The sequence below is a fragment of the Vidua macroura genome, chromosome 1 (assembly GCF_024509145.1).
Source record: "Vidua macroura isolate BioBank_ID:100142 chromosome 1, ASM2450914v1, whole genome shotgun sequence".
In the NCBI taxonomy this organism is placed as follows: domain Eukaryota; kingdom Metazoa; phylum Chordata; class Aves; order Passeriformes; family Viduidae; genus Vidua; species Vidua macroura.
The window spans coordinates 125,445,741-125,517,829 of NC_071571.1; the positions used below are offsets into that span (position 1 = coordinate 125,445,741).

At 40.3% G+C, this 72,089-nt stretch overlaps 1 protein-coding gene across 1 annotated transcript; it reads left to right on the forward strand.

Moving 5' to 3' along the window:
- The first annotated feature begins 19,463 nt into the window (after positions 1–19,463).
- ZBTB10 (zinc finger and BTB domain containing 10) lies at positions 19,464–44,292 on the forward strand. The gene is made up of 5 exons (XM_053992947.1): positions 19,464–20,667; positions 27,703–28,600; positions 37,567–37,740; positions 39,562–39,737; positions 42,183–44,292. The coding sequence occupies exons 1-5, from the start codon at positions 19,741–19,743 to the stop codon at positions 42,486–42,488; spliced, it is 2,481 nt and encodes an 826-aa protein (XP_053848922.1). The 5' UTR covers positions 19,464–19,740; the 3' UTR covers positions 42,489–44,292.
- The last annotated feature ends 27,797 nt before the right edge of the window (positions 44,293–72,089 follow it).

The window sequence follows — 72,089 nt, forward strand, 5'->3', positions numbered from 1 at the left end:
CTAAAACAGCTCAGAGCAGCAAAATGGCTGCTGCTACTGAGAGAAATGAATTGGGCATAATGTCTCTTCAAAACAGTGTCACAACAGAGGCTCTGGCACAGGGCAGTGGGATTGGATAACTCTCACTCTCCTGAGATTACAGGGGAAAGTCAGGCTCGAGGGCCTTATGTTTTTCCAGTGACAAATATCATGAAACTCTTCCTTTATTTACAGGAACTCTGGGCAACACCTGTTTTGTACACAAGAATGTGTGTCTACTGGTGGTAAAGAAATCCCTTTGTGCTATCATCTGTTGCCATTCACTACAGATAAGAAAACCTTGTCAAGTGTGACTTAAACCTTTCTCTAAGCAGAGATTTAGACTAAATATGTATTATTCCTTTGGACTTAGTATTATTACATCCAGCATTCAGTTCAAATAATAGAAGTAGTGACCTCTTCTATTTACAGAAAGGGAATCTGATCAGGAAAACATTTTTTTTTCCTTTTTGGCTACAGGAGCCCTTTTCATACAAATATGCTAAAAGCTTTTGTATCAGCTGATTTATGTTGAAAGCTCAGCTTTAGCTACAGGCTTATGTTTACAGATTCTTATTGAAGTAATTCTTGTTAGCCCATCAACACTGTATTTCCTCAGCAACGATGTTTGACAGCGTACACTACTGTAACACCCCATATGATCTCTTATCTCATTCCCAGGCAAGGCTGGGACAGATACCTACCATACAGAGAAATGAGGAACCAAAGGCCATCACAGCTCACCCACTTTCCTGTTTTGCTTTTGTTTTACCTGACCAGTGGGGGCTTTTCATGCCTGTCCTAAGTCAGGCTGAGATTTGGCCATCAGCAATTTAAAAAGTATGTAGTGACAAGACAGGGGGAATGGATTAAAACTGAAAGGGAGTAGGCTTAGATTAGAGGTTAGGAAGAATTCTTTACTGTGAGGGTGGTGAAGCACTGGAACAGTTGCCCAGAGAAGTTGTGGATGCTCCACCCTGTTCAAGAACAGGTTAGACTAGGCTCTGAGCAACCTGGTCTAGTGGAAGGTGTCCCTGCTCATGCCAGGGGGTTGGAACCAGAGGGTCCCTAGGGTGCCTTCCAATACACGTGATTCTATGATTCTGTGATCTCCCACCCATTCCCTAGTGTGCGAGAGAGGTGAGCAGGACAGTCCTTTAGGGTCCACCTCCTGTCAGATGGCAGACACAGAGGAGACAGAATAGACCTGCAATGCAGATGCAGGGAGAGAAGGTCTTGACATGACATACCCTAAATATACTGCAGATCTACAAATACTGAATTTGGGATAAAAAAATATATTTAATATATATTATATTTCTTTAAGGTATTTATACACACACACACACACACACACACACACACACACACACACACACACATAAACATAGAAGAGTCAACACTTTAAGGCCACTTACCACAAGTTAACTACTTCTTGGTTCAGTGCCCTCAGAAGATCTATGTCATCTGTAGCAATATGAAGGAGAGAATCAAGACCAAAAATAGCTCTTGACTTAAACCTGGATTTAAATTTTTTTCTCTGCAAAGCGGGCATGTGTGCTCTGCTGCCTGGGAAAAGACCCAAAGCAAATTCTGAAGGACAAAGGAGATAAACAAACAGCAGTTTAAATTAGCAAACCACAGATTGATACACAGCATATGCAGCTAGAGCAAAAGTGAAAGCTCAGGGAGAGGCTTCACAAGGCAAGAAGATTGTTTTGCCAGAAGATAAGCATAAATACTTGCCTGCAGCCTAGAAACAAGCTCAGATGAGCAGTACCCAGCTCCCCACAGCTGCTATATTTACAAGACTAAAATTATTTTCTGCAAAAACTTCAGGCAGGTTGTGCTGGTATCTGCAGTTACCATCCAGACTTTGTGAAGAAAATCCAGGTGTGCTGCTATAGACTACCAATACAGAGTGTGGGGAAACAGTTATTTTGGGAAAGAAATGCTTGTAGTCATTTCAGCAAGTGGGAAGGGTTGAAAAACATTATTTAGTAATAGGGACTCCATTCAATTGCATAAATAAGTAATTTATTTCCCTCAGAGTGTCCTACAGAGTTCTGTCTGACCCCATCTACTCCTCCCATAGGGCATGGCTGTCCTGTAGACCCCGTGCTCTATCCATCAGTGCATGTGGATGTCTCACATGCCAGTTAGGACACCCTGGGTACCAGCAAAATAATCCTGATCCCTTGGTGTCAGGAGCAGGGCACTCACTATAGCCAGACAGGCCCATAAGGACAAGGAAAAACAATACTAAATACAAGTATAGAAATTATGGGGAAAATTTACAAGAAGGAGATGAATAGCAAATGGATAAAATTTTGCTACTACCAAGTGTAACTTGAAAAATGTTAGAGCAAAGACCGGAATCCAATGCTGTGTACACTAATGTTCTAGAAAAAGTATTTGTACTGATGTAGGCAGATTTGTCCCTTGGCCACGACCTGGGCTCAGACAGCTGTGATGGGAGGCACAAGCCCAGGTGGAGGCCAGTCTGGGGGTACCCCAGGGGTCCTGGGGTACCTGCTCTAGCTGGCCCCACTTTGACCACACAGTTTGCAGAGAGGCTGTCTGGTCTGTGATTGCATGTGGAAAAAATTTGCTCACTGTCTCCAAGTAATGATTTCTTCTATCCAGAAACATGACACAGCTGATGAGCATATAATCAACGTCATAGTCAAGGTATTTGCCAGAAATAGCACACTGATAATGGCAGTGGTAGACAATGGACCACAGCTTACAAGTTTAAAAGTCAAAGCCTTTGCAAATAATGTAAACATTTTACTTCAAATGCAGGATATTCACTGTGCAAGTATACTGTGAATAGTAGTGCTACAACAGCTAACTATTTAAACAGGTTATAGCATGCAGATTTTAGGGAAGCCAGATGCTTTGTGAAAATAACTAAAAATATATAGAAGAGCTCATGTGAATGATAGAAAATAAAAGAAGACTCAAGTGCCAACAGCCTATAAAACAGCCTTAAGAAAATCTGGAGTGAGTTATATCAGAGGAATGTCTGTGAAGAGAGGAAAAGAGAGGGAACACAGAGAAAGCTTCACCAGTGCAGGTCATGGAGATGGACTAGGTAGAAATGTAAGATGGGATATGTGAATAAAAGGCATTATCTAACTAAAAGAAAGGTGGGAAGGAAGTTTGGAAGGAAGTTCGGGAAGGGAGCAAGGGAAGGGAGGGAAGTTCGGGAGGGAGGAAGTTCGGGAGGGAGGGAGGGAGGGAGGAAGGAAGGGAGGAAGGGAGGAAGGGAGGAAGGGGAGGAAGGGAGGAAGGGAAGGAAGGAAGGAAGGAAGGAAGGAAGGAAGGAAGGAAGGAAGGAAGGAAGGAAGGAAGGAAGGAAGGAAGGAAGGAAGGAAGGAAGGAAGGAAGGAAGGAAGGAAGGAAGGAAGGAAGGAAGGAAGGAAGGAAGGAAGGAAGGAAGGAAGGAAGGAAGGAAGGAAGGAAGGAAGGAAGGAAGGAAGGAAGGAAGGAAGGAAGGAAGGAAGGAAGGAAGGAAGGAAGGAAGGAAGGAAGGAAGGAAGGAAGGAAGGAAGGAAGGAAGGAAGGAAGGAAGGAAGGAAGGAAGGAAGGAAGGAAGGAAGGAAGGAAGGAAGGAAGGAAGGAAGGAAGGAAGGAAGGAAGGAAGGAAGGAAGGAAGGAAGGAAGGAAGGAAGGAAGGAAGGAAGGAAGGAAGGAAGGAAGGAAGGAAGGAAGGAAGGAAGGAAGGAAGGAAGGAAGGAAGGAAGGAAGGAAGGAAGGAAGGAAGGAAGGAAGGAAGGAAGGAAGGAAGGAAGGAAGGAAGGAAGGAAGGAAGGAAGGAAGGAAGGAAGGAAGGAAGGAAGGAAGGAAGGAAGGAAGGAAGGAAGGAAGGAAGGAAGGAAGGAAGGAAGGAAGGAAGGAAGGAAGGAAGGAAGGAAGGAAGGAAGGAAGGAAGGAAGGAAGGGAGGGAGGGAGGGAGGGAGGGAGGGAGGGGAGGGAGGGAGGGAGGGGAGGGAGGGGAGGGAGGGAGGGAGGGAGGGAGGGAGGGAGGGAGGGAGGGAGGGAGGGAGGAGGGAGGGAGGGAGGGAGGGAGGGAGGGAGGTTACACAATGATTGTTCAGTCTTGGAAAAGGGAAGAACTCATCTTCCCACTGGGTGAAGAAGATAAAGACAGGGCAGAAAATACTCAGATTTACATTCAAAACTAAAGCTGTGTTTTTTTCAAAGGCAAGACTCTGAAAATAGGAAAGGTGTAGAAAAACTTGTCCATGGTGAAGAAAACCTGTCACAGGACACATGGCCAGGTTCATCTTTGCATTTGAACTGAGATGGCCACAAAACTGAGAAGTTATCTGGGGCGTATCTCAATCATTGGAGCAGCAGGGACACAGGAATCTCTTCCTGACAATGATCTTTCAGCAAGGATCCCTTGCTGGGGATAGACTGAGACTGTTACACTGACTGTTTGCTGAAGACTTTATTAGAATTTTGATGGATATGGGACCAGGACAACCCACTAAAACGTAAAGGGCAAAATCTTTGACATAGGTTATAAACAGAACAAGAGATCACACAGTAAAGAAAAAATAACAGTTAAAAATGCAGCAAAATGCATGTGCATAACAGAAGACCGAAAACAAAAGAAAGACCTTGGAAAAGAGTGGAAGAAAGGCAGAAATAATCTTGTGAAGATAACAAACATCATTGTTAGCAATGTAAGTATCACTATCTTCATTAACCAAAAATAAAAGCCAAAACCAAACCTGCGAAGATGGATTTGATTTGAAGAATTAGGCACCAGGGTGAAGCCTGGACTTTCTCCAGCTCCATTCAACAGCCAAAGGTGTCAGCAAGATGAAAAACAGGAACCAGTCAATGCTAAGGAGTGTCACAGATGCCAGAATGTGAAACAAGAAGACTGAAGACAAAGAATCACAGCAGTAAGACACACAAAGTCTATAACCATTTACTCTGGCCTGCCCAAGGTCACCATGTCATTTGCAGGAAATTCTAGGACAAGCATGTTGAGGGAGAACTTCATACAGAAATTTTTCTAGTCTGTGGTATCATCTAAAAGGAGTTGAACCACAAGTGGTCTGATAAAATTGCCAAAACTCTTCTTGAGATGCATGGCATTCTGCTTGTGACCCCACAGGCCACACATCCCCAGTGGAGACCAGAGGCTGGATGCCACAGATAAAACATTATTTCCCAGCTTTGCTGAAGACATTCTGCAAGAGCCCACAGGAAAAAAAAAAAAAAAAAAAAAAAAAAAAAGGAGGGGAAGATATTAAAGCAGCTAAAGTGTAGTTAGTTGTTGTGAGAGATCTTGTCTACCCCTGCTGACACCAGGGCAGAAGGTTCCAAGTCCACCAGTGTTTGCTGACACACTCTGCAGGCTCATGACACCTCTATTCTTCCCCAGTGTCCTACATGGATCCAGACAGGAAATGGACCTGTTCCTGCATGTAACTATCCTGGCATCTCATAAGGATTTAAATCTGACATCCAGGACAGGAAGAGGATGTGTCAGCAATGGTTCCTGACCTCTGAACGCAAGTCACATGGGTTCGTTGGTGATGTGACAACTTGAAGACATCAGGTGCAGGTTGTGAGATTTTTGTCCATGTTAATTCCCAGTTTTGGTGTAGGGTCATAACCTCTGAGAATTGCAGTTTCACCGTCCTGAAAATTTGACAGTTAACAGCACCCTCAGAACTTTCAGGCAAACCATGTAATTCCATCATCTAATGTTGCACGAGGCTGCTAGGAGCACCTTCCCAGCTCAGGAGCAGGTTGCTGCTCCTGCCTGGAGGCTTGGCAAGTCAGATGTGGGTACTACAGTAAAACATAAGTAACTTTTTAAAGACATTGAGCTGAAAACTTGCTGTAAACTATGTAAACAGCAGCACGTGTGCTATATCCCGTGATACAGAGTGGGACATTGAGTGATAACATCACAGTAACTTTGTGAGTCCACATGCTGAGTGATGAAGGTGCTTCACATTCAGTGGGATCAAAGGGCAGCTGAGATATTGTCTGTTTAAGTCTTTGCCTGTTTTCAGTAACATGAGTATCTACCCATAGTTCCTGCCTTTGAATGTATAATTGAAACAGGACACTGAAATTTGCAATTTTATTCTTCCTGAACATAACAGTAGGACTACAGTAAGAGCTATTTATTATCATCAACAACAATGCCCAAGGATTTGTGTATTTGGAAAGGAAGAGGAGGAGGGACTAGCTAAGGGGTCTGCAGTCCTCTTCTCCCCATGAGCACTACCTGGTTTAACATGCTCTCCAGGCCATGTAACACTAGAATGTTCTGTGCCTTTGCATCCAGCTCCAGCAACAGCTGTGCTTAGCTGCAGTTCAAGGTACTCAGTCTGCATCTGTGTCTGTTGGGTTGCACACATCAGCCAAATGCTTCCTGGTATTAAGTGCAAAACCACCTTTGCTGATAGATGAAGGAACAAGAGTAGGAAAAGTAGTATGTTTTTAATTGCCTATATAACTTGACAGCAGACTTTTTTTTTTTTAAGATGAAGGTAAAGGCCAAATTGATATTAGATTTGCAGGAACATTCAGCAATGACTTTTCCAGAAGTCTGAGGCAGCATCTGCATTGTGTAAAATCCTACTATTACTGAGGCTCATTTGCAGATTAGTTATGAAAAACAAAATTTAGATTAGATTTTAAGTAGCAGTCATGGGTTACTGTAGTTCATTGTAGGTAGTTCTGTCTTGAAAACATTGCACAAACATCAATTAACTAATTCACTTGAAAGAGTAGAAAAATTCACAAGCAAATCTGTAAATTGAGAAATATAACCAAATAAGGCTAGTGGTGATGTTTTGGCCAAGAATTTCAGAAGGAAAAAAAAAAAGAAAACATGTTTCTGTAACAGCCCTTTGAGCAATATGGTAACTCTCAATAAAATTCACTGATTTCTTCAGGCACGCTTCTAGAAGTACTAGAAAGTCATACTTTTTCTAATCACAAATCTTTCGGTCTACTTGCCATCATACCACACAGCTTATTTTTTGCTTTAACCTTTTACTTGCAAAGTTAACAGTTGCTCACAAATAAGGTTTAATATATTCAAGATTCAAATAGTTCATACCAATAGAGTTAATCCTGCATTTTTGTTTTCCCACATGAACATTTGTTTGTGCCTTCCATGTCTGTTGTAGATTTAAAATATTGGCTTTGATACAAAACATGCATTATTTATAAAAGAGTGGACAAGAGGCAAGTTGCTAGTATACTTCCTGAGCTATTACACACCACGTTATAGAAATGTTACTAAAATGCCCTATTTCACACTCAGATCAGCTTCAGAAGCATTTAATACCTGAGAAAAGTTAAGTGATAGGCTTATGCAAAACTTGTCGAGGAAGATTTGTTCTACATAAAGCTAAATTCAAACTTCCTTCAGGAAACTGGGAAGTGTCATTATTCCTTTTCATCCTGTTTTATGATCCCAAAGACAGTTGGTATTTCTGCATTTCATTCATGAAAAAAGCACTTAGTAATCACCAAGGATAAGATTTCAGCAAAAGGCAAGACAGAGTGGGTTTAGAGGAGGCCATGAAGATGGTGAGAGGGCTGGGGCACCTGTCCTATGCAGACAGACTGAAAGAGCTGGGGTTGTTCAGTCTGGGAAAGAAAAGGTTCTGGGGAGACCTTAATGTGGCCTTTCAGTACTTAGAAGTGGCTTACCAAAAAAAAGTTAGTGAGACACTCTTTAGCAGTGTCTATGAGTGACAGGACAAGAGGCAGCATTTTTAAACTGAAAGAGGTCTAGGCTGGATACCATTAAACACTTCATGATGAGCACTGTGAGATGCTTGAAAGGGTTGCCCAGAGAAGCTGTGAACTCCCTGCCTTTGGAAGTGTTCAAGGCCAGGTTGGATGGGCATTTGAGCAATCTGGTCTAGAGGAAGATGTCCCTGACCATGGCAGGGGAGTTGGAACTGGATAATCTTTAAGGTCCTTTCAGCCCAAACCATTCTGTGATTCTCTGAATCTATCATCAGATATAAATTCTACTGCAGTTTTATTTATTGTTATACTAGTCAAACAAGTTGTTCATATTTTCCACCAATTGTTATTCTTCCGTACTCAAATATATCAGTAGCTGAATTCAACTTTTTGCAGGTTCTGTTTCAAGGTACCTCCTGGAGAAGCACAGGACACAAATTCCAAAGCTTTTGACTAGGAAACATCAGGGTAGAAAATCACATTGAAACAAGGCTAAATATCTTTTCTTCCAGTAATCTCAGCATTAGACTTCCATTTTCCATTGCCTTCTAATCCATAGTTAGAAAAAGTTTGTTGTTTAAAGTAAAGTTGTCCCATTCTTTCCCACTGGCAGGATAAACTACATCTTTCATAACATACCAGCCAGGGCAGTCAGAGGGAAAATCCAGTAAAAGATGTCATTTCTGTCATGATAGAGATATCATGAAAAAGTAATAAATTGCCTATGAATTTTTTTTTTTTTTAATTTCCAGAAAGTATGGTTTCCAAGTGTAAAACAGAAGTTTCTAGCCAGCCCTAATCACTTCAAAAACGTAGCCTGCTTTCTTGTCATTATCAGGAAAGCATTGGATGAAGTACGAAGTTAGTCTCTTCCCATTCCTACATGCATCTGGAAAACAGATCCTGGCTGAATGACTTGTATATAAACAAGGTGGGAGTGTGCAACCCATGTTTTCTAGTACTTTCCCTTGTGCAAAGGACTCAGGAGCAGAGAAATTCTTGATTCCAGCTTCATCCCACCTCATGCAGCAACTAGGGGAGTTAGCCAGGCATCAAAGATGAAATAAATGTCACCCTTAGGTAAGACAGTACTGTATCTCCAGGAAGGTTGGGATTCACTGTCCTGTGTATTAACACAATTTTCAACTCAGAATACTTTTTTGAACCAATTTTGGAAGCAAGCAATTTAAAGGCTGATCTATATTTAGAGCTGTGCCAATAAAGCAATCCAGCTGTACTGAAATATTTCAGCTGTACTGAAAGAAAGCCTCTTGAAGTGAATTCAAGAAATTAGGTTATTTTACAGCCAGACACAGCTAGAGTCAATGATTTATAGTAATTTACTCATGGTTCTACAGTCAGGATGCCACTGTGGAAGGAAGAAAACAATAGAAAAATCCAAAACAAGTAGTACCCAATTAAAAAATGGATATATAATGCCTGTTGACCTGAAATGAACATTTAATTCACACTGGTACCGTGTTTTAATTGAGTAGAAACAGTAACAGATTCGGTTTTCTATCACACGCTAGTCTATTCATGTTCTCACCCCATTGCAGCAACACCCAATTGCTTTCCAGTAGTGCATTAAGCAACACCTCCTTTGTTCTCTCTTCCTCTGCCCCGGGGGAGACGTTTGTAGGAGGATTTGGATGCTTCTCTTTAATGTATATGTTGCAATGTATTTATGTCATAAAGGCAGGTTAAATAACCTTGTTTACATTTGGATGATGATGTTTGCAATTGTCTTAGCTCCTGAGGGAATTAATTCCACAGTCTTGGACCAGGCTTTAAAAGTTTTTAACCACCTGCATTAAGGAGATACTTTAAGGCCAAGGGGTAATTTTTTTTTCTTCATTTTTTGTCATGTTTTTTCTTCTCGAGTTTTAGTCTATCTTCTAGATGACTGGTTTTGAAAACAAAGTGTGTGGATTCAAGGGGTATGCAAGATAATCCAATGGGGTGCACAAAGAAAATACGTTCTGTACTATTAATAAATAAATTAATGAATTTTATCTTTAGCTCATCCTTTAGTTTTCATTTTGTCTGTTTTCTAATGTGCATAATATATCATGATGACATTAGATATATATATAATTTATAAATAAAAAATACAAATATATGGGGAATGCATGCTCAAAGTTTTTTAGTGATAGGGGTACACTACCTAAACATTTTGAGACCATGGCTCTAGAGAGCCCTATCTATCCCCTAATGATAGTGCACCCTAGTAACATTGAGATCCCAAATTTTCATCAGTATTTGTAAGCCAATGCAAAAAAAAACAAAAAAACAACAAAAAAAAAACCCTAATATAAGCATCAAGCATGTTTTAAAAAGTGCTGCTGTCATGGAGAGTTGCTAAAACCTTCCTGTACCACATGGATTTCCCTGGTGCCAAGAATCCCCAGCAGAAATAGCATGTAGCTGTGCTCTAACCAAGAGGTGTAAGAAATATGAGAATAGAGCACAACAGATCTGCGAACACAGGAGTCTCCTGGCCAGGAATGATTAAATATCACTGGCCTCATGAGCTGCTTTTAGGGTACTAGCACAAAACCCAGAATTGCTCCCAAACTGTAGACTGAATTGACTGTGCGTTTGTGCATTTGCACCAAGGAAACTGCAGTGGACAGTAAATCCTCCAAAAGTAATTTCTCTGAGAACCATTTCTGTCTTCCAGAGACTTCTGGTTCAAGAGTTGATACCTTTATGTCCTGTCCTTGAAAACACAATGGAACTGTTGATGTGAGTGTTGATGTGACACAGGTTGGGTGACCTGTGCTAAGTGCATTAGCACCTGGTTTTGAAAATGTAGCCTCCCTAGATTAAATCAAATTATTACAAAGGTGATAACTGTAATTTTGAAAACACACACACACAGATGTGTCTGCAACACTTTTCTTGAAGTAGCCACTTTGATTTAATCTCAACAGTACTTTACCTTAACCCATTCTCTGGCATACAAAAACAATTAGATATTTTCCAGTTTATTCACACCTTCTGGAAAAGCCTTGTAGTTATACTGAGGTAAACCTGAAGTTTTCCCGATTAAACCAGGTTTTCACAATGCATCAGAGTTCACACTTTAGCAGTACTATAAAAATGGGGGGATGTAGGAAGAGAGGAGTTCCTAGTGAAAACAAGAGATGTCTTTTTGAAACGCCCATTTAGCAACAATGTTCCCTACAGGACATTAAGATGTAGCAGATTAGGACAACTGCTTGTCCATACCACAAAGAGGAAGAGGAGGAAAAAAAAGGATGCTGAGCAAGAACACTTCAGGGTAGCACCCGAAGTGCTGATGCTTCCGAGACACACTTTAGGTCCATGCCATAGTGAAGGGAACAGCGACCAATATTTCAGCAACATTTTCCCAGGCCTTAAAGGGAGTGTCCAAGATAACAATGGGTATTCCTACTAGGATTCTGATTCAGATAGGGGAATGCATTAGATGTAAGGTCACCAACACTGAATGTGGGAACCCCTTGTAGCACTGTGTGTGGAGAGAAATGTTTTGGCACAGCTGAGTGCTTTGATAGTTTGGCTTTGGGAAAATGTACGTCAGGGAGAAGGATGGCACAAGGGCAGTGCAAAGCCAGGCAGCGTTGCTGTGGAGTCTTTCCCTTGCTTGCACTAGAGTGCTTTGGGAAAAACAAAAAGAAAAGGGAGCATCAGCTCAGGGAATGGCTAGTGAAGTTGGCAGGGGATATTTCTAAGGACAAAATGGGAGTGTCAGGGTCTTGAGCCCGCTCCCATCTTCCTGAGGGTTTGGTTGTCTGGGCTCAGAGCCATCTCAGAGACACTGCAGGTGGTGACCTTGAGGAAAACTCTTACTGAAAGCAAAGCAGGGTGGTATCAGCCAGGGCTGCCCCTCCTTCTCCTGGAACCTGCATCAAAGTCGATTCTCTTCACTTTCCTCTTCCCTTTGGCCCCTGCCTGTGTTAAGCTGCAGTGGCACTGCAGCCATGCCTGTGCATTGCCTGCCAGACTGCCAGAGGAAAATATTTGCACAGCTGTGTCTGGCAACAGCAGAAATTGCAACATCTATTATGTGTTCAGAAGTATTAACATTTGAGAGTGCTAGCCCTGTTCCTTACTGACCTGGCATTAGCATTTTTTCTGGCAGATTTCACTCAGTTTTAGGAATTTTGATTTAAATTTGATTTTCTGAGTGAATAAAGCTATCCTACCTACAATATTCTAAGGAATAATTTTAATTCCCTCCAGTAAATACAGTTATAATTATGGCTGCTGTATAGAATTGCAGCATTAGCAAAGTATGCCAATAATTAATTGGATTGTATAGTTTCTTTATTTCCTCCCGAGAAAGGAAACCACAAACATTGTACTACAGGAAGGACACAATAAGCAGAATTTTCAAATTCACTCCTGTTTAACACTGTGTGGACTAACTCCACCCAGCTGAGATTCTGCAGCCCGTGATAACTGTTAATAACTGCTCAGTAATGAATATGAGGCAGGCTGAATGGAGATATATGCCTTCTGTGAACTTTGGTAACTTAAGATGGAGAGTACCACTGGCCCACTAACAGATTTCACAGTAGGAAAAATGTGTAAGATTATCCAGAAAAACAAGAATTGGATAGTTGGATAAAAAGAGAGGGATACATCAGATTACCCAAAGTCAGCAGTCAGAGTGTTAGAAGTCTGTAACCTGACTGAAGGGGCACTGATCAAAGTCACAAGGAAAATGCAGTTGTTTAAGTACCCAGAAGGACTTCATTCCATTCCTGATTAGAGAGGATCTTTGACAGCTCATTTACTGCCTGATAAAGCACATCCATCCAAGTTGCAGACTGAAAAATACAGGACTACTATGGAGGCCCACCAAAGAAACAAAAGACATGAAAGAACAAAAATGTACTATTTTTCCAGTCAGACAAGGGTTGAAAACCAGATGTTTTCAGAACTGTCCACCGTTCAGAAGAGACACCTAACCCAGACAGACAAAAGGACCAGAAGCCTGTGAATAAGAAAGAATAACAAATCTTAGGTATAAACATGCTAAATTACTTTAAAAGAGGTTGAAGCTAAGTGGAGATGCCTTGCATTTGTGAACACTAAACTGGTCATAGCTGTAGCCATAGAATAAAAAAATAAATCAATCTCTTCATCATCTGAGCAGTTGGCCACAATGAGTGAGCAGATTTCAGCCTCCTTTAGCACACTTCAGATCAGGTCTTTCAGTTCTACTTCAGGAATTTTTTTTTTTTTCACAAAATCCTATGTTCTTTCTTCATGGAAGCACATGAAAATATCTAGAGGTTGAAGTACTTCACTGAAAAAAAAAAAAATTAGGCTGCAAGTGACTGACTGAAACAAATAACAGGGCTGTCCTTGTGTAGAATAAAAAAATGGAAAAAAAAAAGAAACAGCAAAAACCAGTTATGTGAAGCTACAACATTAAGAGCAGAATTTTCCAAAAGAAGAGATAGTTAGTAGTCATAACAACAACAGTGGTAGATAAAGCACAATCTCTTCATAAGGATGTTTAGGAACTCCAACATGAAAATACAAGAAAATGTAATCTAAAGAGATTAGGAAAAGACGGTGCAAGGGATCCATGAAAGAAGGGAAACCACAATGCATCCCATGGGCCTTGCAGGCAAGCTAATGATGCAGCTAGAGGAGAAGGCTCTGTAACAGGAAGGGCACACCTGGAAAGAGGGTGGCAAGGACAGCTCTTCACAGACAAGCAGACAAAACCCCTTTCAGAGGCCTGTGGGCAACTGAACCCCTCCAGGTTTAAGAGTAACAGGAGGTCTTTCACATGACCATGAGAAAATGTACGAACTGGGAATGAAGTCTGGAGCCCCCTCACTGGATGTGAACTTCTGCCAGTAGTGTAAAAACAGTGTGACACAGCCCCAGAACAGACTGTTCCTGGGTTGAGGGGCAGCACTGCCACCCTGCATCCAGGTGCTGCCTGTGCATCTGGAATCCTTGACAGGAACAGCTCAAGTTTAGGATAAGGAAATTATGAATTTAATTTTGCAAGACTAATAGTTGAAATTCACCCATTATACCTTCTGACACAGTTTGTTAAATAAGGCAGCTTTTACAGCTCTGGATGCTTTCAAATTGTTTTGTATTGCCAGAGAGGTATAAAAGTACTTAGTATGAATGAGATTTAAGCCAGGAATGTGTAACAGGAAAGGCACAGACCTGTTTGGAGGAGCTACAATACCCATGGTGCAGACAGGAGTAAGTCATGTGCTGGCACTCAGCTCGCAGACAGGTGTGCCGGCTGCTCAGTGACATTATCATTCTTCCAGTTGTTCCTTACCACTCCTCTGCCGAGAGTTTCCACCCCCGCAGCTCTGTTGGCAGAAGGAATTAAGTGAGCACTCCCTCGTGTGCTTCCAACAAGTCAGATGGATTAGTCAACAAAGAGGGTTTAAACCAACCTGCTCGCTTTGCCTGAAGCAAATGAAAATGCTCCTAAACAAACCTTTTTACCAGCTGAGCTATGGCAGCAGTAACCACAGCGTTGGAGGGGAAGCATGAAGGTACAAACTGGCAAAACCTTCAAGTGGCACATTTACATCTGGTACACACTGGTACACACTGTTGTCCAGAGGTTTATATGTAAGCACAAGTTATACCATCTTACACACACACCAACTGTCCACATTTATATTTTATTCTTCAGGAAACACAAAGTTGATGCAATTACACTGAAAATTCTTCCACCATGGGCTAAATTAAGGCACATTATCTCATATTTGTTGTGTACTAAGAGCATGCAAGGGAACAAATATCAGACAATGGATGACTAGCTTTCATTCATAATACCTTTGTAACCTGAGGTTACAGCGTGTGATTGTGCAAAATTAAGTAATTGACCTGAAGAGCTTGTGATTTACTTTTCCAAATATCACTTACAAGGTAATTCCAAGACAAATTATTGCAAATCACAATATTGCAAAGCTCAATTTGAGTTCAATTTACCTCAGAAACAGCTGCCAATTTAGTCCAAGCATTCTGCTGACACACAACCAATGTGAAAGTTTCTACTAATAGGAATTACACTTTCAAGTCTGCTCCAATTGCAATCTTGAAACAAGGATTGTGAAATAACCAGATATGCCTGTGCCAGGCTGGAAAGCAAAGAAATTCCAGCACACACAAGTCTTCCCATGGCATTCAGCGCTTCCGAGGCAGCTGAACATGTGCCACCAAAATCTACTTTGGTATGTGCACTTCAGTGACATCTGAGCATAAGGAGAACTGCAAACTAAGGATGGCATCAAGATTTCCAAGTTTTTCCTCATTAGCTTCAATCATTGTATTCTCTTCCTGGTACTGTGCTGTGGAGTAGGAGAGTTCAAACTACAAAGTGACAGCTTATACTATTTCTTTTCTGCTATGATCTATTTTACCACTTCTGGGGTATCAGGAAAAATGTGCACTTGTTCCTGACCTGGTAATAAAGCTCCAGTTCCAATACATTCACTTTCCTGTGTGATCCCCACAGCAGAGAAATGCTGTTGCTTGAGAGACAGGAGCACCTTCCCTCCCATGAGTCACCTTCCAGCTTCCAAAATCCCTCAATATACAGGAGTATTTGAAGTGAAACTTTCACATGCCCAGGAATATAGGTTTCATAACACAAAAATCATGTTAGTGAGCCTTGAAAGTTCTTTAAAAGAAATCTTGAACCTTTCTTACGGAACACCCAATGCAGAGATACAGACTCTAGGGACAGGACAACAATCTATCAGTTTCAGAAGCTATCTTGGAAGAGTCAGCCTCATCATGAAAGTGTTTCTTAGGTCACAGCAGGAATTGCAGGACATAAATCATTCCAGTTATAACATGCTATTAGTATCAGTGCATTTTTGTTGAAAGTGCTTGTGGTTGGTACACACTGGGATGCCATGATGTTTGTCATGGCATGATCTATTTCTCACTCATTTCTGCAAGAGTTAGATCAGACTTTAAATACTCTCCTTAGCTGCAACAAAAGGAGACACTAGATGTGTGTGACAAAGTCACTGGCCATGGTGGGGGGCTTGGAATTACGTGATACTTAAGGTCCCTTTTAACAAAACCATTCTATGATTCTATGGCTAACACACAGGCATCAATCATGCAAGTATGAGAATTTAATCCTCAGAGTCTTGCACAACAGGTTTTATCATCTAAAAGCAGAATATCCCACGCTTTTGTGTGGGAGCTTGCAATTTGTCACTGAAAACCTAATTCAGCAGTATATATACAAACACACATTTAAAAGTCTTGGTAGAGTGAGCTTTAAGTAGTATTAAATATGAAATACATTATGAAATACAAGTGATTATATTCATCCACAAAGGAGTTCTGTAAACCATTCTACCCAGATATATATACAGTGGGGTGATGAACAGGATTTATATTATTCTCACTCCCTTTTCACAGCATTATGACCATTTATTTTTAAATATTGGACAAACCAAAAATAATTAACAAGTAATGCCTTCCTGGACAGTGTCCCATGCACAAAGTACTACCAATGACTGGCAGTTGAATAGTTATATTTGGATTTTTCCAGATTTGGAGCAAAATGCCACACTGCAATAGTGTATGTAGCCTTGAGGTATCAATTATTAATTCTGTTGTCTTGTGTGAGGCACTGGCTTTTCATTTGCAGGAAACTGAATCAGTTTATGTTTCTTCCCAACTAACAGTGGAAGATTTCTACATCTTTCTGTAACACAGGAGAAAGAAACAGAAAGAACCAAAGGACTATCAGAGATATAAGGTAAGGAAGCTCCATGTTGTGTCTGGAGAACTAGATTTCAGACTGAATAAAACTGCATTTTCCATCTACAGTACTAGAATAATTAACCTCTAAAGATTTCTTACCTACACTCCCACCAAAGAGTGTAAAAGCAAAGATATCCTGGCTGTTGTCCAAATTAATGAACTTTGGCAGTAAGCACTACTGATTCTCAAGAGACTGTGGGTGAAAAACATATGTTAAAAAATACCAGCAGGTGTACATCAATGGCTATTTTTTAATTACGAGCCTTAGTAGAAAGTGAGTTTGTCAGGGGAACTGAAAAGCTGAAGAAGAAACTGCAATGTTGCTACAAAATAAATGCATTTTTGCTACAGCATCTCAGGATATATTTCCAAAATATTTTGGAAATATTTTGTCCTACTACGAACACAATAGAAAACTGCATTTGCAACAAAGCAGTCTGAAAATGAGAATTTCTTCTGTGAAGATTAAATGGTTTGCAAATTTTTGCAAATTGCTCAGCAACAAAAAGCATCATGCAAAAGTTAAGATTACCTAGGGAGACCTGTGTCTGTGAAGACACTCCAACAAATGCAATTAATAAGCAGACCAATTCAATCTTGATTCTAGCATGGCAGAGCCATTATAGAACAATTAAATTAGCAACAATGATTCAGTTATGTTCCCTTTTCTGAGAGCACTGCTCAGTGGTGGAATCCCTCATAATGAGGCATGATGAGACCATTTGGGAGGAGCTATTGCAAAAGCTCAACACCCGGGGAAAGTCTGAGAGGGTGTCCCTGAGAAACTCACTGTAACTGTAGGGTTGGCCCAGCTTTGAACTGAGTGAACTCCAGAGGCTTCCTCCAGTCGAAATCATTTTATGATTCTGTATCGATTTGTTACCACTCGAGATTCCCTGTTGCAATCAAGAAATACCTACTTCCACTTCAGAACAGAAGCCCTACAGCTCCTTATCCTACCATTCCTCCTGTGTGTTTGGCAGCTCATTCCTGAATGGCCACGGAATAGGCTTTTAACAGACCAGTCCAGGGTGCGCTTAACGTTCCCGGAGATGACAAGCAGCCTAAATGTGAATCCCAGCAGGGATTCTTCCTGCAAACTTTCTGTATACACTCACTGCCATCTGCACTGATTTAAACATATAGTGAGAAAGAATACATCACAAAATATTTCTTTAAGAACAATATAAAATAGGTAACGTACGAAAGGGCTGACTTAGCTGACAAATGCTGACAGGTGAGAATTAAGTGACAGGAATGCCAAATTACAAATACATCACAAAACCTAAAACTTTATGAAATACAGGTCTGTTCTGTGTTGTATAGAAGCTGTATCATGGGAACCCTTTGCTTCAATGGACCCTGACCTGCATCATTACCTTCACCCTGTGCCCCAGCGAGGCATGGCAAATTTAAACATTCTTTTACTCTCATCATTCAGCCAACTCTTTGCTTAGATTTAGACCATTTTTGCTCCTCTCCTGGAAATCTGATACTGCCTTTTACAGTTACTCTGTTTCTCCACGACTGACTCTCCTCTCCTCTCCCCTGAGAATTTTAGAAATATTTTCCCAGAATATAAATTAATTTTCTACCAAATATCTCATTTTCACAAGCAATTACTTGGAAGGAGGAAATCATTCTGGTTTATAGATTTTTTAAAGTATTCTTGCAAAGTTTTCTCAAAAGCTTAAGGCCAGCTGTTCCAGACCCCTACCTATTTCCAGGCCAAGACACAGGGGTTGTGGTTTTTTACTACTGAATATATGTATGAGCATTACATGACATCAACAACACAACATTTCAGCTGGAAGACTCCATCATCCTCCCTTTTTAGTATTTTGTTATCTGTAGTTCTGGACCTAACTAAATGTTCTTCATAGCAGCTGGATGGGCTGGCATTGCTGAATGAACTGCATTGGCACCAAGGCATCTGTTTCTGACTGTTGCCCCAGTGAACAGACTGGGGGTGCCAAATAGTGGGGCAGGTGGCACCACTAAAGCAACCACTCCGTGCTGCGTAACATCGTGCTCCCGGGCAGAGAGGGAAATTAACCATCTTTTTCTTGGGAACTGGCATACCCTTGTGGAGTGGACAGTGAACAGTGACTGCCTGAGCACTTCTTCTGGTTTCCTTCTCTCATTTTCGCACACACTGAACTATTCTGTACCTTGACCTACGGGTTTCCTCGCTTTTCCTTTACTGTTTCCCCCCACACTGGGCGTGGGGCAGAAGCGAGCAAGTGGCGTAGTGAACAGGCTGCCCAGAGAGATGGTGGCGCCTCCCCGTTTTTCAGGAACCGTCTGGAAGCAATCCCGAGCCATGTGCTCTAGGCTGACCGTGCTTGAGCAGGGATTTCGGCCCCGATGACCCACAGCGGCGCCGCCCAGCTTTTCCCACCCTACGATCCCGCGCAGCCCGCCGGGGTCACGGCGCGGCGCCTGCCCGCGGGGCCCCCGACCGCTCCCGCCCCGCGGCGGCGCCGCGCCTCGCGCCTCGCGCGCGGCACAGGGACCCGCCCCGCCGGCACGTGCGGGAGGCGCTCGCGCCGCCCCGCGCGCCTATAACGGTACCGCCGCTCCGGGGAGGCTCGGCCGCTGGCCGCTGCTCCGTGGCCGCCGCCGCCGCTCGCCCCGCGGTGTCCCCCTTCCCTCCCTGCTTTCGGCAGCCGAGGGGGCAGGCTGCGGCCCCTCGGCGCGGACAGATGCGGGGGAAGGAAAGGAGGGACGGAGGGGGTCGACCCCGTCCCCCCCCCCCCCCCCGCCCCACAATGGGCGGGGCGGGGCGGGGCGGGCAGCGCGTGACGCGGCGCGGCCGCAGCGCGCGCCCGCCCCCCGCCGGCCCCCCCTCGCTCCTGCCCGCCCCCCGCTCGCGCCCCCCCCTCCCCTCCCCTCCCCTGCGGCGGCGGCGGGCGGCGGCCGCGGTGCATTGTGGGCAGCCCGTTGTTCATTTGCCACCCGACCCGATCCGGGGCCTGTCGGGACGGAAGCGCCGCCGCCGCTGAGCGATCGAGCGGGATCCATTGTGGGCAGCCCCGCGCCCGCCGCGATCCAGGCCGGACCCGGGGGAGCGGGGAGCGAGCGGCCGGACTTCGCTTCTCTCGGCCGCCGCCCCCGCACGGCAGCCGGGCGCCTCCTTCCCCCGCCCCGTTCCCGCGGCGGACGGAGCGCTCGGCCGGGCGGGGGGCGCGGGGCGCGCCCGCCATGTTCGCGGAGATAAACCGGCGGACGCTCGCGTTCCGCGGCGGCGGCGGCCTCGTCACCTCCGCGGCGGCCGCCTCAGCGGCGGGGGCCGAGGCCTGGGAGCGGCAGGACCCCGAGGCGCTGAACGGGCGCGGGGCGGACGAAGAGGCGGAGCTGGAGGGGCTGGAGGCCGAGGAGCTGGAGGCCACCGCCGCCGAGGAGAAGGAGCTGCTGCTGCCCCAGGACGCGGCGTCGCCCCCCGCCGCCGCCGGCCCCATGTTCGCCGAGAGGAACCGCCGGACTCTGGCCTTCCGCGGCGGCGGGGGGCTTCTGGCCGCCCACCCCGCTGCCAACAATGGCTGCGAGGCCGCGGCCTGGCCGCGGAAGCACTTCAATGGGCGGGGGGCGGACGAGGAGATGGAGCTGGAGGGCGCGGAGGGACTGGAGACGGAGGGGCTGCTGGAGGGCAAGGAGCTGGTCCAGGACGGGGGTTCGCTGAGTGACAGCAGCGACGACGAGGAGGACGGCGAAGGGGGCAGCCTGGGCGACGGCAGCGGCGCCGAGGGCGGCAGCTGCAGCAGCAGCCGGCGGTCGGGGGGCGACGGCGGGGACGAGGCGGAGGGCAGTGGCGAGGGGGAGAGCATCCGGCACTTCCCGCTGGCCAGGCCCAAGTCCCTGCTGCAGAAGCTGCACATCTCCTTCCAGGGCTCCTGGCTCAAGGAGTTCCCGTGGCTCTACTACTGCCAGGAGACCGGCCTCATGTCCTGCGCCTGGTGCACCGCGGCCGTCGCCGCTGCTGCGCCCCCCGAGGTGATCATGTCCGGCGCGCCCCTGCCCGGGGGCCACGACGAGCTCTGCAAGGGCACCCGCAACTACAAGCGCGCTCTGCTCCTGCGGCACCACCTCTCCGCCGAGCATCGCCTCAACGAGCCCGGCAGCGCCGAGCAGGTACGGCACGGGACGGGGAGGGGGCGGCAGGGAGGGAGGGGCAATCCCGGCCTCTCCTTTGCATAGGTAAGGTTTTCTTGTGCTCACGTGTGTGAACTTCTTTAAATGGCTGCTCGTGGTGGTTGTTGCCCGGCGGGCTGGCCGCGCCGCGTTGCTCTCTCTCGCCGCGTCCGGAGCGGGAGACGAGCCCCCTCTGGGATTTGGGGACTCTCCCGCTGGATGTGGGCAGGCACACAGACACAGCACGAGCTGTTGTTTGTGGTTGTATCCCGTTCCCGTTATCTGTCCGGCCCTGGCGGGTGCCGCTTTCATTAGTTCATCTGTTTATCTCGTGAAGATAAACCGGCGATGTGGGAAAAAAGTTGCGTACGAATCCCAGTGTCACAGCACTGATTTAAATACGCTCGTTACAACTTCCTCCTGCGGTACAGGCGGAGGGAGGGCAGTGTCCGGCCAGCGACCGCTTGTGAAATGGGGACTCGGTGGCGTGAAATTGGAATCGCTCTGCCGTGCTTAGCGGTGTGGCCCCGGTGCACTAATCGGATAACTCCATGTATTTAAGTTCTTCGCGCTGAAATCTTTTTTTCCCGATTGCGTTGCCTTAGATTGAGTTGCTGAGCAAGAAGTCTGCAATCGCTTGGTGTGTGTTTGAGATAAACATGTGGTTTCCTGAAAGCCGTGTTACTATGCCAGCGCTCCTCTAACGCTGTAGGAGTAGTGAAGCTCTTCACGTTCTCCGCTGAACTTCAAATCATTGTGTTTCTTGGCTGCTTTCACGAATGAGGCAGGGCTTGCCCTAGAATGTATGTGGAAGAAAAGCCCCTAAAGAATACTTATGTTGAATCTGCACCCTTCTGCAGCCTTTTCTCCTAGGGATGCCTGCGCTGCTGAAGTTCGCTGGATCACTTCCTAGCGTTAAACTTGCCTGCGGGCATTAGCTAAGTGTTGCTTCAGGTTAGGCTAGTCCTTGAATTGTTAGGATGTTAGCCGGAATTAATTGATTAGTCACTCCGTTTTTCTGCATTTAGAATCCAGTTTTAATTAAAACACCCACCTTGGTTGGGTAGCTTTATTTGGAGTCTGAAATGTAATGCGGTAGTTAGATTGAGGTTATTGCTTGAGCACTCTTAAGGAGCTCAGGGTACCTTGGACAAGAGCTGCTAGTCAAATGTTGGGGCAGGATATCAGGATTACAGGATGATTTATGAAACGTTAGATGAACTGTTGTTTTCTTGGAACTACTTGGAAAATATATGCAAATTTTTTGTGAAGCTATTGCAGGACTGCAAGGGAAACCTTATGGTGCACAAATACGAGTTATCCAAAATATTATTTTTGGATTTACAAATGCAACATTCACCTTCAAGATGATTAATACTTCTTTTTCAGTGAGTGTAGTTTTATAGCACCTACTGTTACAGATGTTATGTGGTAGTAGGTCGTCATCTCAGTTTTCTTCAGTCTTCTGGGGTTTGCTATTCACTCTGCAATGTTTTAGCCAAACTTGCTTTCAATTAGTTGTTTCTAATTAAGAGACTTATATTCTTAGTTGCTTTTACTTCTTCATAGCTTTGAAAATGTTCCAGTCTTGCATAATGCTATTGCAGCATATTCCTTACTGTCTTGTTGCCTAGTTTCTAACTTTGAGTTGTGAATATTTACTCTGTAGAAGTATGTTCTGTCACTGTGTAGCCTCCTGTGTTAGTGGATGCTGCTAATCCCTGCTACATTGGGAAGCTTCTCTCACTATGTTTTAGATGTATTTAAATAAAAGCTATTCCAAGCATTTTTTTTCCTACTTAGATAACTATTTTTTTTCTTTCTGTCCTCTTACCCTGCGTCTGTTGTAAAATTGTTAAATAGTGGGAGGGTGGAAGGGAGGACAGAATATTGGGTTGTTATCACAGTAGCCTACAAGTTAATGTAAGTATGTATTTGAAGATTGTGTTTATTTGAGGACCTTTCATTGTCATGGGAATATTAGTAAAAATGAATCTGCTTTTATACTACTGATAGTTCAAGAAAAAATATTTGTACTAACTGGAATAATAAATGAAGCAGTAGGATAGATGAGTCAGTGGTTCTGCACTGTACTAAAGATAAGGTTGGAACAAAGGTAGCTGTAAAGAGATTGCTTTTTTTTGAGTGGAAAACAGTGCTTTGTGCATCCTTCTGCAATTACATTTCAGTTAAAAACTTCTCACAAGGGAAGGAATTGGAGTTTTTCAGGAGTCAGTGTAGTTTTCTTTGTGGTGAACTTTCATGTTACAGTTGCTTTATCAAAAACCTGATTAAGAATCTGTTTTCTTTCCCTTCTATGTTTAATTTCCGTATCCTTTCATACTCTTAATGGCACTTGAATTTCTTTTGATACATATGTTTAAATTAATACCAAAACAATAGCCCCGTTTTTTTTCTAAATGCCATGATACCAGATACTTGGAACAAAAGTAGGTAATTTGTACCCTGACCGTATTTCCAACATACATAATGAGGCAGCAAAGCCGTTTAGATTTAATGAAACTTGGGAGAGATCTTTCAGCCTTTGTGTTAGAGACAGCACACATGTATTATGGACTTGACAAGCCTCAACTGCAGGGCATGTTTAGCAGCTGCTAATAAACATATGGCATAGTGCCACCACTCAAGCACAGAAAGGAAATCGTAGGTGTTAAGACAGTAAAGCAGTGGAAATTTCTATAGGTCTGTTGGATATTACACTCATGAAGAAGTGAGTGATGATTTCAGTTTATTTTTGGGATATATTTTATTTGGAATGCCAAAATACATCACAAGTGGTTGCAGCTGCTGTAATTCAAGGGTATTGAGCTGTCAGCCGATGCTTCTTTCTAAGACCAAATTCTTGAATCTTTTTCTATTCTAGTTTTTAAAATAATTTTTCTCCACATTAAAGCTTAAGGAAATCTATCATCATTTTGAAACTACCTTTGTTTTTGTAGTGAACAGACTGTGTTGCAAGAATCTTAAGAAATGGATGCTTAGTGGGAAATCATGTCAAAATATTTTAATTGTTTGATGAATTTGGGTCCATAAGATGCAGATTTATTGGCTGCTGGGGAGTCCTCTCCTCAAGCCATCTTCTTAAAACATTTTCTTTCTGGACATAATCTGGAAATACTGCCAGAAAAGCTTTCTCCAGTCTAACAGGCATGTTGGTTTAAAGCAGAAGCTCTCCAAAAGGAGGAAGGCTTTTGATGTGTTATTTTTTCCATGTGAACTGGAATTGTTTGCATTATGTGAGCAGTGATGAATGGAAGTCATGCTTCAGATGTTAGAGTTACATTAGTGTTCTAAGTTAACTTCTTGACTTACTCTTAGCAGAGTGAAGAAGTTGAGGAGGAAGTCAGGCCTTAGAGTAAGCACTATCAGTGTATTTTCATGTAGTGTTTTTATCAAACCTCAAACTATTCAATTCGATATTAGGCAATTAATGAAATAATTAGGAATTGCTGAATTGTCTGTGAGTGGTGTTGTGTGTGTACAGAAACAGTAGAGCATCATGTGCAGCTGATGGGACCATATTTTGAGATGATTTTCCTCTGCGCGTGGTTAAGAAGCTGCTGATAGCTGACTTTTTTAGAAGACACATTTACCAGAGTAAGAATTAATTTGGGGGCACAGGGAACTGCTGTAGAGCAAGATGTGGTAGTGGGGAAGGGATTAAAAAATGTGGCATAAGTACTTTTCATATATGTGCAGCTGAGATGGAATCTGTGGTTAGGTTGGTTTGGGTTTTTCTTAATTCTTCCTGCCCTCACTGTTCTTCCTTCTAGGGAAAGAGTATGCTGATGGAACAGTAGGAGAAAGAAAACTAAACAAAGTAAACTTCTAGTAGCAATTTTTGGTCATCTGGTTCTGCTCCTGTTAGCTTTTTGGCAAGTTTAATTAATGAATTATACATATAAAATAGTAATTTATCTTTGTGTGTATTCTGTTGAAACTGAGCACAATTTTAGTTTCCTTAAGCAGTCTCTGTTCTGTTACAGCACTTCTTAATCTCACCCACAGAGGGAAGTTTTTGACTTAGAATACTGAAGATTCCATAAATAGAAATGAAATTGTGCTGATTTTTCTTTTATTCCTTATTAGTGTTTATTAAAGGATGAGGTGGTTTGATGTTGGGGTAACTTAGTTGATGAGACTGTGGGGTCTGTATTCTGAAAATATAGTTGACATCTACGCAAATATCATTAGTTCGTTGTTCTCATTAGAAAAACAGAACCCTTATGTTGATGTCTCATGTAAGTTGCAGAAGTTTGCAAATACACTTTTTCCTGTAATTATTTGCTGCATCTTGCCTCCTGTATTTTTTCTTTATCAATGTCTAAATACCTCAAATATATTTGAGCGATATCACAAAGTAATATTATTTTATTCATTTTTCTCATAATAAATATCAATTCTACTTGTCATACTTGGTATACATGGACTTATAACTGCTCAGATGTCAGGACTTCATTTGAGTTGTGGCACTAGGGTTAACTGTTGTACTGTACCAGCAGTAAAACAGTTGGTTTTAGTACTGCAGTTAGTTTTAGAAATGTTTATGCACCCACTTCTGTAAAGCTTATAGTATTAATTAAAGCTGTAATACCGATTGATCTCTTTCTCCAACGCACACCCCTAATAGCTTGGACACAGGCTGCATAATATCTCATTTTTCCACTCAACCTTCTGGTCTTGTTATAATGAAGATTTCATTCTTATTTTTCTGTAGCACATTTGTGATCTGCAGCTCCTCTTCACCTTGCTAGCTTGTCCTGTTCTCAGGAAACAAAAGCTCCACATTGTAAATAATTTTTTTTTTTGTCCCAGCCTGATGGGGTACTTATACTTGCTTAGTTAAAATGTACTCTTTCTCCATTATTTAATCAGACATTTGTCAAAAGAACTGCTGCAGGTTGTTCTTTAAATTTTATGTGGTGTTTAATGTGTTCTCAGAGAATGAAATTGACAGCTATCATAGCATCTACCTAACATTTACTGTGTGAGGTGCAAGTCACTGGTGATTGATGAACGTGACATCACTTTAGGGTACTGTCATTTTCATCTTAATCTGATCCAGTGCCAGTGTAATTGGTGTTTTGAAACTGTGCAGTGCTCCATTGCTAAAGTGACAGGAAGCTAGTCCAGAACTAAAATCTGAGAGTTTAGAGTGACAGCCTTAGCTGTCCCACACCTGGAGCAAACTGTTTCACAGCCTTGATCTGAGGTAGTACTTGGGATGTGTCATAAAGTACACACAAAAAACATTAAGATGAGGTTGGGCAAAGATCTTGTTGCTTGTTTTCACATAAAAGCCTAATTGCTTTTATTTCTTCCTCTTTAATGAAGTGTTTTTCTGAGAAGGGTAGAGATTCAGAAGCAACTTGAATGTGACAGCAAACTGAAATTTCTCTGCAGGAGATGCTGAAATGGCACAGTTTCTGTTTTGGTTATACCAGGCCTTATTTGCTTCTTATAGATGTAAACACCATTTTAGATGTAGTTACAGCCTCAGTTGTCATTCCAGTGATCCACACTGGGATTATAAATTGAGATGAGTACTGATTTAATCCACTAAGGTCTGTGGGGTGGAAAGTGACTTTTTAAATATACATAGCTGGTTTCTGCCATAGTCCCAAATTAAGAGTAGTACTTTCCTTCAATGTGTATTTTAGCCCCAGCCTAGCTTATGTGCTCATGACAGTGCTAACATTACCTTCTTAATACTGATTTTGACCTGTAATGTTGAGGCAGCTCTAGCTCCCTAATCAGTGAAGAGTTTTAGGAGATGAGAGAAGAAAATAATGATTTAGCTTGGAGCTATCCATTTTTGGGCTTTCCTTTTTTACTAGGAAAGAAGAGAGAATCTTGGAGATCTAGTATGAAACAGGTTGTCATTGTTGCTGCTCTTGATGGCGGCATATGTCAGCCCATATAAGTATGGTCTCAAATATGCCAGTCTGTGTTTTCTGCTTTCTCCTAGCTGCTGCTTTGTACAGTCTCTGAATCATCTTTATCTAAACATGAGTTGGAAGTCTTCTATGTGCTCTAAAATCCAGTTCAAATCTCTTGATCTCTCTCTGTCTTAACTAATCTTTAATAATGAATTATATCTTGGTGTTGGATTTTCTGAAAATACCAGGTTTTAGCAAAATTTTGAAGCTGTGTTTGAGATCACATCTTAAAAAGGTTGTGTGTGTGTAGTAAGTCTTGTGCCAATGTTGCCAGTGGAAAGTTTGGGAGGCTTATTTCAAGAAAGTCTGAGGTAAGTATTGTAATGGAGGCTTAAGTCGGGAGTTTTTTTGTCATCTGCAGTATTTATATTTATTCTGCTTGTCATGTGATACACTGTTTAATCCTAAACCTGCTGCAGTTAAAAAGCAAAGGATAAATAATTTGTAAAACTGTATAAGAAATACATTTGCTGTTATAGCTACATGAGCAATATGTTTTCTTTAAAACATTCCAGACAGATTGGGACGTACAGACCTAATCTGTGTCTGTTCATATCTCAGCATGAAGAAAATGTTGAATCACTTATCCAGATTCTGCTTAATTGTTTAAGTGCTGATTTCTGGGGAAGTACAAGGGATTTGATATGTAAGAATCATCTAGTTAAATCTTTGGAAAGAGAGGCTCCTGAATCTTTAATATATGTGGGTTAGGAATAACAAGTACTTGACACTCAGCTGTATATTTCCTTACTTTTGGCTGAAATTTTCCTTCCTTTGCCTTCAAGGCAAATCTAGTTCTGTTTGTTTCAAACTTGGGGGTGGAAGGTGCAGAATGAAAGCATGATTTATAGTTTTCAGAAATGTCTTGTTATTTATATATTCCTGTCTGCCTTTGTGACCAAGAACATAAATAATTTAAAAATAGTTTGATTAAAATAATCTTCTTTAGTTTATTTTCATATTGCTATTATTGTGTTGAAGAACTAAGGAGAGCATTTTTTAAGAGCTAATTATGTTTGTGTGGTTTTTTAATTATTAAGAGCTAATTATGTTTGTGCGGTTTTTTTAATTGCAGGAGGCAGAGTTACCATCAGAACTGAATAATGAAGGATACTGTGATTTTAACAGCAGGCCAAATGAGAACTCTTACTGCTATCAGCTCCTGCAAGAGCTCAACGAGCAGAGGAAGAAAGGCATTCTTTGTGATGTTAATATTGTGGTGAGTGGGAGGGTCTTCAGAGCTCACAAGAACATCCTGGTTGCAGGCAGCCGCTTCTTTAAGACTCTGTATTGCTTTACAAACAAAGAAAGCCGTAACCAAACCACTGTTACCTATTTAGACGTTGTTGCTGTTCAAGGTTTTTCTGTCATCTTGGACTTCTTATATTCTGGTAACCTCGTGCTTACGAGCCAAAATGCCATTGAAGTGATGTCGGTGGCCAGCTACCTTCAGATGACGGAGGTTGTCCAGTCCTGCCGCAACTTCATTAAAGATGCCTTAAACATAAGTATAAAATCGGAAGCTCCAGAGACTGTTGTAGTGGATTACAACAGAAGATCTGTTAGTAGGGATGGTTTATCTCCAAGGGATCAAAAAGTTGCCAGCTTCTGGGCAACGCGAAACCTTACCAACTTGGCAAGTAGCATAAAAACTGAGAATGATCCCTACCCTATTGATGAGGGCCAAATGGAAAGCTACCAAATGAATGACTGCAGTTGGGTCCAGGACAGCTCACCTGAAATGGCTGAAAATGAATCTCAAGGTGAGGGAAAAGTTTTCGTGTGGAATGACATGGGTGCACAAGGACAATCAGTTCAAGAACCTGGAAAAGCAAGAAGGAAAAACCAAACTGCAAAGAGATTTATTTATAATATACCACCTAATACTGAAGAGAATTCTGAAGATTGCTCAGTGTTGCAACCGTCAGTCCCATATCCAGAAGAAGATTTGTCATTTATTAAAGAAGAAGCAGGTAAATATTGCTTAATGTCAATTATGTCATTTGAAAATTAAAGTATTGACTGCAGTACCTGCCTATGTAATGTTTGTTTTTTTATTTTTTAAATTATTGTGCTGTATGAATAGTTAATGTATGCAGTTGAAGTATTGTCATTTGCCTGCCTCACTTTTTGATGAATTAATAGTTTTGAAAACTTACTGCAATTTAGGAGCCAAATTAGGGGTAGATTTGAGACACATCTGGAACAAAGTTCTTTAGATGTGTCTTGTTTCTAAAGCAGTTTAAAATGTATGTCTGCTTTAAACATCAGTGAACTGTGGATGTCTCCTCCAGGGCTCTGCTCTGCTCCTGCCCAAGGGGCTGGGGGACAGAGACGAGCAGTAGTCCTGCAAGGGGGCACGTGGGGATCCACGGTCCTGCTGTGTGGTGCCAGCAGTGCCTGGGCATTGCAGTGACATGTGCCAGTGCAGAACAGTGTGGGCTGGAACTGGGGATATGTTTCTCCAGTACAAGAGTCCTTCATGTGCTTAGTGAGTAGTGACACAACAGAGCAGCTCTGGAGAAGCAGCTGTGCTGAGGAGCACTTCTCCAAATGCTTGTTACTTATCTCTGGTCTTCATCTCTGAACTCTGGCTATGTCTGCTTTAGCTTTACTTGGGAGTTATGCTTGTGAAGTGAATTTCCTCTACTTCTCTTACTGGCAAAGCTTTGTTAGATTGCACAGGATTCCTTGTGGCTGAGCTGAGGATAGAAGCTGTGTTTCAAGAATATGACAGTCACTAATATGCCTCAGGTCCACAGCATCAGGTTAGATCTAGCCTAAGTGAAGCACCTTTAGCTGCAGATAGTGGGGGATGTTACATCCTCAGCACCCACACAACAATTCTGCCTGTGCTGGGCTACACTACTTGCTCTAGTTGCAGTGCCACAAAAAAGGACAAAAGAGAGTCTGGAGCAAGAGCTGAGGATGTGTGTATTAGCTGCACAAATACAAAATTTCTGAAAGAATTTAGCATGTGATTTCTATTGATGATTTATAGGGGGTAAATATTCAGTGTCTTTTACTGATGGAAATACAGAGAATATGCCTACTGTGTGATGGCACCAACAACAGATATAAATAATTGTTTGGGTTCTGTGGAATTTTGTATGTGTGCTGTGACGATTTCTTGGAGAAATAAATGGAGGGCATGGGCAGTGCAGTATGTTTAGTCCTTGGTTTTTTTGGGTTTGTTTGTTTGGGGTTTTTGTTTGTTTGTTTTGGTGGTGTTTTTGTTGTTGTTATTTGGGATTATTTTTTTGACCAAGAAGCACCAATGTTTCCAGTAATTTGTTATGCTAAAGAATTGAATTACAAAATACATCCACGTAGCATTTTGATGAAAAGAACTATATTGGAGACAGAGCATTCTGAATATGTGTTGTGGTGTCTGTCCAAAACCATTGAAAAGTTCTGTGACTGCAGGGGGAATTTTATTTTACAGAGTTCTAAAATACTAGTCAACTCGTGATCTCTTTGGTGTTTTCAGAGCACGCCATATATGTTCCTAAGTACCTAATTACATGTTCTGTCAATGTCAGAATTCTTTTGGAAGCCATATCTAATATTTTTGTAATGATATCTTCACTTTTACTAAGTTCTTGAAAACATAGTGCTTGAAACAAGAAGAGTGACTGAAGTTGGGCTTGGTATAACTTACTTTTCACCCATAGTCCATTCTTCAGCTTTTGGTATTCTTTCTCTTCTGCTTGTGGCTCTTTCTCTTTGCTTTGCAGGTAGTGTCCACTCTTAAACGCTCTTCTTTTAACTGCTCCCTCTGTGCCAAAGAGGTGGAAGAGGGAGGAGTGGAGAGTTGGAAGAATGTCAGGAATGAGTTGAAGAGTAACCTGCAGGTTATACAATAACTTTTTAGAGATTAAATTTCATGTGGGGATTAAAAACTACCAAAAACAATAGGCACTGAGAGGTAAAGATCCATAAGGTAGTGTCATCTGGAATAGATATAAGACAATTCTATAAGAAGAAAAATAAAGAATAGCAAATTCTTACATTCAGAGCTAAGGAGCTCTCCCGTTGGTTGCTAAAACGGAAATGAGCTTCTACTATTATGCTTTGTCATGTTCTGATGGGGGTAACACCAGTGGTTATGAACTGTCAGTTACATGCAGGGTGAGTTTCTGTGCCCTTGATTTAGGTTTGAGTTGGTCTGGTGCTTTTGTGATGATACTGTAGATATGGTGGAAGAGAAGCCTACTTAAGATCACTCCTCTCACTACAAAAATTTATCCCTGAAGATAAATTTCCTTGAATTTAATAGTAAATGAATTTTCCGGTTGGGTACAGTTGGTAAGTATTAGACAATAAACAGTAAAAGCTTTCTGAAGCATCTGCTACCCCTCTTGTTCCAGTGAAGCAAATATGTTAAACTGCTCCTTGCTGAACATGAGTTTTTCTACTCATATCCAATAAGGATATGTCAGCTGCTTTTTCCTCTCACCCTGTGTTGCTGATGTGTTGTAAAGACTGACCTAGAACAGAGGCTAGATGGAGTTAAAGAATAAAGTAGGTATTTATTATCAGGCCTCAATGGATGCACCTTGGGCAGTACAAGAGCCCAGCAAGGGCTACACCCAAGATGAACCAAAATGACAACCGGCCACAGGGTCTCACACTTTTATAAGTTCTGGTCCATTAGCATATTGGAGTTAATTGTCTAGTTAAAGCTTTAGCTTAGGAAGTCCCGTCCTTGTTTTTCTCTCTTCAGTCCACCATTTTTTATGCTCTTGGACCTGAAACTTGGATCATTTGTCCTTGGCCCCCAGCTAGAGAAGGAATTGTTTTGTCTACCTACTCTGTGAAGAGAGCTTACTATCCTCTAATATGAAGCTCAGAACTACACACTAAAACAGTACAGAATCTGAAAAATATAAAAGCTAAAACTTGAGGCATCATTGCCAGTGAGTTTAACACCTTCTCTGTAAAAGTAGCATGTTGGTGAGCTTTAAAGAAGCTTTTAAAAAGTTAAGATGGATTTGAAATTCCTTGTACTGTCTTACATTTACTTATGTTTTACTTAAGTTTTCAAGACTTCTCCAGTTTTAGCTATATTAATTAAAGTAGCTGTTTAATTAAAACACGGAATGTTACCACCTATATTAGTATTTTCTCTCCTAGTTGATAATCTGCTAAAAATTTTTTTACTGTTTACAGCCATCATTCATCCTACAATTAACCATTTACCATAGTGAAAATAACCATGCAGACAGCACATTACAGTGTGTTACAAAAGTTCAGTGAACATAATTCATCATATGCTTAATGTCTGTTCACGGGGTGATTTTGTCAATTTTCATCACTTCTTGGGTGTCTTTCATCTGGGAATGGTGGTTTTGTTCTTTTGTAAAGTGTCCTATCCTCAGACATTAGAGCACAGCTGTGAAGTATTGCTCATGCTTTCTGGAACTGACTGTGTTGATTTTTAGGAGACTTGCATGCAATATCCCAGTAGCTTTATGAAGCTACAAGTTACAATTTCTTACTGTGATTTTCAGGCTAGATAATGCTGTAATCTGGTGGAGGTGAGGGAAAGGATAACAAGTGCAGGATTAAAACAGTCCTTGCTGGAACGAGAGGGTTCCTAACTGATTTTGTAGGGGTTCTGAAGGAATTCAGCTTGCTGTAGAAACAACTACTTTTCAGAAGGATACATAGAGCAGGTAAAACTGCTTACAAAAAGTGTAGTGCTGGTCCCAGCTTTTGTTGTGATGCAAGGGCTTGATTAGGGCTTTACAATAAAGCAGGTATTTTTGTATTTTAAGAAATCAAGATTGATGGACTTATCAGGACATGTGTATATTTCTTGTAGGGATAAACCCCACTTGACTGACTGTGTTACACAAGAAAAAAGAATTGTATATTTTTCCTACTTTTCCATGGTACTATAACTCTCAGTCATATTTTCTTTAGACCTTAAGCTGATATCCTGATTAAAAGATTTAAGTTCCTTGATGGACCTTTAACCACTTTATTTGCCCCATTCCCTGTGTAATCCAGTATTGAAGGTGTCAAAGGTTTTTAGAAGTCATCTGAAAACACTGCAGTATCTGAGGGTCACCCTCTTCCCCATTCATTCAATTTACCTCTCCCAGGGATCATCTCAAAAACAAGCAGGTTCTCTCCTTGCATTCTCACAGTATGAGTCTGGTGTGTCCCTGAGCTCCAGAACTCCAGGCAGTGTTCTGTATATTACTGTTGTTACTGTTGTCAATGTGCTTTTTTCTTTTTGTTGTTGTTGAATGGGTTGGGAAAGAAGGTTTTGTGCTGTCTAGAGATCTTCTCTGCCTGAAAATCCCTTTGAGTCCCAGTGTAATGCATTGACTTACTAAAAAGGGTCCATGAGAACAATTAACTTTGCCACAAATAAACGGTCTGCATGAGAAAAGTTCTTTACTTTGTATTTCACTGGTATAGTTGTTGGAGAAGATCAGCAAAATAGCTTTCACTTTCTTGGGAAGGAATTTTTCAGGGAAAGTTTGATAATCAAGTTGAAAAGCAAGTGCATAATATATTTGGCATCAGATAGTGGTCTTCTGTCAGGGGTAGATGATGCTAGATCTGACTCTGTAGTCACAGCAATATACCACTTTTTCATGAATGAAAAATAGTAAAAATTGAGAGCAATTTGGAGCAACAGAGTATGAGTAAGATTGCGTTGGCAAAATGTCTTAAATATGTCTAAGCCCTCTGTTGCAAGAGGCAGTTGAGCAGTAATGTGCTTCTGGAATAAGCCTTTTCAGAAGAAGCAAGGTTAAAGATGTGAGGAATACTCTGGGAACAAAGGGAGCCCAAAATACTTTCTTTTCCCCACCTTTCTAGTATGTCAGTCTTGGCAGTGCTGTTTCCTCTGTCATGTTACCTAACATAAGCAACAAATCCAGCTCTCTAATAGCAATCCAGATTGTATCAGTAGATTACCACTGCTTTCTTTGCAATCCTTGAAAGCTATGGCCTAATCTACTGGCCTTATCCTGTCTACTTTGTCTTTTTTAATTGATTAGATGAGCAGTCAATGTCAAAAAATATAGTGAAAAATAGTATTTATTTTTCTATTACTTTGGCACTATTTGTAGTGTTAATATATGTGAAGAAAACAGAAGTTAAGTTCACTACAAACAGCTGTATCTAATGTGAAGTTTTGTATCTTTTCCCTCAGTACACCATATTGTGTGTCCTTTTCTATAATGCCCTGTTCAATGGCTTCTGTCAGTGAACTTCTCATTATTTCTCATATCATGACCTACTCAGTAATGTATCATTTTCTGGCCCCCAAATCAGTATATTTTCTGATATCAATCAGAAAAAGAGTGAAATTTGTCAAACTAAGGATGGTTCTGGCTTAGATATGTTCTCTCTTTCTCTTGGTGCATGCCTACCTCTTGCCTTCGAAACTGAAAATCATTGTATCTGGCTTCTGGTTATCCTCTTTCCTGAGAACAAATGCAGTAGAACATAAAATCCTTTCACAATGTTTTTGATTCCTTTTTTTAGTGGTGTAAAAGCCACACAACCACTTTATTTTATTTCACACTGTCCTTACCTCTTCTCAAATCAACATAGTGTGAATTTTAGTGCTGATGATTGATCAGCTTCTTTGTATTCTGTTTTATTTTTTATTATTTTGGCTTTGCTTCTTGTTGACTTTAATAAAAGGTCACATTACTGATAGCCTTTTATCCATGCAGCCTAGAAGGATGGGTAAATGTTTGAGGTTAAGTGACATTTGGATTATTAACTTATACCTTTTAGAAATCAACTAAAGTGTAGAAAGGTAACCTAAGATCAGAGAAAAGTTGTGATCAGGTGGTTTAGTCTGGAGAATATTATTGCTTCTAATTAGCTTTATTTTTTTCTTCAAAGATCTGCCTTACCTGTCTATACTTTCCCCCTTTACACCCTATCCCCGTTATACCAGTATGACTGCATCCGGAGTTGCTTCCAGCCTCCTATCAAGAGGCTATCATCTGGCTTTAAATTGACCAGAACAGGTCAGATGATAATTATGTCTAGTTTTGCAAGCAGATTTCAGGGGCCAGTAGCCTGGGTGAGAGGAGAAATGGGAGAAGATATTATGAGCCACAAGGGTCTGTAAATAACTTGCATTCTAGAAGCTTACCTGACTGTAGGCTCTATATCCAGCTGGGGAAGGTAGTAAAGGCTGGGTATTGCACTTCCAGCTTCCAGTCTATGTGTAATTAAAGTCTATCTTGTTTGGATGAGCAATTAGACACTAAATATGCCTTTTGAATGGTTTTGTTTTGAACACATTAAATGTGTGCTTAATCAGATTTTCTAGGTCAACGAATTATTCTAAGAATAAGCATTAGGTTTAATTATTATCTACTTAGTCATGTATACTGAAGCATGTGTAGCAACCTCTTATCTCTTGTGGTATCTGTGCTGGTGTTCTTTCATGTTATAGTGGGTCTTCTCTTCCAGTTGGAGGTTGAAAGATTTAGTAGCTACTACCTACACTAGATGACAGCTCTTAAATTTATTTGGCTCTATGCAGAGTCTTGTGCTAAGATCTTGAATTATTCAGGGATTTGAGCTCCTAAGTTCTCACAGACTTAAATAACAGATGTGTACATAAATGTTCCTAGTGACATTTAGTTTGTGTTCTCTTAAATACAGAAGAATTGTCAAAGTGACAGTGTTATGAAATATGTTCAGCTTGGTCCACCTCTTACCTATGGTCAGTCTTTGGTGTATGCTTATTCTGAAGGAAGCTATACAATAGTGCCTGTACACAGCGTAATGTTATATCTGTGTGCAGTAAAGACTTGGGTCTGTTGATCTTACAGATATTCATACTATAAGGGAGGAAAAGTGATTAAAATATTTTATTACTGACTGACCTTTCATTGTTCAGCTACAGTTCTAGTACAGGGAGAAAAATCTATAAAGAAAAGATATAATACTTTAAACGTTATAAAAGTAAGTTTGTTTTTTTCCTCTGCTAGATCCTGAAGCCTACTGTAATTTGGAGGCTTTTAGCCTTAAGATCCAAGTCATCTTTGCTCTTACCCAGCTTCCTCTCTAATCCTTTCTTGTGTATTATAGAAGGAAGTCTTTCTTCTCACCTCAAAGGAATGTGTAGTTGGCATGTCTATAGGGTATCTGTGTTCTATTCCTTGAGTTGTTGAGATGCCATTGCTGGAGTCCATCACTCCAAATTAGTATAAGGAGTTCTTGCCTCTTTTGGACATAACAGAAGTTATGTCAGTAATTAAAGTTAGAGTCAGTAATTAAAAAAAAAAAAATCCTCACTGCTTTGTGTTTTTTAAGGGAGAGGGAGGTTTATTCCCTTCCCTCTTCTTCCATTTATAGCAAAATAGGTAGTTAGATGAGCTAAAATACTGCTATTTCTCGTCTTCATTCACTCAAGCTCTGCTTTTTAAAAGCTCTGGTGGAATGCCTAGTTTGGCAGTTATGATCCAGCTTTGCTTGTTGTTTTCCATTGTCTAATGGATAAGATAGAATTCTAAGCTTCCTACTTGTTAAGTGATATCCTTTTGAACTGTTGTCTTATGTTGCAGACCAAATCACTGCTGCCAGTGGTAATGCTGCCTGAGCAGTAAATGAAACTGCTGTGTCTCATGCTGTGAGGATTTGTAATCTGTACCTTTTTCCAGTAAAACTGCAAGTTGGAAGTGTTTAAATGTGCAGCTTGCCACTAGCTGCATGAAATTCCAGTTTAGCCTAAGAGAATTTCCTTTCCCAAAAAATCCTTAGAATGAACAGTGTAGGGATAAAAAGAAGTCTTTGGACTATTAAAATGTATAGTTTCAGGCTTGAAAGCAAGAATACATCTCCTCAAGAGTTTTCACAGTGGTGACATTGGGAATCCAGTGTGAGGACCCAACTACCATCCAGAGAAATAAAAGGAAATCTGCCAGTTACCACTGCAGTTTGTTTATTTAACAACTGTTTGCCTGTGAGGAAAGTAATGGATTTATGAGTTCATGATTTCCAACAAACTCCTGTCTTGGGGATTGGGGGAAACATTGATTTGCACTATTGCCAGAAGAGCTTTTGCCCAACAAATATGATTTTGTCAAATTCTTAGTGCAGCTTTGTGTACTATTTATAGTTCTTTGTGCTCTGTAATAGTGACTCCATGTTCACTGATGCAGTTCTTACTTGTTATGAAGTGTGGAATTAAACAAGCACAGATCTTTTTAAGGCATTGTTCACTTCTGAATGGTTTTATTTTTTTAAAGAGGAAAAAAGGATACAAAGTCAACATAAACTGCAGAAGATCTTGTCTTAAGAGCAAATGTAAATATGCAAACTAGTCTTTTAAGCTGTTATATTCCAAGTAATTATGGTCTCTTGAATTGATGTGGTTATAGAGTAATGGACATGATTATTCAGAAAAGGATTTAGACATAGCTGTAGGATCCTTTATGTAAATAAAGGTATTTAAAGCACTATATATATATACCGTGAAGATATTTTAAGGCAATAAAAAAAAAAACCCAACCATGCCTCTAGTAGAAAATACTTTTGTACCAGCTAGACTACTGTGGCAGTCCAGGTGAAGACACTGCACAAAGCAGTTCTGAAGAGAAAGGTTTTCCATCAGAAAACCTTTCAGCCCCCTCATGATGATGGTGAGGGAGTACATATCCTTACCATCAAAGTCCCTGTAGTATGAAAAAGGCTTTCAATTTTCCTCAGGATGGGGAGAAGAAATGGTGCTGTGGAGAGTAGTTCAATGGTCTCATTTCATTGAATTAGGAATACAGTTATTTCTTGTTTTAGTATTGAATACTATGTGAAAACATGCTATAATCACTATTTTAAGGCTAGAAACTTTTTTTGTCACAGTTTAAAAAGGATATATATATTGCTAAACAGATTAGATTGATGACTGATTAGAGCCCAGGAAGCTAAAGAAAGAATGTGTCTTTAATAGCTACTTCAAGTGACTTCAAGTATGGACTGTTGCCGGGTACTTCAAATGACTTCAAGTACGGATTGCTGCCGGGTACTTCAAGTGACTTCAAGTATGGGCTGCTACCGGGTACTTCAAATGATTTCAAGTATGGATTGCTGCCAGAATCTTGGCCAAAAGACGCTTGGGAAAATGGTAAGTGTATCTGATGGAGAGTAGGTAGAGGGTTAGGAGATTATTTAATCAATCTTCTTCCATATCATTTGCCTTTCTGGATAATGTACTTCCTTGGAGGGAGGAAAAGGAATTGAAATATATGGAAGAGTAAAAACAGAAAGTGATTTATATTGGTTCTAATATTGTGACTGAGTGTGAAGGTACCTGAGGTCTTTAATAACCTGATAACTGCCCATCCCTTTACTAAGCTAAATACAGATAAATAGCCTTTGAAATTGAAAACTTGGATGGTGAAGATATGGAAATAAATATAATTTTAAAAGGTGATCTCAGCATATGTCTTGCTATTAAAAATAAAAAACTTCATTGCAATAAATGTTTTTAGTTCAGTACAGCTGTAATTAAGCCTTCTGTCAGTTCAAGCAAGCAATTATCTGTAATTATTTTTCTGTCTGAAAACATACTGAAAACACCACCATATCTAAAACAATTGTTGCTAGTTCCTTACAATACATAAAGTCTTGAGTAAAAAGATATCAAGTACTGGGTAATAGTAATGCTTACCTCTTCTCTTTAACTGAGCTATTACTGGGATGTGGCTTATGGTTTATTTTAAGCCACAAACAGTAGAAGAAATGTGGTCATCAGAAAGTGAAATTTGCTGGCAGTCAAGAAATTAGAAGCTGGGTCTTAGAAAGTCTGTGTGTTCTTAAACCATTAAATTCCCATATATCTTACAGCCCTGATGTCTGCCTATATAGGACTTAGTTTTCTTCTTGCAAGCCATTATGTGATGTTCTGTGGACATGCAGCTCACACGAGTGCTCCAGTATGCAAACTTGTGAATATTAGCAAAATGTAATTTCCATGTTGGGATGGATTTAGAACCTCAAAGGAGGCAACTCTAGATACAGGCATATGAGCATGTGCACATAATGCACAATTACTTATGTTTTCTTCCTTGCCAGTGTGAACATTAGAAACTCTTGCACATAATCATGTAGCCTTACCAGTGCTTTTTGGATGCTTCTAGATGGTTATGGTTATGTTCATAAGTTCTCACCTGTAGTAAGCTGTGTCAGTATGAAAATATCAAAATCATCCTTGTATTCCTATGTGGCCTTCTCCATGCCATAGAATCCTGTGTTGTTCTTTTTCACACAGTAATAGGCAGCTGTATTAAACCTGTTTTGCATATATCCTTTGAGCAAACTATATAGAGTTCTCCTCCATCATAAGGAAGAAGTGAGATATTGCTACTTCCATAAGTTTTTCTGCTCTTTTTATTTTTTCTGCTGTTAGATCAAAGTAGAAAATAGGTAAAATCTGAACCAATTCCTTTTTGAGAATTTCAGAATTTTGCTACCTCTTAGTGTTTTACTCCTCTTGTCAATATTCATTCTTACTTATACTTTAAGTCAGGTCTTGGTAGACAGTTCCTGCATGTAATTCTAAATAGAATATTGGAAGAGAAGATTGCGATTGTCTAAATGCTGCAGAGTTAAAGGGTTTCTAAGCCAGAAGAAAATGTTTTCTGGTATAACTGACAAATAGGAATATTGGTAAATTGTAGTTAACTTACTTCAACTCATGAAATAAGACTTCTGTGGTAAAAATGCCTTGGTTACAAGTAGGTATTTTTCTAATAGAATTGTATATGCAGAACTTAGCAGCATTTTTGATTTCTGCAGATGGGCATTGTCCTGATTTTGCTGATGAAAGGTCGTGTGTTTTGCTTTGTTTTGGCACCTGTTTATTTTTGTGCACTAGACAGAACATATTTAAATTATTTTTTGTGTGTTTCATCATCTTTTCTCCTGATGGCTTCTTATCTTTTAGGTGATTCCTCTGCTTTAATCATGAACAAGTTGAAGTGTCCGCACTGTAATTATGTAGCCAAATACAGAAGAACACTAAAGAGACACTTGCTCATTCACACAGGCGTGAGATCTTTCAGTTGTGACATCTGTGGGAAGCTGTTTACACGAAGAGAGCATGTAAAGAGACATTCCTTGGTAGGTAATCTCAAGTGGTCATGTATATCTATGCACACATAGGAGTGGGGTTTTATGGGGATTTTCAGGTGTTTTGGTAGTTGGAACAAACTGTTCTCTGATTTGACATAATGTAAATTGTCTTGATCTGAAATGGATGAAGATAAACATTTCTTGGATAACTGTGCTTCTTGTTTTCTTAATGGAAATTCAGTGTCAATGAAGACAGTAATTTCAAGATTATTTTGAAAGTGATGTAATAAAGGGATGCAGTGTATATAGTATTGTGTAGATGATGAGAAGCAGTTTTGGCTTAGCTTTACTGCAGTAGAACAGCCCATCTTGGTCTATAATGCTGCATCACCATTTTCTGTGAGGGCACCCTGTTAATTCAGCAATTGCACAATGTCGTGAGGTAGTTCTGAAATGTTTGTTTCACAACTAGACAAAGCTATAGTGTAGCATCTGCTTTAAGATTAGGAAAGAATGAAAAATATCTGATGCAGAAAGTAAACATCTGTTTGACTTACATTCTGCCAGTACCATAACCAGCAGTTCAGCTTACCCTGTCCTGTGCACATTGCATAACTCAGGATTTGACTTGAGTACTTGTTTATCTGAGGATCTAGAGGAAGTTTTATCTGTCTTGAGTATTTTGTAGGTACTTTGTATCTAGTCTATAAGGAAATTAAGACTTCGTTATAATATATACTATATAAAATCCAAGGTGTGTTTTAGGGCAGTAATAAAAGAAAATAATAACATTTATCCAAGCTGTGATTTTAAAAATTGCCCTAATTTTGCAAGATGATTTGTAGATAGATAGAAAAGTTTAGTTAGTACATGGAGTGGGGTAAAATGCACTTCTCCAAGGTGCTACAGCTGGGCTGGGGCAACTCTTGGTATCTATAGGGGCTGTTGGATGAGCATGTTGAGAGCAGCCGTGCCAGGAAGGATTGGGGGTGCTGGTGGGTGAGAGGTGGGACATGAGCCACCAATGTGCTCTTTCATCCCAGACACCAAATGTATCCTGGGCTGCATCAAAAGCAGCATGGCCAGCAGGGTGAGGAAGGGCATTCTGCCTCTCACAAGACCCCACCTGGAGCACTGCATCCAGCTCTGGCGTCCCCAAAACAGGAGGGACATGGAACTGTTGGAGCTACTTCAGGAGAGGGCTATGGAAATGATTGGAGGGATGGAGCATCTCTCATATGCAGAAAGGCTAAGAGAATTGGGGCATTATTGCCTCATTGATGGTCATGCTCCTTCCTTTGTGGCTTACCAGAGAAGACAGCAGCAGTGGGAGTTAGTTGGTCTACCAGGAAGAGTAGAATGGGACTTCAGTTTTCTATATTTTCTGTCCTGTATTTTCTGACCAGGACTTGTAGCTGAAGATTTTGAAGTCAGACAATGTGAAAACAGCTGTGGAGTGAGTTCAGTGCAGTTCTGTGCTTTAACTCTGAAGTGTTCTTTCTCTGACAAATTCAGAACACTTTTTTCTGGGGGTTTTTCCCCCCTCCTCCCCCTTTCAGTTCAACAAACCTCAATCATTCAGCCTTGTGTGAAGTAATATGACAAGTCTAGAGGCTGAGGAAAGCACAGCTGTATCAGCTGTACTGACTATACAGTAGAGCTGAAGTAACTATTTGTATCATGACCTAATTAATTTTTCCCCTCATCTGGGTGGTAATTTCTTTTTTATCTAAAATTGCAACTTCTTCAATGGGACTTCAAATTAGATATTTAAGCACATAATTGTAATCTGTTGTGGGAACACCAGATAGAAGAAGGAAATCTTCAATATAATTTTTTCATAGATAATAACTAATATACATGGTTGCTGAATTCAGTTACTTGTACAAGCAACATACTTCCAAATTTAAAATCAAAGTTTATGGTTAGTCAACAGCAGCCTTCTAATTTTATACACAGACTCAAATACAGGACAAAAAAATTACCTAAGGGACCTGGAAAGTTGATGTTGGTTTTAATTGTGTTGAGAGGGAGAAGTCATGAAAGAAGAATTTTGCTCTTTGAATTCTTGAATGTAATAACTCTTGCTTGTTCTTAATATTTCAAGAATTTAAAATTGTAAAAAGCAATTTTCTAAATGAGTTATGTTGTGTGCAGTGGAAGGGTTTGTGCTGCTCTCATTGCTTCTGAATCTTGTTCTGTACCCTGAGGAGATGTGAAGTGAACACTCACCTGTGTAAAGAACAGGCGACCTGCTGAGCTCCAGCGAAGTGGTTTGTTTGTGGGCAGTAGTTCATATCTGTTGAGGAATACATAAATACATCTTCAGTAATCCTTCCTTACTCTGAACAGTGTTTGGTATCTTTTGGAAAAGTTAAAAATAGGAATCTTTATATTAATAATTATTATTGTCATTATTAATAATTTTCTAGTACTATATGCAAATGTAACCTGATGTGCCTATATTCAGCTGTTAAAATTTCTCTTCCATAGGTGCATAAAAAGGATAAAAAGTATAAGTGTATGGTGTGTAAGAAGATTTTCATGCTAGCAGCCAGCGTTGGAATAAGACATGGATCACGACGTTATGGAGTTTGTGTAGACTGTGCAGATAAATCTCAGCCTGGAGGGCAAGAGGGAGCAGACCAGGTGCAGGACACAGATTTCCCTAGAGATGAAGAATACGAAGAAAATGAAGTGGGAGAAGGCGATGAGGAGCTTGGTGATGATGTAGAAGAACAGAATGACCAGTCTCGATGGGATGAAGGCGGGGAAGTTTGTATGCCTTTAGATGACTGACAGAGCATATGACTTCAGGGTGCTGCAAGTGGACACTGTATGGATTGACTGTTTGAATTTTTGGACTGAAGGCTTGTGAAATATGGTACAGGCTGGATGGTAGTTATGTTGCTGTGAAAATGTAGGGTCAAAGCCTTATAGCAAAAAAAGGATTATTAATTTTTTATGATATTTGCACAGGACTGTACAGCATACAACCATTTGGTTGAATTATACAGAGTCCTCACATCTACAGTCAGCTATCAAAAGAAAAATGTATTTTTTATTATTTATAGGCTATAGCTACTTGGGTCCTATTCAGGCATAGTAGTAACTGTAATTATGTTACACATTCATGTACCTGTTAACATGAATGAAGAAAATTGCAATTTGGTATGGAAATATAAAGACAGCTTTCCCAAATCCACTTGTACTTTTGTCAGCGAGTCAGTGAAGCTAATTTGGGCTAGTGGCTCATTTTCCACAAGCATGTCTTTGCCACACAAACCTTACCTCTCCTGTAATCTGATAGGTGAAAGCCAATCATTTAAATATGTGTCACAGATATTGCCAACACCATATTGAAATTTGGGTTGAAACCTTTTGGCTCTGTGCTGGCAGGTGCTATGGGTGATAAGCACTGGAGAAGTTTTTAATGGCATTAATTTAGTGTCTGTTTTTAAAGAAGGTTGTTGTTGATTCATCAGTTTAAAAACAATAATGCAGAAGAAATGACCAGTAATGGAAATAATAGACTGATCAGAGCATGGGTAGCTCTTGTGCCACTTAGTCAAAAGAAACAGTCATGCTAAAAGGTAACTGATGTAATAATGTTTCTTCTCCCCTCTAAGGCCCCCCTTCTCTCAAATTTTTTTTTTTTTGTTTCCCTGGTGTATACCTCAGTCCCACAGAATAAAACACAAGAAATGGAGAAAGTGTCATATTAAAACAACTTTTTGGTCAATAATTTCTTACTTGTCCGTTTTTTGGCTAGTTTATGTGATGTGAATTGGACACTAGGCTATTTTGCCCATCGTTCATCATTGAACACAAACAATTTTTTATTCTTTTGTACTTCATGTGTTGTTGCTAGTATTTAATATAAACAAACTACATTTAACTTGCTCATTTGCTGGATTTTTTTTTTAAGAAATACAAGAAGTCCAAAGCAAAATAATGCTCTTTGAGTTGTCTACTTTTCAGGAGGATATGCTCCTTATGCTCTTTGTTTCAGATTTTCTAGGAGACATTGAAACTTGAATTTTTGTAGCCACGTAGTTCTTTTTTTTTCTTTTTTTTTTCTAAGCTTGTAATATTGTACCAATGATTTCAGGCCCCCTTTCATAGGGAGGGGAGGGCATTACACCTTCACCTTAAACTCCTCTGTGTTGTCTAGCCTAAGGCAAGTTAATTCAGGCAATCATTGGAACAATATGTCTGATGTACTATTATGTCACAGTGAGTAAATATGCAGAGCATTTGTCATGACACATAGCTAGGCCAGTGTGACAGTACTGTATAAAAAACAATTGAGGGTCACCATATTTTTCAACTTTGTTTAATTTTAAAATGAGTATATTTTTTCCTATTTTATGTCAGGTAACTAAATTATGGTAGTTGTGTGGATAACTTTGAATTATGCTTTGATGGACAAAATCTTACTGGTGCTCCATCTGATCAAAGTTGGTATGTATTTAAAGAGACAAGCTTTACTGTTGTCCATAGAACAGTAACATAATGTTAACACATTGTTTTTGCTGATTGAAACTGAGATGATAAGTTTGAACTACAGTTATATGGGAATTAAAATGTTTTTTTTTTATCATCCACTTGTTTCATTGGTAGTTTCCACATCATTGTAAACCTGACATTAATAGTTTTTTGGGGAGGGTGGGGAGGGCGGGGTACCTTTTTTTACACTGAAAATTACATTTTATTCTCATTGTTCTAGACTGAAATGAGTAATGTGTAATTCTGGTGGGGTCCAAAGTAGAAATTAGTTGGGCAAAGATGATATGAATGAAAAAGTATTTTAAACGTTAAAGTAATGTTCTGCTTTGTGAATATGTAAGTATAGCATAAAGATTTTTCCATCCCATTTATCCCTTTTAAAACCATAGTTTACAATTGGTAGATCTGTCTATATATATAAATATATATATATCTGAAATTCACCTAAATCTGCTTTATTAGAATACTGCTCACTTAATGCTTAGAAACTGGACCTGGCTCTACATTCTTAATGTATTTTCCTTTTTTTTTTTTTTTTTTTCTCCTTTTGTTTTGTTGGGTTTTTTTCCTCAAGGTATGAACTTATTCTCTTGGAACTGAATCTTCTTTTACTACTTAAATCATTTATGTATATCTGGTAAATTATGACCAAATTTGTTGTTAGACTGCATTACAGTAAATTGAAATATACACTTGGTACACTACAGAATTGTTGTGCTTTTGTTCTGGTTCTGTTTGGAAAAGCAGGCCTTAGTAAACATTTGTGTTATTTATAACTATTCAGTTATTATTCACTGGCCTTAATATTCTGTTGCATTGTGACAATCATAATTTCCTTGGTAAAGCTTAACTTTTAGAAGTTTGCTTTTAGAAGTTTCATGTAATTGCCCACAGTAGGTTGGAGAGAGAGGGATGACTGTCTCTAGAAAATGGTGTGAAATACTTCAATGAAGGTCCGTTGTTGTTGTCTTGGAGAACCATAAGAATTCAGATGCTACCTCCAGTCTGGCTTTTCTGAGTTGTTTTATTTAGAAGTTATTTAAAATATATTACCTTGATTGAGTATAGTTCTAAATTAATAAAACAAAACTTCTGAAGAATTAGTTCTTGATAGACAGCTCAAGTTTCTTCACTATTATAAGAATTAGGAAGAGATTTCTCTTTGTAAAAGAAATTCTTTCCCTCAAGAAATGCTGAAGTTATGCTGTAGTAACACAGCAATGGATTTCATCTCTTTTGAGGTATTTCTTTCATTTTGTCTTCTGATGAAATAATTCTCAACCCAAATGTCTGCAATTTGTATATTTGGCCAATGCCACAAGTAGTTTTATGAAAAGAATCATGTTATTAAAACAAACAAAGTTTGTCTGATGTTGGGATTCCCCCTTTCTCTGAGAGTTTTTGTTTGCTTTCTGCTCTCTTCAAGCAGTAGTCGGTATCTTTTAGAGATAATCATACAGAGCAGTTTCTGGCAGGGCACTGTGATGCAGGACAAAATTTAAATTAGTAAGTAAATTCACTTTAGAGTCACAATTAAAGTTCTGTTCAAAGTAGGTCAAATGATGTAAGGAAGACACACAACATAAAATATATTTGTCTTATGTCAGTGTCACTGCAGTGCATTAGAAAGCATTTTTCAATTGCAATGACAGATGCATCTTGCAGGGAAAATGGCATCTTCTAATTACTTAGACAAATTTTGTAGTTCAGCTTCCAAACATTTCTCTAGTAAAGTAATTGTCAGTATGCATCCTAAGAAGTACGAGTTGCAATTACTTGTTCCCGTAGTGTACACCTGGTTTTTGAGATGTGTTGCCTTCTGCAAATGCAGTTTTCAGGTATCATTGCATGTCACTACTCTTTCTTCTGACAAGAATAAGCATTATCAAGTGAAGAAGAGTTGGGGGCCAGGACACTGGCATGAGGTATGCTCCTAGTTGTGGGTCACAGCAGTAATGCTGTTAGCGGAAGATGCTTTCCTTGCCTAGCTTTAAGTCGGTAAGGCTTTTAATAGGATTTGCTTTAATGAGGCCAATCTCGGTTGTTAGCTTGCTTTCAAGTTTTGTTTCACTTGATTTTTCTTCTTCTTGCCAGTAACAAAAGTCTCCCACCTGTTCCAAAATACTTTTGTAGTCTGCTGATTCCACATAGATACAAAATTCACTTTTGGAAGTACTGTACTTTGTTTGCTGTTCCTTTTTTACTTGGTTGTATTTAAATGGCTTTAGAAACTGAAATGAAAGGAAGACGATTGACACCACCACCAGCCCAAAAAATTTGTGCCAAAAGAGAGTGAAAAAGGAGCAAAACATGGAGTGCAGTGTGATAAGAAAAAGGCTGTTGAGTTTGCATTGTTACAACTCCTCTGATTTGTTACTTGAATGTTTTGGACAATTCACTGTACTTTTCTCTAGCACTATTTGGTGACAACCTTCTGATGAAGAAGCTATGCAAGAAGTCCAGTTTTGAGTTTATTCAGTGTCTTCAGAATGTGGTTCAGGCTCTGCAGAGGTAGTAGCACTGAGCAGCTTTCTGTAGATATTTTTCTCTAGATCCTTCTGTTAGCATCCTTCTTCACTGTGTGATCTGTTACCCATTTTTTATTTGATAAATGTTTGCTCCTTTGCCTTTTATATGTTTTAATGGCACATTACTGTGCATTGATGAACAGTATGGTAAAGGTTAAATATTGACACAATGGATAAAGAGAATTAAGTTGGTTTTCATTTAGTATCTTTTAACAAACCTGTAATAAAATAATTCATTTGTAATAAAGAAAATACAGGTTTGAAATCCAGGGGAAGGGGTGTTGCTGAGCAGAACATTAAAGATTCCATATATAATTCACCATGGGTTTTAAAAATAATTTTGTGGGAAAAAAACTTAAAACTACACTAGAAAGATCCTATGACTTAAACTTGAAAATAAAATTGGCTTATCAAGTACTTTGTATTTGAATTATTGCAATTTGAATGTTTTAAATAAGCTATAAGTGTTTCTTACCTGAATCAATTAGGATTAGCCACTTCAGGATATACTTAAAAGTAACTTCTCACTAACATTTTGGTGTGTAAAGATAACTTCAAGACTTCTAATACTCTGTGCACCAGTCTTTAAATTACCATGCTGCAAATAAATTGAGGAAACAACCATTTTATTCTACTTTTCTGTGCCTTGCCTCCTCACCCTCCACAAGCAGATGAAGAGAGATTTCTTTGGATGGCTAAGTGTTAACATTTAATACTAAAAAACAATAAACAACTTACTGCAAATAATTTCTGCTTCTGACATAGAATAGAATTTGTAGAAAATAGCTGTTATTTTAAGCTGTATTTTTAAACTTCTCTCATAATAAGGCAGGTTTAGACATATATTATTATGCCAATTTAAAGATGACTATTTTCCAAAAAGCAGAATATCCAGATAAGGTGGTTATACCTAAAACTGGATTTTAGCCAAACTAAAGCAAAGCTGAGCTGGTTACAGATGGGGTACTTCAGCCCCAGTCTAGTGCATAGCAGAAGGTTTGGATCCCCTCAGAAATGCAGTAGTACTGTGTGTGCCCAAAGGCTTTCACTTGCTGTTTTGTTTCCTCCCTTCAGCTCCACCAGCTAAGAAATTTGGAGCAATTTTGGTTTCACCTGGATTTATCAAAAGCTTCTTGTCTGAACAATGCTGGATATGTGTTTAAACTGGTGCTTTGGCTTCTGTTATCTTCTAAAGGTGGGTTATTTTTGGTAGATTATACACAAGTGGGTTTCTTCAGTTAGATGATCATCCCTTTGGGTCTTTGAAGGATTTGAATGCTTTGAAATTTTCTGTTTGCCCTGTAGAGAAAGCTTTAGGTTTGATATCCTGGACAGGCAAGTCTGCCTGTGTGTCTTGACTGGAATACCAGGGGTTACTGAAGACCAAAGGGCTCTGTCCAGTTAGCTTTTCCTATTCCCTGGATCTGCACACTGCACATCTGATTGTATCTAGAGCATGTGAGGAAATGGTCTTGTGGGGGACTATAGCTCCAGTTTGGGAAGAGCCTGGAAAATAATTTCTAGGCCATTGAACAAACTTCAGCATTATTTTAAATTATCTGAATGGTGTTTTTCAGGGAATTGTCTTTAGATATTAATATATTTTAAGATTGTTAATTGTGATACAGTAATGTGATTTTTTTTTTTTTGTTAGATGCATATGAACATATATATGTATATTCTGTCTAAATCTGTTAGGAAAGAGCTTCAGATTCCACAGAACAGTGTTAACTGTGTAGCTAGAAAGGAGCGGCTGCAGAAAAAGTATGTTTGTTAAAATTCAGCAAATTCAATCTAATTAGGTAAGAATTAACAGTGGGACAGCAAGGAGCTCTAGAAGATGAACTGCAAAGTTGGAGGGAGGGTGGTGGAAAAGCCAGTGCTGCATGAATGTAGCAACTTTGTTAATGGGCCTGAAGTCTGGGTGCATTCAGCAAGGAAAAGGTGCTTATCTTGCAGCAGAGCTCAGTTGGTGTTGCTGTAAAACCCTTAACACTTGAAATGCTGGCCTTTAAAGGATAGACCTAACATCAAACTTTGAAGTAGTCAGCCTTCCTTTAGTCTGGAAATACAGATGGGTTTAACTGTTAAGAGATACCAAGCTTCTGCTGAGAAACAGGCCAGATTACTTTCCGATCAAATGAAGAGGGTTTTTTGAGCATGTAAGTGATGATACCATTTCAATGCATTTATTTCCAAAAGTTCATGCAGTAGAAACATAGTATTAGTCCAGTTCCTTCAGAGATTTTATTGATACTGAATGCATCCCACTTTTATAAACCTAAGATGCCTCTAGCTTGGAAGGGTTGCTTTTATGAGTCAGTATGTGCTGCATTCTCCTGAGATACTGTCTGCATAGGTTACATCTTGTTCAAACTAGCCTTAAGTTCCTCCTCCTGAGTTTAGGTTGCAAAACATTATCAGTGAAGAAGTGTCACAAAATAAATCTTGCCTGGGAATGTTTTTCTTGTTTCACATTGCTGAAATGTAGAAAATAAATTTCTGAAGCATTGCTTTAATTGAAACATTCTGTTAGTAACTATTTTCCTTAAGCAATGCTGCTTTAGTGAGTGACCTGCATGTGCTCTTTGGATGTTGTCATGCCATCTTTCTCTAAGTTTTCCTCTGCATCCACTTGGAGATCACACTACTGAGGTCATAGGATATAATGTTAATTTGTCTATAGATTTTTTTCATCTTTTTCAGAAATTGAGGTAATTAGAAGAGGGGGAGTGGGAAGACTTATCTCTTACCTTTGAGTAACTGGAATTCAGGGAAATGCTTGCTTTTAAACCTTACTGAGACTTGATATGCCAAGATGTTTATAAGCTGCATAGGATATATTATATTACTCTGGCTAAGTTTGCAACAATTACCATTGCCATTTTCAGTCATAGTTTTTTTCAGAACTATTGGATTTGTCTCTTAAGTAATCTTTCCTGTAATACCTTTAAGATAATTAGTGACTATGGAGGATCTACTTGCTTTCTAGAAACATTAAGATAGGATTTTATAATGTTTCCAAATGAGTTGTCAATAGCTTTCTGTTGATAATTATTCTGCTTTGGATTCCTCCTTGAATGGTGGTTTTTGTCTGGAAGATGTAGTAAGTGGCATGGTGACCACTATATACTGATAGGGCTAAAAAACCCCCTTGCAATCTACAAAAAAGGCATATGTATATATATTTTCATTCTGGAAGCAGACTTCCCTTGAATTTTCTTACATCTTGCTCTGAAGCATTTTAGTTTTGAAACAGACACAGTATTGTGAAGAAGCCACTACACTTACTAGAACGTGTAATTGTTGATGCTTATGCACAATTTAAATGAATACAAGTATGATCTGATAATGCTGAACACTTTTAAGTGCAGTTGTCACTATTTGTGCTGCTTCAATAACCGTGTCTATTGAAATGGTGTATGTGATTGCAGCATCTGACAGGACTCTCAAAGTTTTGTTGCCTTTTGTGCTGTGGTCTGCTAGGTAATGTTTGGGGGGTTATTTTGCCCTGTGTGTGTCATTTCCCCAAGTAGACAATTGTCTTTTCCCTGAGATATTTCATAAAGCTGTCCTGAAGCACTGCGAAAATTGTTTTTCAAGAGCCAAAGAACTGGAGTACCTGTGTAAATCTGTGCTGCTTAATGAGAATTATTGGAAGTTCCTGTTCTTTGATGTAGCTTTAGAAAAGAATCTAAAACTGAATGTGGTTTTAAGTTACCACATCAAATGATTTAACTTTAGAGTTTATTCATAGTCATAGATGACTCATTTCTTTATAATCACATGATAAAATCTCAAACAACTGTTCTCTCAGACATACTTCTACCTGTTTGTCTTTTCTCTCCTCACTTGCTGAATTGCTTCAATTATGCACATACTTATCTTTTCTGCACTTCTACTAGCTGGCTCTGAAGTGATTGTCTCTCCACTTATTTCCTTGCTGGCAATGCAAAAATGCTGGATATGAGTTTCTGTAGGAAAGAACCTCAGTGGAGTTAGGGAGATCTGGGTTTTGTTCAGTGTCTGCTCATAGCTGCAAAACCTATTTGATGGAAAAAGAATAATGGAAATATTTGACATCAGTATCTTTTCTGCATTTTGTTGTGATGCTGTCTTGCTTTTACTGATGTTAATGAAGATCATTAACTTCCCCACACCTCCTACTGAAGGTAGAACAGTTGCAATAAATCTTTAGTGACTACATCATGGACATTGGCCAAACAATTCTGCCTGTAAATTGTCTGCAAATTTGGTGTATCCTGAATATTGCTAGCATTCTAGAACATTTCTTTGTAGGCCAAGTATTTGTAAGAAAACAAACCCTAACTCCTTAATTTTGGGTTTGGTGCCACTGTTCTACAATGTTTTAGGTTATTAATCTTAAAATGCAGTTAGGGGACTTTTTTGTCACCAGTTTTTGGAGCTGTATTGCACTAACTGTAAATTACTGCACCAGGTCATTTGTATGTCTATAACTTGATATTGGGCTTGCAAAGCAACATGTTTAATATCAGCAAGAAACCTCCTAATTGCTGGATTCGACATGGAGCCTGCCAGTCAGTTCTGGCATGAAGAATGCCAGGGAACAATTGAAAATATAGGAGAGGGAATCCTCAGCTTTGCCACAGCAGGGAGGAGGACCCCTGCTTTTTAGAGTTCCTTTCACAGTAAAACTACATGGAATTAGATTTATGTACTTTGGAAGGCGGAAGGACTGAGTCAGCCCAGTTGGAATTTGAACTTTTGTGCTAGGGCGCTTCGATGATTCCAAGTCTGAGCTTACACTGCATCCCTATAAACAGTATAGAAGAGCTTAGTGCATTGAGGCAATAAGTCTGCAACCTGTTGTTGCTATGTGCAGGTCAGATTTTGGGTTTAGTGGGACTTCAATTCCCAACTTAAAGGTTAATTATTTTTTCTAATGGTGTTTTTAATTGAGCATTTCAGAATCCACTGTTTGATACTCTCTCTGTACTCAGTATTGCATGAAATTGATACATAAAAGATAATATATGCAGTACATTTTCACATGCAACAGGGCTTTGTTTTTCATCTTGCAGTTATTAGACAAGCAAGCTGGAGCTCAGATTGTGTCCCTTTGTTCCTTCAAGGACCCTAGATCAGGTTTTCCCTTTGAAATGCAGCTGCTCTCCACCTCTCTCAGCTGCTTTTCCGGTACCAAATCAAACATCAAAATTCTCATACCATGTTTAGCTTTACTTGGCCAGCATACAGTTTGAAACTTGGTTTTAGACTCTACATAGCTTCTGTCAAGAAAAGAAAAAAGCAAGCTGTGTGTTGTTTTTCAGGTGCTAAAATAGAGATTATTCCTGAACATTTGACCTCTCTGTTTGGGATGGCCAAAGGAGTATCTTATTAATGCATGTAATATTAATTCAATGCCAACTTTGCCTTGAAGTAATGTCTTGTGGTTCCATGCTGAAGTGTGTGCCCTCAGGCGCAGCTGTAATTATGAATAAAACATGGTACAGAATGCAGTTGTGTTAAGTGCAGCAGATCTTTTGGGCAAGTGAAGTGGGAGAAATCAAGATGTTGCTAAAGCTTGGGCTGCTGGGACACAAATACCTCCAGCCTTGTGATGTGGAAAGCTTTTCTGAACGCTTGGTTGGGTCTGTGTTTGCTCTCTGCCCAGAATCAACACTCATCCTCTGTAGCGTGTGGCTTTCTCCTGGGCTTCATTCTGAGGGACAAAGGCAAGTGCACCAGGCATCCAGTGTTCTCCCAAGGGAAAAGGGCTGTTATTTGCTGTTATTTTGTTTGCACCCTTCTTTGACTATTGTGGGGCAGGGTATGACAGTGTTGATGCTTAGATATTTAGTAAACTCTGTCATGAAAAGTGGTTTATGTTCAGCTTTTCGAATTTGACACTGAGCTCTCCCTTGCCTTTTAATAGAGATGACACCTTATGTTGGTGATAGGGATAACAGGCTCAGTATTGATAGGTTTTGTGTCAGGTCTGCACTAATCTTGCTCCTTGACAGTTTTAGCAGAGTTGGTGATTGATGTGGTTGATTTGTTGGTATCCTGTATTTTGCTGTTATCAGCCAAAAGGAAGGGGCACAGATGCAATTTCTGATTTAAATCCTTTTTATGATGTTTGCTGGTTAAGCTGCCAGTGCTAATAAGCTATTTTACTCTTAAGCTTTATCAGTTTGCCACTGTTGTTGTTAAAGCCAAGGAAAGTACAAATCAGCCTTGTCACATCATTATGATATAAAACAAATACTGGAGTTGGCACAGATACTGTAAAAAGGGCAACTCTGCTGTTACTTGAGTCTAGCTTGTTTTGAAGTTACTGTACTCAGACCTCTTTTTTCAGAATAACAAAAATTATTTGCTGAAAATTTATCTATGCCAAGTTTTTCATATAGTTGTAATCATCCATTTTTTTTCTTCATTTCCAACAAACCGTAAAACAATTAAAACCACTTTTTCTAGTCTTCATTTCCCACCCCCTTATTTTCTTTCACCTGTTTTCAGAACTTTTTTGACTTCCTTACTAAGTGTATACATTCAAATGATGTATTGTTCTGAAATACTGCTTGAAGCACATTCCCACTGAACTTGAAAACTGACTTTTGGATCTATTTTTTTCACCTTGCAAAAGGGAACTGCAAATAATTGCTCAATTAAAAAAAAAAAAAAAAAAAAAAACCAGCAACAACAACAACAAAAAACCCCACAATACAACATCTGCACCCTAGGGTTGGGAATTTTTGCTCATGTTCTTGAGTATCTTGGGCACTATCTGCCTATTAATAACTCCTATGCAAAGGGATGAGGAGGCAATGAAGATTGTTTTCCAGGTCATTTCTGCAACTGAAGAAAACTTGACTGTCTAAAACTGGTGCTGGGAGAAACAATGAAGATTTTCCATCCAGATCTAATTAGAACTTCACACAGCCCCAGTGCTCATTGTCATTTCCCTGGGCTTTTTCTGGGATGACAAGAGACACCAGAGGACTTGAGCTATCCTGTAGCTCTTGCAGGGTCAAAGTGCACACATTTCAACTTGTTCAGTGTATGTTTGGACAAAGAAAAGGTGCTGCTTTCCAGTGCAATCAGTCAAAGCCAAAGCAACTGCATGCAAGTCCTGAGTTAGTTTAGATCAGGAGGTCACTCCAGAAGCAGAGCTCTCCATCATTCCCACTTACCCACCTGTAGTTTTTATTGCAGAGCTCCCTGGACACTTCATTGAATTCCTTTTGGACAAAACTAAATGAAGACATACTTCAGGAGTGTTCCTGATATGCTCCAGCCACAAATGCTTCTCTGTCTGTAGGACCAAATTAAAGCTAATTAAAAGGAAAATTTCCTTGAAATGTGCATAGACTGGACAACTGTTTACACATTTGCTTTTATGGGATCACAGAACTAACAGGCATAGGCAAATGGTGCTACCCTAGAGCTGTGCTGCTTTTGCTTACATCGACTCTACCAAAGACCAAAATGAGGACATAGAATTTCTTAACTGCTAAAATAATTACTGGAAAAAACCAATTTACAAACCATGATAACTACTGGCAGATTTTCCTACCCAAGTTCTTTAGCAGTGTGATGCTGCATATGCTGGAAGTGAGAGGAGTATTCATCTTCCTGCTGAGGAAGCAGTACCTGCAATCTTGCATGTCCTCACTTATTTTGTCTTGCTTCAGTATCCTGCTGTGGCTTAGGTTTTTTTTTAATGAAGCTGAAACCAACAAAATGTCTTTAAATGTTACAATCTTTATATTTTATTTTAGAGCTGTTCTGGTGCAGCACAGTGTCTTTACTGGAAGTAGTGAATAAAGTGGGGGAAGTCACAGTGGTGATAGCAGGATTAGTTCTAAGTTGTGGATGTGGTTTTTTGTGGCCTATTTCTAACGTGGTGCAGGGGAAGAACTCACAACCACTCTGTACTAGAGCTTTTCAGGAGACTGTTCATGGGATGGTGTAATGCCTCTCCTCTCAAAGGAACTTCCAATATCCCTCTGAAAAACATTAGGGATAAAATTGTTTGCTTATGCTTTGTTTGCTGAGCATATTGCTGAAGAAGGCTATCTGGGCAATGGCTATTGCCACAATAGAAATCCTCACTTAGCCCTTTTCTGTGGCTGTAAAGTGAATACTTCTTGGAATTGCACTGACTGAAGAATGGATCCGATAGCGATAGTTGTGCCCTGCATCGTAATTTTGGTTGAGAGTGAGCAGCACAAGCAACGTCCAGGTGAGTCACACACACAAGCAGCTGTCTGGGGTGGCTTGAGTGCCTGTTCTGTCTATAACAGACCTGTTTGGGGAAGGTGGACAAAAACTACTGCAAAATTATTTGCAGGCACAGAGTTGATGAGACTCAGCAGCTCTTTAGGCCCCTGATTGGACCTGCCTAGAATCCTTTTTTTTTTTTTTTTTTAATAAATCTCTTGAAGAAAAGCTGAGTAACCATTGGCTTTTATGTCCTGTCCTTGGCTAAAGTACCATTTCTAAAACTAAATAATTTCCTTCTTATTCTGGGAGTTGCTAGGTTGGGTCCTAGAAAGGACAACAAATTACTTAAGATATTTTGACAAATTGTCACTTTACACAAGGGAGTGCATTCATATAGTGCAGAACTTGTTCAGAAACCTACTGTCTCTCTGTCACATTAAGTGCTCACAATAACACTGATTGTAATTTTTCTTCAGTCTGATAAAATCTTCATCACACTTGTACAAGCTACATTTTGACAGGCAATCGTTAATGTTTATGAGGCACGTTGAGAATGAAAAAGACGACTGGTAACGTGAGAAGCTAAGCTGTACTTGATTGTTCTTGTGCCCAGTTGCTAGAAGTACAATTGTGTGTGCTCATAACAAGGGTTAGCTTGGAAACCAGCCATCTAATTATTGTGATGTCACAAACATCACTAATCGAACGCTCATTGATCATGCAAAGCGGCAAACTTCATCAAGAGGGTTTCATAGACATATTTTAAACAGGTTGGGCACCTTCCAGAGATCAGATTGATTGTCCTGTGGTAATGCAAAGCAGGCAGCAATCATATCTCCCTGATGGAGGATGGAATGCTGACAGCTCTAGGGAGCAAGTTCCAACCTTTTGCCAGGCAAAGACAGTGAGGCTGGGAGGGAGCGGGGTGGAAGGGATGGCTTTGTGGTGCAAGATTCAAAACAGAGTCTGGGTTTGTTCCTACCTGCACAGTATTAATGGATACAATTTAAAGATAACATCCTCCCCTACAGCTGTCTTCCTTCCCTTTTAATAGCCATTTGCAATATGTCACAAAGTGTTTCAGTCAGGGAACTGATGAGGTGCCCTTTCTATTTAATTTTTTTTCCCAGCTGATGTGGCCCATCTGTTAGGTGTGAGACAAAGTGGCGAACAGATGTTGAATTAATTGTGGAAGTGTCTGTTACCCACCAGGATTAAAAGTGTTTGCCCTCCAAAGATGCTGGGCTAGGGTGAAACTTGGATTAAGCAGGGCAAACAATTCTTTTGCTTCTCTCAAATGGACCTGATGCAAATATAGGGGATGTTTTTCAATCCCATATTTGATTGTGGCAATATTTGATTGTGATTTGGTGAGTGTCCTGCTGCTGCTTTATTTCCAGGGAAGAGTGACCTGGGATTTTTTTAGCTTCTGAGTTCCTGTGTCATAGCCCCTGCCCTCCAGCCTACTCTAGCAAAACAGGCACACCCAATTAAGCCTCAGTGGCTTAGTTTAGTTATGCAGCTCTGGATGTGACAGGGGTGGATCTTAATGCCTGCATGAAAAATCATTCTAGTTATCACCATCTTTTTGAACCTATATAAGTTCTGTGATTCCCATGTAAGCCAGTGAAGGGTGGCTGTCACTGTAAAGCAGCAACAGCCAGGGCAGCAGGTACAAAGAGACATACTGGAAACAATCACCCCAACTTTGAGAGACTTCACTTTGTAATGGAACTGGAACACTCCAGTTTGTCTGGTCATGCACAGTCCTACACAGATTTACTGTTCTTATTAGTTACTCTTGATAATTGGCAAATCCAAAGCAAATATTTAATTCAGGATCATTACTTTAAACTTCTTACAATGCAAGTTCTTTAATTTGAAGAGGCTTAGCAAATGTTTCATTAAATCTGACAAGTTTATAGGCCCTGATTTTTCAAAGCACTTGAGTTTTACCTTAAATGTCTTCAAACATCCAGGTCTTAATTTATGTAAGTATCTGAGGGGCTGATGAGTGATACTGATCACTGAGGATGCTACGATAGTGGCCAGTCTGAAAGAAATTTACTGCATAGCCTTAAATGCTGAACTCCTATTTAAATATTTACTACCTCAAGTCACACAGAGTCTTGGGGAATTCATTGATAGTCCTAAGAGTTTGCAGACACTTTAATGCAGTACAGAGACAAAAAAAATCTCGTCCAAAAGATAGTTATAGGAACCGTTCAAGGATGCAGGGAAGACCTTTGCTCTCCAAATGCTTTCTAACTAGGCTGGCTGGTAGACCTCAGATTCAGCATCCTATTTCCAGCTCATAACAATCCATGAAAATTAATTTAGGAATTGTGGTGAAGAAATTATCTAACTTTATTTTTGAAAACACAGATGCCATGTTCTTTTGTTTTTCTTTGATAGTTGATGGTTTTGTGTGGTTCTTGCTGGTATTTTCTTTATTTGTGAAATGTCTTGAATGGGAATTCCAACCATCTTCAGCCATGTAGCATCTTTCATTAGAAAGAGCTTGCCTGTTGTTTGCATTTGTGCAAAATATTCAGTCATTCAGATAGCTTTTGCACAGATTCTAATCTGTGTTTTTTAGATTGGCACAAAAAATTCTCAAATTAAATTTTCATTAAATTGCTGTATTGGATAGCCTTTTGGAAAATGAGATGGAGGGAAAGAAAAACAGTGTTTGCAATTAAATTAGAATGTGTTAAGAATGATAGAGAGCCTTCTTTTTAAGTCGCTTTTAGAGTTAATTTTAATTGAACAATTAGTTCTTTTTTCAGGGATTAATATCTTGCTGAAATCCCACTCTATTCCCTTATAAGCATCTCCTCAGAGCCGATTTGTTTTAGATCCTCATCAAGAAGTGAAGTAGGAACAGTAGCTTTGATTTGCAGGAATCTGCACAGACCCAGCTATAAGGGTCTAAATGAAGAAGAAGCAAGAGCCAGTCCTTTGTCCTTCACCTTTCTTTTATAAATTGCCATGGTGAAATTACAAAAAAAGTCCATTTATCTTCACTTTTACCCAATGCCAGTATTGATTTCAAAGCTCCTCACATTGTGGAATTACACTGTTGTGATCCTCTGTGCAGTGCTGTTTCATGCTCTCCAGTCCCTGAGCTGCTGTTGCTTTCAAGGAAATGTGGCATATCCAGTGTTGCTCCCACGCTTGTATCCATGCAACTGCCTTTGGCTACTGCTGAAGAGTGTGACACTCCTTCAGCTGCTTCTCTCAGGACTTGTGCTCCAGACCCTTCACCAGCTTTATTGCCTTTCTTTGAAAACACAGCTCTGTATTTAATTATCTTACCTTTATTTAAGAATATGAATGTCTATATTAAGTATCTTCTGGTAAACAAAACACCTTTTTGGTGTCCCCAGGTCTGTCTCTAGAATGGTGTTTAAATCCTTGATAGACATTTTCACACAGTTTGATTTTTCTGTCCCTAAAACCTTTGTGTGGCTGTCATTCTTTCTAAGTGTTAGCTGGACGGTTATTTCTGACTGCTGCTGCTAAGATGGAAATGAAGAATAAAAAATCCATGTGTTTCTCTGAGTTGTGCCAGCAGGAGAGTCATCAAAGCTTCTTCTTTCTGGAAAGAGGCCAGATGTTCTAACAAACAATAAACTTAAGTAAAAAGAAGAAAGAGAAAGCATGCAGGCAACATTTTTTAGTTAAAGGAAAAATAATCTGTTTGCATGTGCTGGGAAGACTAAAAGAGTTACATTTAATTAGCTTTGGAGAATGTGGCTGCTACTCTTAATTTATGGTGATGTGTATGAAGCATTCACAATCTCTCCCCCTAACACAGGCATGCATTTCCATGCAATCAAAGGCACGTGCAAGATTTATGTCAGTACTGGATTGTATCTCACCCAGGTTCATTTCATACGTCTGCTTTAAAACATGATAAACTTAACCCAGGAGCTGATTGTGCTTTCTTAATCCTTATAAAAGAAACCCCTTTCACAAGAAGGGAGCTGGGGCTCAATCCAGATTGAGCTTGATTTCAGATGTTTGAGGGTACCTCCCTTGGCCTTCATCTGCTGGTCAGGTGGGTGGGTGACTTACAGCTCCTGCATGGTCCCAGCCAGTCCCATCTGGATGTTTGAAGAACTGAAATACTGAATTGATTCCATAGGATGGAGCTTAGCTTGATGGCCAAAAACTCACAGCAACAGGACCCTGAGAAAAGCCTGGAAAAGGTTTTTGCCAGCTAAGTGCTGGTATGTACAGTGGTGCTCCCTCCTGCTCTCTGCTGAGGGATTTGTTAGTATCCAGGGATGCAAGGAAAAGCCATTCCACTGTTGCCTTCACAAACCCAGAGAACTCCAGGGTTTTTTAGCTACTTGTGCCAAAGAGTAAGAGTTACCCTTTATCCTTGTTCTTCATTTCACAAAACAATGTGGTATAACAACTCTCACATGTGTATGAGTTAGACATGGCAAACAGTGCCACCAAAAATCAGCCAATGCTGCATCTGCCAAGGAAATCCTCAGATTGGAATCCAATTCTTTATATCAGAATTTCTTAAGAAGTGGCTGGTGCTTATGATAAGATTCTTAACACTGATTGGCAGAAAATAGCATAGTATCTCATTGTGGGCAAAGCTGTATCATTTACCTTTGATAGATCCATAGAGTATTAAAATTAAAGGGAGTCAGGAGTTAAGCAAAAGCTCAGTGAAACAAACTGGTGCTGACATACACAGATAATGTCAACTGATAGCTTTTTGGCATTATGTATTGTTTTATAATTAGGTAATTAAAGCAAGTCTGTACAAACTTTAGCTTTCAGGAAGCTGTAAAAATACATGTGGCTGTAAAGTTATATTTAGCCATTAATTTCTTGTCAAGTCTGTCATACTTTCTCATAAAATGTCTAATAAAGAAGCTTAAACATGCACAGTCTCATGCATTTCTTCTAGAAACTGAGGTATGTAACAGTGCGGCCCTAGAATACCAAAGTACAATAGTAAAAATATATATATAGCTCTTTGCTCTTCATTCCTTTTCAAATTGTTTTTACAGCTTTAATCTTTTAAAGGCAGGAGAGCACTTAAGTCCCACCAGAAGCCAGTCCCACTGACTTGCCTGAAATTATGCAAAAATGTCAAGCTTTTTAAGCAGGTTCTCTAGACTGAGAACTAAAACTGCTGGTTACTGTTCCATTGCCAGAAAATAAATCCTAAGACTTCATAGGGAAAAGAGATGTTATTTGAACCAGCACAGGGTCTTTCTTCTGGGTCTTGTAGATCCAAGTAAGTATTGTAGACAATATACAGACAGCTCATGACAGACACAGAGGAGCTGAGGATGAATGAAGGCACAACAACAGGTAAATAGTAAAAAATAATCCGAATAAAAGCCTATAGAACAGGCTTAAAGCTGGACATCAGTTTAACTCCCAGTTGCACTTGGAAGTCTCAATGAACTTTTATATCTGTAGCTTGAAGATTAATTTTGTTGTGTAGATCTGAATTTTCAATTATTTGTTTGGTGGACCCAGGTTCTTTTAAAAAATGCAAACTAACTTTCAAAAAGCTTTCTGCATTTTTTCAGGTGTGGCATTTTTTGCATATTACTTTTAGTTTCAATTGACTGACATTTTTCACCAGAAATCAGGCACCACAAGTTATACAGAACAGACAGAAATCTATCATGAACATCTTTTGTGCTGGGTGTTTCCTTCCAACATTGAATAAAACTAAATGGAGGAATTAATGTAAAAGTAAACTGTATTAAAACAAGCTGACAAATCGTGGATGCAAAAAGGGCTGAACTGACTGATATGAAAATTCCTTCAGTTTTGAATTGTGGGTTTTTTCTGGGGGTGAAGATAGTTGCTGAACAGTCCATATTGCAACAGTCACACCTTTTCACTAAGACATAGGTTGCTGCAGCCACACGCTTGGGCTATTAAAAGTGCTTAACTATCCAATACATGTCTGATCACAATGCATTTGACTGCTCACAGCAGTAAAACCTGTAGAATTTCTAAGGGCATGTTCATTACTAATCTAACCTGAACTTATCCTGTTTGCAGCTGCTAGTACGCGAAAAAATTGTGATACAGAAAAATGAAACAAAATGGGTAAGGCACAAGCAAACTGAATGCTGCCAATATCGATTGCTTTGCATCTTGCTTTACACAAGCAGTTTCCCTTCGCTGGGAAAAGACTTCTGGCAATTAAATGAACCTTAAGGTGCTCTGGGGGCTGGCACTATTTTACTTCCTTTGTTTCTCTCATGCTTTATTTATGACCTGCCAAGTGCTTGTAAAAGAAAAGCCAGGGCTCACTCACTCTCTCAGCATTTCACAAGGCTTTTTAATTATTGGAGCAAAGCTTGAACCGTACTAGCATACTTTTCTCTTTAATTTTTAGGTAGAGTATCCTTAAAAAAAGTAAAATAAGCTGAGATACTGCTATCTGAAATGTTTTCCTCTTCCTAACTGTGTTGTTATAAAGATATATCACTAGTGACAAGGGGCTGTGGTCATCAACAAATCTGGATGAAGGTTGCTGTTTTCCCAGTGCACGTGTTAACCATTTGCATAAAGGTATATATAGTTATTGGAGCTTCCAATGTATAATTCTTTTAAAAGGACTGGTCATAGTAGTTCCACTGCACTCCATCAGAACTTCAGGTTCAATTTTATAACTGATTTTCTAAAATAGACAACACAACAGAGAATTTAAAATACTCTGCCCTTTGTATGCACCTCTATTGTCTGTTAACCGTGTTGTTTTTTTGGGGGGTCCATGCTGTCCATGTTGTCCCCATCCCAAAGGACAGTATGTGTTCTGCTGAGAAGCTAAAAATTTGGTTTTAAGAAGGTTTAGATTGTCTTTTGTCAAAAGGAGATGTGAAGAGATTTGGAAAACAGTGCCATTATAGGCAAGAGAAGTCATAAATTGCCTTAACATTTATGTCTTGATATTTCAGCTTTTAGGTAGACACAACTGAAATTGTTTGCCTACCAGCTTCCATCTCCCAGTGATGGAAGAGATTTGCTGTAGCTGCTGGAAGGAAAGAACTTGAAGTTTATCATGTGCTTTGACACTGGTACCGGCATGCTCTGCAGAACAAATACCAGACTCAGCAAGGGATCTAACAGTGCATTTGGAAATCCAAGCCCTTACCTGTGTCTTTGGTAACACTTCTTTAATCTGCTTTAATCCACTCACCCCAGAGGTAGTTGAAACAGTAACCTGGTCTAGTGAAACGTGTCCCTGCCCATGGCAGGGGGCTCGGAATGAGACGATCTTTAAGGTCTCTTGAATCCAAACAATTCAGAGACTCTATGATTTTCTGTGTATGGGCCTGTTGACACCCCACAGGAAGGAGGGAATCAGCCATGCTGGTTTTAGTTAAATCTGTAGAACGGCACTGAGACCCAAATGCAGCACCAGCCTGGCGCCTCCTGCAACGAATTTATGGGACTCCTGAGCACGCTCATTTCCTCCTCATGAGCCATTTCTAGCACATTCTCTGTCCTGATTGCAAAGTAAATACAGTATGTTGCTTGTGACTGCTGATTTGCAATAAGATTTTAGTATTGTGGCTGGGAGGCTCCAGAAGGTTGGCCAAATCAAGGCTAGGTTTTTTTGCAGTCAGAGTCTCAGTATTTTACTTCTGGTTTTTGTGTTTCTGCATGCAAACACAGACATATTTACTTTCCTCAAGCACAGGGAATGACAATCCAACTTTAAATTCAAAGAAACATATGGGCTCGTATGCCTAATGCCACAGCTGTATAGCATAAGTATATTACATGCAGACCAGTCCATATACGTTTTGTTCTTCCTTTAAGGTGGCTTTATGCTGGAGGAGGACAAATGATATATGAAATTACCTGGAATTAGACCAATGTAGCAAATTGTGAGCTATGTAGCAAATTGTAAGCAAGAACTGATTTAGCAATGACAGTTACATCTCCAAACTTTCCCTTCTAATGGGTTTGTAATGGTTTAAAGCTTTGGTTTCAGGCTTTTAGGCTCTCAGTGTCTGACATGAAGAAAAAATTAGGCCAATATATGTGACTGACAGAATCACAAAATGAAGTTGAGATACACAAAGCTCAGTTTGGGACCACAGCAGAGCACTCTAGCATTGAAACTGCTATGAGCACACTAGGTCACATTTAAAATAGAAAATAAAAGTAATTAGGACCAGACTGAGAGAAAATCTCTACATCCTCCAGCAATTTTCCTTAATGTGATAGATTGCAATATATTTTTCCTACTTGCATCTCAGGAAAAGGGAAGGAATGAATTCTACTAGGCTGTTTCATCTGAGGGAGTGGAAATTCACTGTGTACACTTGGATGAAAGTTTTTACTCTCAGATTCTTTGCAGAATAATAGCTTTGTAGCCAGAACTGTAACAGTTCCTTGAATAAATGAGGCCAGTCAGGCTGGAGGGACTGGAGGTGACTGTACAGCCTTGTCAAAGTGGCTGGGGAGGAGGGTGCAGTGTAGCTGGGGGAGCCACCAGAGAACCAACATCTCGAGGTGAAAGAGGCCCCTATCAGTGAGCTGTGGAGTCACACTTCAGAGATTTAATACAATAGGGAGCTGTAAGTACTTAGAATTAAAAAATTACCTTCATCTTCTGCGAGTCTTGCTCTGCATGAGTGGTGGGTTTTGGCTGGATGCTGGTAGCCTTTCTGGCCTGCTTTCATCATAAATTACTGTTCAGGAATTGTTGGCTTGTCCATAAAGCAGTACGGATTTGTTTTTTCCAAAGATCACGTGATAACTGGAATCACGTACCAGCTGTAATTTTCTTACTTCTGACTAGAACATAATATTTTGACACAGCAAATAATATGGATAGCTACTGTTCTCATCTTGCAGCAAACAGACCACCATGCAATGTTTCTGAGCTCTCTATCTTGTTTAAGCAATGCTCAACAGTAAGATGACAGCTTCTCTGGGTTTGCTGCACCTCATTTTATAATAAGTTTTCCTTCTCAAGATTTGGGTTGCAGGAATAAGGGGACTGCAGTAGAAGAGAACTTTGCTAAAGGAAAAAAAAAACCCAAACAATCCCTCCTAGCACTTGCACAGTGCTTGGAAAATGTGAGTCAGGTCCACTCTAAAACTCAGAAACCAGAAAGCAAATAAAAGAACCTAACAATGTTGCCCAAAATAAATAACCACAGTGTGGAGGCACCTAACTGGGGGACATGTGGAGGAGAAGTTATTCATTTTTTTTAATCCTCAAGCTTGGCACATCTGCCACAAACTAAACAAACAAATTGTTATTGGAGTCAGGAAGGGACAACTAATGTAAAACAGGCTGAGTCATAAATTAGTAGTCATGGTAATCTGTCACAGGTGAGTGCTCCTCAAAGAAGTGACTTGAAATGCCAAACAAACCTTCTACTGAAATCCTGGGAATCTGTTTATCCAACCACTTTATTTTAATCTAAGATTCAGCTACAGCTACTATGAAAAATGCATATAGAGAAATATAAGCACTTCAAAGTATTCTAAAATAATTAGTACTTCCTTCCACAGCTTCCCTGCCATCATAGCACCCATGCAGCCATGTGCAGTACTCAGTCACAGTCACAGGCCTCCCTAAATCAGAAGCCATGAAAACTTTAAGCACTGCTTTTTTCTTTCTAAATGCCAATGTTTTATGGAATACAATTATTTTTCTTTGCAACCATTGGAATTATCAATGGCAAAGAAAATAAATTCCTGCATAATCTTAGCTCCAACAATGGAGTTTGTGGTTTTATGGGGAAAAACCCCACTTATGGTGCAAGACCAAGGATAAAACAATGACAGATGGTAACAAGTAAATGGGCTCATCTTCTAAATGCTTTCATCCTCATGGCAACTGTTTGAGCAACTTTGCCAAAATTTGTCAGGAAATGTCATATTATTTCTTTATATTTGTTCCATGGGTTAGTGCTGTCTTGTAACATTTCAGTATCAAGACAGTACATTAGGCTAAAGAAGGTGATCATATGAACACTGAGCAAACTGTTAAGTAGCTGTCAGAATGACTGGCTCAAACCAACAAAAGATTAACACTCCTAACTTAGACCAAATGGGTCGACCTAATAGAGACACAAATATGTGCTCTGAAAATAACTGAGCGGGGGCTATTTCCGGAGGGCTTGAGGAACATCACAACAGTAAGTTTGTTCTTACAGTTCAGCCAGCCTTAATCATCACCTCACATTTCTCACTTCAGATTACAACTGTCTAAAAAAATTACTTCTGTCTAAAGTGCTGATAACTTGGAAAGCAATGTGGTGGGTTGACCCTGGCTGGATGCCAGTTGCCCACCAAGGCTGCTCCAATAGTCCACTCCTCAGCTGGACAGAGAAGAAAAAAGTATAACAAAAGGCTCATGTGTTGAGAGAACGACAGGGGGAGATCACTCACCAGTTACCATCATGGGCAGAACAGGCCCACCTTGGGACATTTGTTTAATTTATTGTCAATCAAATATGAGTAGGATAATGGGAAATAAAAACTAAATCTTAACACACCTTAAACTGCCCACACACACTCACACCCCCACTTCCTGGGCTAAACTTTACTCCCAGTTTCCTCTCCCTCCTCTCTCCCAGCAGTGCAGAGGGATGGGAATGGGGGTTGAGGTGAGTCCATCAAACATTGTCTCTGCCACTTACTCCTCAGTGAGAAGACTCCTCTCATTCTTCCCCTGCCCTCCCATGGGAGGCAGTCCTCCACCAACTTCTTCAGTATGGGTCTTTCCCATGGACTGCAGTTTTTCATGAGCTGCTCCAGCATGGGTGCCCCCAAGGGTCACAAGCCCTTCCAGGAAACCTGCTCTAGCGTGGGCTCCTCTCTCCATGGGACCACAGGTCCTGCCAGGAGCCCGCTCCAGTGAAGGCTTCCCATGGGTCATAGCCTCCTTCAGGCATCCGCCTGCTCTGGCCTGGGGTCCTCCATGGGCTGCGAGTAGATCTCTGCATCCCCATGGTCCTCCATGGGCTGCAGGGGCACAGCTGCTTCACTATGGGCTGCAAAGGAATCCCAGCTCCAGTGCTTGGAGCACCTCCTGCCCCTCCTTCTGCGCTGACCTTGGTGTCTGCAAAGATGCTTATCTCACATATTGTCACTCCTCTCTCCCAACCGAACTTGATGGTTTAGCTTTTTTTCACTTTCTAAAATACATTACCCCAGAGGTGCTACCACCATTGCTGAAGGGCTCAGCCTTGGGCCAGTGGTGGGTCCATCTTGGAGCCAGATGGCATCGGCTCAGTTGGACAAGCTTCTCATAGAAGCCACCCCTGTAGCTTCCCTGCAACTAAAAACTTGCCACAAAAATCTAATACAGCCCTTATTTTGTGAGAAGTACTGTCTGCTCAGGCCCACGTGGATTTGATCAGAACTTGATGAATAGTGCAACTTTACATTTCTTACTTGGGTGTGAAGCTGAAACAACAGTCCTAGAGGCTTTTTTGAATCTTTGTGACCTGTGCTGTTTGGGTATAAGAACAAAGCACATTTATTTGATGCCTGAACAGTCTTAACAGGGCTAAATATCTTAGAAAATCTTTATTTAGATTTAATGGCAGCAGAATCTAATTAACAGTTGTATATTAAAGACTTGAAAGTCTCTGATCTCTTAGAAAATTACCAATACCGCCAAAACTGCAAGCTCATAAAAACAAGGAGACTGATTTACATTGAGAGATCTTTGCACTAAAGTAGTTTATGCAATTTCTTTGAAAGGAAAATAATGAAAAACTAGCAGAAACACAAAAGTGATTAGAGGGCCAAATCTCTGTGAAAGCATGAAATACTGCAAGAACTAGTAATGAAGGGACTTGCCAAGTGTAAGCAGCAGAATACTTCAGTATCAGTTAGATACTGCAAAGTTTCAGGTATCTTCATACTATCATAAGGAGGAATCTAGGAAACATATTTATATTTTAACTACAGAGTTCTAAAGGCAAAACAGTGCCCCTAGCATGGGTGGGTACAGCCCTGCTCTGCCTGGCTGCCAAGTGATGAGGGGAGCCTGTGGGCACCAGGTAATGTAAGGCTGTAGCATATTTTTCACATTTCTCTGCAGCAGTACAGACACTCTTTGGTTCACTTGATCTGATGTGCTGGAAGGAAAAAAGAAATTGCAATACTCCACTGAAGAGGAGAGTAGAAAGAGCCAAGGTCACCTACAATTATCATAGAGTCACAGAATCATTTAGTTTGGAAAAGTCCGCCAAGTTAATTGAGTCCAAATTTTCACCAAACTCCACCATGCCAACTAAACCATAGCATTAAGTGACAGTCATTTTTTTAACATTTCCAGGGATGGTGACTCTACCACTTCCCTGGGCTGGCTGATCCAGTGCTTAAACCACTATATCAGTGAAGAAATTCCTCCTGATGGCAAACCTGAACCTCTCTGGTTATGACTGAGGTTATGGCCTCTTGTCCTCTTGCTGGTTGCCTCAGAGAAGAGACCAACCCACACTTGGCTACACCCTCCTTTCAGGTAGTTGTAGAGGGTAATAAGGTCTCCATGAGCCTCCTTTTCTTCAGGCTAAACAATCCCCGTTTCCTCAGCTGATCGTCACAGGACTTGTGTTCCAGACCCTTCCCCAGCTCCATTGCCCTTCTCTGGAAACACTCCAGCATCTCAATGTCTTTCTTGTAGTGAGAGGCCCAAAACTGGACACAGTTCAGTACAGCCTCACCAGTGCTGAGTATAGGGGGATGATCACTGCCCTGATCCTGCTGGCCACACCTTTGCTGACACAAGCCAGGATGCCATTGGCCTTCTTGGCCACCTGGGCACACAGTGTTTCATGTTCTGTGGGGCTCTCAATAAGCACCCCCAGGTCCTTTTCCACTGGGCTGCTTTCCAGCCACTCTTTCTCAAGCCTGTAGAACTGCCTGAAGTTGTCATGACTCAAGCGCAGGACCCAGCTCTTGGCCTTGAACAGGTGAGCTCAACCCATAGATCCAGCCTGTCCAGATCCCTGTCTAGAGCTTTCCTGCCCTCCAGAAGATCAACACTCACAACCATCTTGGAGTTCTCTGCCAACTTACTAAGGCTGCACTCAATCCCCTCCGCTAGGTCATCAGTGAAGATATTAAACAGGATGATTTTGTATCTCTGCTCCCTTGAAAATCCTTGGCTTCTGACTCTCTTACCAGAAGAAAGTACAGGTTTAGAAATAAAACCAAAAAACAATTCATGTGACTTTGCTTTTGTTTATCATCTTTTTGTTCCTATTGCACCATGGTAGATGACTAATTTCCCCTTCAGCCCTCAGGGGGGACTGACAGTACAGCATGACCCCCAGCTGTTTCAGGAATAGCTCTTCATTTTGCAAGGAGAAACTTCTCTGGATGCAGAATGTGCAGCCCATGTGCAGTCTCCATACTGTGTCTTTCTTAAATGCAGTTACCAACCACAAACAGCACATGAAAATAAGGCCTATGGCTACCTTTTACCAGGCAAAATGGTTCCAGAATAGGATGAAGACCAGTAACTTCTCTTCTGTTTACATTTGGAGAAGACATCTGACCATGACTGTTGTACAAGAAAGAAAAGCCCTGCACTTACCTACCTACCTGAATTCCCTCTAATTTTGCAACCTGTAGCATTTGCCCGGGTCCCATGACCCAGCTCTTGGTCTTGTAAATCCCCTCCAAGGAATGCCACAGCTACACAAGGAGAAAATATAGTGATCAAAGCAGTAACAGGCAAATATTCAATGCAATTCTGACAAAGTCAAACAGTTGTTTTATATTTGATCCCAGCAATTTTTTGGCGAACAGTGAGATGCAGCTGTACTCTGACACTGCAGAAATGGAGAAATCAGAAGTACCTACAGGATAATTAGACCATGAAGATTGCAAACGTAGTTTTTTGCCTTCTGCATGGAGCTCTGATGTGTTTTCTATAGCTTTTGTCTGAATTTCTTTCTTTTTCTTTTTACTTCTTTTTTTTTGACCCAGAGCAGTTGGGAATATTAGCCCTCCAGAAAAAAGTTTTGCAGGAAAATCTAATTACATACACTATATTTCAACTCAGAGCACATTTTACAGCATACTTTGAAAACAAAGCTACTAGTTATGGTGCTATAATGTTATTACTGATGTTATAATAGGGATTTTGTGTCTGACCTGACTCCCATCTCACCACTCTATCAGACTGGTTGACTTTTGCAAAGTCTGATTAAGCATTAAGTCAAAACATAAATCCTAAGGAATTTTCCCAGTCTCACTGACATTTACTAGTTTTCTGCCATGCATAAAAACACCATTCTGCAAAATCCCATGCTGTTGCTTTAGTGAATGAATGCAAAACACTCTTGGAGCCATGGTAAATACAGACTTTTTACACGGAGACACGTAATTTATTCCAGCTGCATAATCTCTTGTCTATTGCTAAGTCCTGTACTTTCCTAATCAAACCACCTGTTGTTTCAGATAAATGGCTAAAACTACTATCTGTTTAAAGTTTACAGTCTAAAGAGGACACAGTAATAAGATGGTAATTCAATCTGTATTCTCCAAACAGATAACTAAATTCAATATTCAGATGAAAGACAACTGTTCAGTTGTACAGAGAAGCAGCTGAAGCAGCTTGGTAGCCTGCATTCCTAGCAGGAAGAAAGTCCTCTGCTTTTTAAATCTAGGCTGTTCTCACAGTTAGAAACACATCCTTAGGAAACAGCAAACAGATTCTCCCAAATACAGGGAACTGCACAGTTCCCAAAAAAGGAATTCTCCACCAAGTCTTAAACAAAGGAAATCATCTGCTTTTCCTACTGTAAGTCAAATGAATCATTTTCCCACTAGAAGTGACTTAAATATACTTTCCTAGATGAACACATTCACTTCAGCATTTTGAAGGACCTGCGCTTTCAGTTTTGTTTTTGCAAAAGGATATGGAAATAAAGTCTCGAGTCCCAGTAGGCAAACTTGTTTGTCTAGCTTCTTTGTATTGTCTGCCCCAATTGATTTGGAAGAACCCATTTGTCTGCAGCAACAAGCTGAAAAGCACTTTTTTAAAAATATAAACTGTAGAGAGTATGTTCACATGACAAATATTTCCTACTGCTCCCAGGACAAAGGGACCAAACCCAGATGTGTACAACTGATTTAGGGAAGGGAAAAACAAAAGTCTTAACCACTGTCTAATCTGCTTTTGCTATATTAGCCTTTTCCTGAGTAACAGGCTTTGTGAACCTACAACCAAGGTCAAAGATTGTTACACTCAGATGAATGTGAAAAACTGCCTTAGACCCCATAGCTGATATGCTCTTGCATTCCAGTTCCAGCAAAGACACCTCTACCTCTGTGTTCCTTGTAATGCCAGCTTGTGAGCACCTGGACACAGCTGACAATGTGCATGTCTACAGTTCCCACCTGGAGTTAGGATTTTTTGCCTATAGAAGTGCTTTGTATCAAGTTCTTACTTGCAACTTTCTAAGAGCTGTTTTAGCCCACAGGCAGACCTCTCAATTACTGTTGAAAGATCTCCCAATAAAATCAGGACTAAATTATTAGTGATTTTTTTTCCCTTGGAGAAGTTGGTAAACAATCAGATTTAGACAGAGCATGGCCTCTGACCAGCCTACATCTTAAACATCTGCCTGATACCCTGAAGACAGCAGTGGCTTCTAGGTGCTCCAGCCCACTCAGTCCTGGGAAGGTGCAGGCAGCCTCCTTGTGATGCTTCCTCAGAGTTGCCTTCAAGAACAAATAGACTTAGGCCCTATAAAAAAGGCAACACAAATGGAATTTCCATGAATGTCATGTGACATTCACTCTTCATTTCTAAACTTGAGGGCCAGGTCTCAGTTCAGAACATTTTTCAGCTCTAGCCGAACTCCAGAGACTGGAGTTCCTCAGATTTTTTTTTTTTTTTTTTTTTTTTTTTTTTTTTTTTTTTTTTTTTTTTTTTTTTTTTTGCTGATAACAACAGCACAATCAATTAACAATGCCAAAAGAATACTGGAAGGAGTGAAAAGGTTGTTTTTTGTTTTAAGGAAATAATGTCCTCATTTTAAAAGGCTTCCTCTTCTACTTGGAGAGAACAGAAAGGTGGAGAGGTAAGACAGGAGATCAACACTTCTCCTATTTCACTTCTCTACAATGCAATGGGAAGGAGTTGCATTCCACATTTGGTCTTAAAGTCAGTGCTGGACAAAGCCCATCCCTGCTGTACAGTCACAGTCTCTCAATAACTTTCTCTCAGCTGTGTTCATCCCTGGGAAGGCGCTCTACTGCCAGGATGTTCTTGCCTCCTTCCACCCACTCGCCCACCCGAGTCTCTCTGGCAGCTGTGTCTTAGCCTTGCTCCAGCCCTTAGGATATCTCCACCTACCACTTCCTGCCATAAAAACCTTTTAGATTTATACCACATCTGCTCGCTTGGATAATGAGACACCAAATGCTGAGCTGTATCATCTCTCAAAGGCACAGATGGGGGATGGGATGCAGAAGTGGCTTAATGTACCAAGGCAGCTCTTTTTCTGCTTGGGTTCTAGGACATCAGCACACATCGAGAACTAAATCTGTTTCAGCAGCCCTTGAATTCCTTTGATTCATTCCAGCAGCCCCAATAGTACAAAAGAGTCACCACAGTGAACACTCCCTGCACAACAACTTCAGGTGGGAGAGTGTTTCTGACTGTGCTATACAGTGCTCACGATGTGACAGTTCTCTGCTCCCGCTCTGATCCTTCACAATTCTTCAGCTGCTGTGGCCCGGCCTTGATGTGATCCTTAGTCACTGGCAGGGCTCCTATGCTGTTCCCTGGTGCAGAACATGAGAACAGCTCTACTCCAGCCAGGTGTGGAGGTTGCAAAGGCTTGTAAGACAGAAAGAAGCTGGGAGAAGGAGCAGAAAGAGGTGAGCTGTGTAGCTGTGTGGAGATCAGGCTGCAGTCCTTTGGGAGGAGACGTTGCATAGGAAGTTCAGCAAGAAAGAGGAGTGTTCTTCAGACTCCTTGACATCTTTTTTTCTGGAAAATGGAGCGAATTAGTTCAATGCATTGTTATTCAGGAGGTGACTTGTTATGTCTGCTGTATTGCAAGTTATTAAAAATGGAAATACGAAAAATGAAATCAATTTTCCAGACTCACTCCATCAGTGGCTGAAAGGAAACAAATACTTTCACATTCTA

What these genes read in the sequence shown, in the direction of transcription:
- ZBTB10 (XM_053992947.1), top strand. Translation starts at nt 19,741, where the DNA reads ATGTTCGCGGAGATAAACCGGCGGACGCTCGCGTTCCGCGGCGGCGGC. An exon ending in AGCCCGGCAGCGCCGAGCAG is followed by an intron (nt 20,668 to 27,702) that starts GTACGGCACGGG and finishes TTTTAATTGCAG; the next exon opens with GAGGCAGAGTTACCATCAGA. An exon ending in AAAAGACGCTTGGGAAAATG is followed by an intron (nt 37,741 to 39,561) that starts GTAAGTGTATCT and finishes CTTATCTTTTAG; the next exon opens with GTGATTCCTCTGCTTTAATC.